This window comes from Papaver somniferum, chromosome 10, assembly GCF_003573695.1.
Source record: "Papaver somniferum cultivar HN1 chromosome 10, ASM357369v1, whole genome shotgun sequence".
Taxonomy (NCBI): domain Eukaryota; kingdom Viridiplantae; phylum Streptophyta; class Magnoliopsida; order Ranunculales; family Papaveraceae; genus Papaver; species Papaver somniferum.
Window position 1 is genome coordinate 149,331,117 of NC_039367.1, and position 72,089 is coordinate 149,403,205.

The 72,089-nt window shown below is 36.1% G+C and overlaps 3 protein-coding genes across 3 annotated transcripts; all 3 read right to left on the bottom strand.

Moving 5' to 3' along the window:
* Nucleotides 1–29,209: 29,209 nt before the first annotated feature.
* On the bottom strand, nt 29,210–30,190 carry LOC113319217 (vacuolar iron transporter homolog 1-like). The gene has a single exon (XM_026567488.1). The coding sequence runs from the start codon at nt 30,091–30,093 to the stop codon at nt 29,398–29,400; it is 696 nt and encodes a 231-aa protein (XP_026423273.1). The 5' UTR covers nt 30,094–30,190; the 3' UTR covers nt 29,210–29,397.
* Nucleotides 30,191–31,616: 1,426 nt separating this feature from the next.
* Nucleotides 31,617–40,350, bottom strand: LOC113316500 (probable LRR receptor-like serine/threonine-protein kinase At1g51810). Its single transcript, XM_026564667.1, has 6 exons — nt 40,263–40,350; nt 39,592–40,165; nt 38,910–39,484; nt 38,693–38,828; nt 31,794–31,862; nt 31,617–31,692 (listed from the first exon to the last, which is right to left on the bottom strand). Exons 1-6 carry the CDS (start codon nt 40,348–40,350, stop codon nt 31,617–31,619), a joined length of 1,518 nt encoding a protein of 505 aa, XP_026420452.1.
* A 14,357-nt stretch (nt 40,351–54,707) lies between these two features.
* Nucleotides 54,708–55,914, bottom strand: LOC113316503 (uncharacterized protein At1g24485-like). The gene is made up of 3 exons (XM_026564668.1): nt 55,827–55,914; nt 55,100–55,673; nt 54,708–54,981 (listed from the first exon to the last, which is right to left on the bottom strand). The coding sequence occupies exons 1-3, from the start codon at nt 55,912–55,914 to the stop codon at nt 54,708–54,710; spliced, it is 936 nt and encodes a 311-aa protein (XP_026420453.1).
* Nucleotides 55,915–72,089: the final 16,175 nt, after the last annotated feature.

Here is a 72,089-nt window from a genome sequence, read left to right on the forward strand (position 1 = left end):
AACTCATCAGAGATGCCACCAACTAAACCCAAAACAGCTCCCTGTAACACCATTCCTGATATTACATACTTAACTGCAATCATTATCAGTACAAGCAACCCCCCACAAAATATTACTCCTCCAACTCATTCCAGTTCTCCACCTACACCAATAGTTACATTTGTAACTCAATATCATCACAACCAATCTGAGAATTCTTCCTCTCCTTTTAACTTCTTACTTTCAGTTATCTCCTTCATCACTGCCATTTCTCTATCTCATTTCACATGTATTCACTAAAAACAAAAAGAATTCAATCCAATTCTAAACATGGTCTATTCCCATCTATCACATGTGTTTAACCCAAAATCTCATCTTCACAGCCAACACCACCAGTTCAATACCACCAACAAATCTGCACAACTGTAATCTCCTAACATTCATCTAAAAGAACTTCAATCCATTCTAGACAGCCTAAACTGTAATCATGGCTTCATGTCATAACCACCATACTCATCTTATCCATCTCAATTCACTGCCTATAGATAAGTCCATAAATTCAACAACAAAACTACATAACTTAAACAAAATTCATAGAGAAGAACAATTACCTCAAACTCATTTACTCAAGCACCAGCCAGTTCATCCCAGATAACTTCATAATTCATCTGAGTTCCAAATACAAACTCTAACTATTGAACTTAAGATAGTCTCCACCGTAACTCTCAATTCAGATCAAACCCACCTCCAATTAATCATCTAAACCCTCAATTCAGTTCATCCATCAACATCAGTTCTTAACCAACCCTAATTCAATTCCCAAATATTCTATTCTCTCAATCAAACTCAATTCATCCATCAAAATCTTCCAATCTATTCAACCCATCCTTTGATTCCTTCTTATTCACCCTTAATTGAATCTCGAAATTCATTTCAGGAACCCTAATTTCTTCACAATTTCATTAACATCTCAATTCTTCTTCAAGACAATACTACAACTTAAATTTAGCAATAACCCTTTGATCTTCATCTGTTAACATCCCGTTTAGCTTATCAATTCCAAATAAACTCAACATCAAACTCAAACCCTAACCTTCACAGAAACACTTCGCTTCAACTCAATCGTGGATTCTAACCAAACCCAACTATGAACTCATCAGCACCACACTCGGTTGATTGGTTTCACTAATTTTCTGCGAGGTTTTCTCAACAGAGATTTCATCTCTGGAACGCCGGAGAAAAAGAAGAAGGAGAAGGAAGAGAAGAAAGGAAAGAGAAAGATAATGAGAAAATAAACTTCTCTTCGATTCGGTTTGGTATAAGGCCGACTAAAAATTGCTGAGACGTCAGCCATTGGCTTCGACACGTGCAGCCACAAGGATAGCATCCAAAATAATTATTTTACCCTCCATGCATCTCAAGTGATATCTTCTTCGCCCGGTGTCCGAATGACACGTTCGAGTAGTCCATTTTGTATAACTTTTCGATGCCTATGTAACGGTACTAGTTTCGTATCTAGATCGTTGTTAGATTAGTTCCTATTAATTAACCTTCGAGTTAAACTAATCGAGTTATTATCGGCTGATACGTCTCTTGACTAGTCTAATAGCGTTGACGAGGTTGGGGGTCCTTACAGAATCTTTCAGGCCTTCTGTTTAACTACGTTGTAAGGCTCTTAAAATGGGGTCAAAACGAGATTATCACCGGGATGCTCATTTGACCCTTTCTAGCCATAGTTTTGGTAACCCTAACTCAATGATCTTGAGTCGATTTACCAGTGGTGTTGATGTTACTTTTAACAACCTAGAAAACTCTATATTTTGATAAAAGGAGATCAGCAGAATGAAGGTTCACTTCAGCTACTACCCAAACATCAAAGATGTTATTTTGGGAGCTTGTGAATCTTTCTAACAACTCGCTTTAATAACTTAACTTAACAGCCTAGTTTAATAACTCAACGTTATTGACTCAACTTGAACGAAAATATAAAAGAAAGAACTATGCTATTAAGGACAAATCGATGCCAAAACAAAGCAAAATTCATCTAAGCCCTAAACAGAAAGTTTCATAGATGAAGAAGATCATTTTTTCAAAAAATAAACAAGTCGTAAGGTTTGCCTAGTAGCGCGTCTAACCAAAAGAGTTTGTCCCTTAGCTTCAACCAACACACAAGGTGACTTAGGAGCTTGGATTTCTCTCTTTTAGTAACTGATTTCAAGGTATCCGAAGATGTTACACGGTCCCCTTAGTCGGCGCCAAAATGTAGATGTGGAAAATCCTACTACTACATCCAATGGATCTCAAGAACACATAATATAAGTAAATAAGCAAGAGATGAACAAGAACACAAGATATACGTGGTTCGGCATGATTACCTACGTCCACGGGAGTAAAGGGATGATCTTATTACTTGACTCAAGGTTACAATTGATATATCTCACTAACAAACTCTTCACTCACTTTACAAAGCTCTTGGTGTTCTTTCCTCTCTCACTGAATTGCCTGGTCTTTAGCTCTCTACAAGGCTCTCTATTTATAATTACACATGATGATACATCCAAGTTACAGTGTGAGTCGTGGTATATCTTCCTTGATGTCCTTCTCGGGCGATGAGTGACACTCCTCCCGAGATGTTGAGGCGAGCTTGGTGGAACCTTCTCCCGAGTTCCTCTGTCCGATATCGGTTGTTTAGTGAGATGAGGCTGACATCGTCCTTTATCCGGCCCGATGTCATTAGTCCCGAGTCTTACTTTGACTAGATTCTCCTTATCTTCTTCAACGGTCTTGTCAGAGCATTTATTACCCTAGTACTTGACAGTCATCTCTTCTATCACGTCCGAGTTTTACCTTTACCCGTATTAGCTTCACAGGTTCTTTTGGTGTCTCTTTTCTCGCGCCGGGATTGGAGAGGATGATTCATTACCTCGCGCTTTCTTATTGTTGGTGCAACATGGCCCAGGATCCCTCCACCTGGATCTGTGGATTATTTACACCTACAATTCGAAAAGAACAAAAATAAGAAATCTCTATTTGTTAACAAAATTTATTGGATAATCTTGTCAATCAAAACATTGTCTTGTTGTTCTTCCCTTGTTTATACTTGTTTTAGGAATCAAGTGTAATTCATTCTCGGTTTTACTTTTTGATTGTGTGGAAATCATCTTTTTTATCTACGTTGAGATTAAAATCTGAGGTACATTATACCGATGAACAAGTGCATTGCGGTGAACAAGTAGTTATTCTCATCTTAAGTTTCCTTTTCATATCAACTTCTATATAGATGTAAGGTGTGCAAACTTGGAAGTTGCGACCTTAATCCTTAAGCATTATTTCACAAGCTCAGAAAATTCAAGTACAATAATAAAGTTCGAACGAATCAAATCTTTAGCTTTAATAAAATGGGTTGTAAAGGGCAAGTATTTTTGCAGTAAATTTGAGGGGGTCATCATCTTTCACAACTTCGTTGATTAGTTGGTAATCGGATATATCTGATGGAAATATCTATGAAATTTTACTGTCGATTATGAATTCTGCAGAAGGAAAAAGTAAGATAGAGATGGGTTTTAACTGGAAAAAGAGGATTGGGAGATAATAAATTATATAAATACAATTATAGAAGTCAACATATTCAACGTTTTCCATCTTCTTATTTGTTTTTCCAAAACAAAAATTCTTCACGAACAACGAAATAAAACGAGAAAAAAAAAACACGCCCAAATTTTCTCACAAATACCAGGCCTCCCCTGTTGTTTTCTGCGGTGCCCACCGGAACCCACCAAAAATACTGAGTCTGACGATTTTGTCGTAGTCAGTTTTCTCCGTCTGTAAAGAATCAACATTTTCAAAAATGATACATGCATCGAAGTGTTACACTTCAATATGTACCGGGCACTAATAGCAATGGGCCCCTACAAAACTCCAACATTGGCGGTCCACCATCTCTATTAGAGCTTCCGGACAAAACGAAGTGCAATTTTCGGTCTGCTTTTTTTTTTTGTTTTTTGTCCAGCGGGCTGCCGTCACATGTGAAGCTAGCCTCCCAAAGGCTGTCTAAATAGCACGGTTGAAGATCCTTTTCATGGGTTCTAAATTTTAAGACCAGAAAAAGACTTGAGATGTAATCTGCTTAATCACCAACCCCACATAAAAAATGGTGTGTTCAAATTCGAATTTGTTTCTCTGTGTCCAAATGGTCCAACTGATGGAAGCTGGAAGGAGCTTCCGTAGCACTTTACCCAGTGTTAAAAAGTTTATGCATCTCCAGCCCTTAGTGATTAGATCAATGTCGTTGGGCATAACCCATATGATGTTTACAAAAAGTAACTCCAGATGCTAGAAGAGATACGGTAGGAAGAAACCCTTTGCCGCTCCCCTATCTCCAAAAAGCTATATAGTCTGTTACTACTAGGGTTAAGTGCTGAAGAAACCCTTTGCCGCTGCACTCAGTGTTAAGTGCTGATAAGTTGTTGATAGGTCACTTAGAAATTGGATGCATCCAGGAATCCGATACTAGTACTAGGGTCTCCAATGGACCTTTCACCCCTCTCACTTTGCACATTCTTCCTTTGTTCAATATATATTCCATTTCAAAAAATTAACTTATGCTCCAAGAATCATATACCGAATTACCTATCACTATTACGAATCCAAATTTATAGTCCAACAACTTGTCTGCTGTTTGGCATCCGTCGTTGCTTTGTGTGAACCATCATTTCCAAAAGATTTCTTTCTAAAGTTTAGAAGTTAAATTGTCGAACCCTAAGTTGGACCTCCAGTAGTCCCTCCATTACTAGATGCCATTACTGAAAACAATTAAAGGTGAGATTGGAGTTCTGTATTTAGAGGCGGAGCCATTAGTAGTCGCTCATTTTCATCTCTCGGTTTATCGTATTTGAGCACAAACTAAACCCTTCTGGACTGGAGTAATTTTCAGGAGTAGTAGCTCCCGAACGAAAATCATATTAACCAATGACTAAATGCCATGTAGTCATGCAAAAAAAACTTGGAGTACAGACATTGTGGACGGCTGGCTAATCATTTGCAAGCACTAAAAAGTACTAGTTGAGATGAAACCACGGATGGACCGATCAGAGGGCTAAAGTAATGGTTGGCTGGAAGCCCAATTATCTCTTTGGCCCATTACATCTTCAAATTACGGATTAGGAAAGTTAAGCCATCTTCAACCTATTTAAGCCATCTTCAAATAAAGGTTTTTTTGTGTTTTTTTTTTGTCCGACCTAATTATTTGGGAGCCGATTTTGACAGTTTCCCTAAAATTTTCCATTGATACGAGGAGAACTTGCATGCCGTGGTGACGTTTTTCCATCTTGTAAGTAAGCTTTTACTTTTGAGAATTAAAAAAAAAAAAGAAAAAAGAAAATCATCCATAAACAACTTATTGTTCAATTTAGGTTGAGGAGGAGGCTATTTTACATAATTAATTTCTTATTTTTATTTGCTCACTTCTTGGTGTTGTATGCTCAGTTATTTCTCTCCTAAAAGGCTTCGTTTTAATTATTTTAAATTTTGAACTATTAAGTATACTATTACCAAGAAAATTATCCTTTTGATTATATTTGTTACGTTAATTGTTATAATATCAATTGTATTTCTCAAGACATGATGTCAAGAATTTGATACTATTATATCTTTTTATTAACTTGTTCTCCCTCTTACAATACGTTGATACATATATATATATATGATTCATACTTGGGAAAGAATTAACTTCCTAACAGGACTCTAACTCTTGACCAATATAAAGAGTCCTAATCAAAGTACATTCCTAAACAGTCTCGGATTCTCGGATTTGTTACCGTGCTTAGAAGTCTTATATATAAGACTTTCCTAAACAATCTCTAAGAGACGTACTTAACTGAGACTTTCCTAAACAGTCTCAGTCACGTGTCTCAATACCCCCCTCAAGACGGAGCATGCAGGTCACAAATGCCCATCTTGGATAAATTAGCATGGAACTGAGATTTTCCCAACGACGTTGTGAATATATCCGCCAACTGCATTGTGGTAGGAGTATAAGAAGGTAGAATAATCTTTTGTATTACCGCATCCCTTACTAGATGACAGTCCACTTCAATATGTTTTGTTCTTTCATGAAAAACAGGGTTCTTCGCAATATATAAAGCTGATTGACTATCGCAAAGAAGATTCATCGCTTGTGGATGATAAACTCTCAAATCACTGAGTAATTGTTTCAACCATTTCAATTCACATGTAGCCGCCGCCATGGAACGATATTCTGCTTCAGCCGAGCTACGAGACACAGTTGGTTGCTTCTTAGTCTTCCAAGATACTGGCGAATCTCCAAAACAAATAAACCATCCCGTCAGTGAACGCCTAGTTAAAGGACAACTTGCCCAATCTGAATCACACCAACCTCTCAAGGTTAAACTACTATCAGAGCGCAACAGAATTCCTTGTCCAGGATTCTTTTTCAAATATCTAACCACACGAAGTGCTGCTTCCCAATGATCCATTCTTGGTCGTTGCATAAACTGAGACAAGATATGCACTGAATAAGCAAGATCTGGTCTGGTGACAGATAAATATATCAAACGTCCAACCAATCTTCTATACTTTTCTACATCATAAAGCAAATCTCCTGTTGCTAAAGCAAGACGATGATTGGTTTCAATAGGAAATTCTGCAGGTTTCGCACCCAATAAACCTGCCTCCATTATAATATCCAACGCATACTTCCTCTGGCATATGTAGAAACCTCGTTTACTACGAGCCACTTCCAAACCTAGGAAGTATTTTAATTTTCCTAAATCTTTCATCTTGAAACATTGACCCAAGTACGCTTTAAATTGTGTAAGCGCAACTAGATCATTCCCTGCAATAATTAAATCATCAACATACACCAGTACATTAAGTCGCATCTTTCCCTTCATCATAGTAAAAAGATAATAATCTGAGTATGATTGCCGAAACCCATAATTCTTCAATGCAGTTGATAGCTTCGCAAACCAACACCGCGGTGCTTGTTTTAGGCCATACAACGATTTCTTCATCTTACACACCATATTCGGATTACCCTTAGCAAATCCTGGTGGTATTTTCATATATACTTCCTCTTCCAAATCTCCATGTAGGAATGCATTATGCACATCCATCTGATGCACATACCACTGTTTAGCTGCAGCTACAGCTAAGAACATACGAACCGTTGTCATCTTTGCCACTGGTGCAAATGTCTCATTGTAATCTAATCCTTCAACTTGATGATTTCCAAAAATCACAAGTCTCGCCTTTAGACGTACCAAATTCCCGTTTTCATCATATTTTTCCGTATATATCCACTTGCTTCCTAAAGCTTTCTTACCAGGTGGCAGTTCTGTTAGATCCCATGTGCCTTGTTCTTCTAAGGCCCGTATTTCTTCCGCCATTGCTTTCCTCCAGCCTGGATGTTTCATTGCCTCTCTGAAATTCCTCGGCTCAGACTTTGCAGATATTGCAGCAATATAATTTTTATGCATGTCCGAAAACCTGTCACAACTAGCAAAATATGTCAAAGGACAAGGTGTACCTGAGGATGATGACTGTGATGATTGAGAGTGAGATGGACTATTTTCTCTAATGGTGCATGTCACAAAACCTTTAAGCCTACTCGAGGGAATCTTCTGACGCTTCCCCTTTCCTAAATCCTCATTCACAACAGCAGCATCCGTGGCTTGTTCATCATTGTTCACAACGGCAGAATTTTCTGACGCTGTAGTCTGACGCTGAACAGAGACGTCTTCAGCAGGTGCCGCAGTTTGTACTGCGATATCTCCATCTATCTGTCGCTGTTTTCCTGCAGTTTCTTCACCGTCAGCAGATAGACACTCTTCATCATCACTCCACTCTTCACCATTACGATCAGTCTCAGCTGCAGTCCCAGCAACATCAGTCGCTATATGACTTCTAGAGCTCCTCATAATGTCCGTCTCCACTGTTTTACCATTCAACTCAGTCTTAAATGGAAATTGTGTCTCATAGAATTTCACATCTCGAGACACCATAAATTTTCTTGTGTCTAGATCATAAACTTGCCATGCCTTCTTACCATATGGGTAGCCAAGAAACACACACCTCCGTCCTCGACTAGCAAACTTATCTCCTTTACTATTTTGATCATGTACATAGCACAAGCACCCAAACACCTTCAACTGTTTATATATAGGTTGTTTTCCAAACAATACTTCATATGGTGTTTTATTATTTAGGATAGGTGTAGGCGTACGATTTATCAAGTACGCTGCTGTCAATGCACACTCTCCCCACAACCATTTCGGAAAGCTTGCTTGAAATCTTAAAGCCCTTGCTACATTCATTATATGTTGATGTTTTCTCTCCACTCTTCCATTTTGTTTAGGAGTACCTACACATGACGTCTCAAAGACTATTCCATTAGTCTTAAAATAACCACGCAATGCATTAAATTCCGTTCCATTATCACTTCTAACAATTTTAATATCTTTGTTAAATTGACGCTTCACAAGAACAACAAATTCACGAAATTTTGATTCAACTTCTGTTTTATTCTGAATTAAATAAATCCAAACACCTCTTGAAAAATCATCCACTATTGTAAGAAAATATTGAGCTCCACATGACGAAGGGATCTTATAAGGACCCCATAAATCTGTGTGAACTAAATCAAAAATACAATCTGATTTACTCAAACTACTAGAAAAACTGCTTCTACGATGCTTTGCCCGAGGGCAAATATCACAAGCATCATTATTCTTTTTGATTAATCTACTCACACCTTGCAACTTCTGCAAAACTTTCTCTGAAGGGTGTCCCATACGTTGATGCCACAACTCATATGTATCTTCACGCACAACCATAACTTCAACATGCGGCACACCACAGAAAATATATAGTCCACCTTGTCTCTCAGCCACTCCAATCATCCTCCTCGTAGACCGGTCCTGTATAAGACATAATTTGTCAGTACACTGAAGAGTACAATTCATCTCATCAATAAGTTGTGTGACTGAAATTAGGTTACAAGTTATCTTAGGCACATAAAGCACGTTTTCAAGTTTCAATCCACCAGGAAGAATCACAGTTCCTGTTTTCTCAGAGGATGCATACTTTCCATCAGGCAATCCAACTGAACATGCCCTAATATCTCTTACATTTATCATGTTAAGAAGTTCATACGTAACATGGTTTGTTGCTCCTGTGTCAACAATCCAAGATGTTTCATTCTTTTTACCTTGTAGATGAGAACCCGACTTTCTTGAGTTTAAAAACTCCATCACCTGTTGTACTTGTGCAGCTGTTACTCCTACTAGACATGCTTCATCAGCTGATGACGTACCAGCACTATCTTTTGCTGCCGAAACTTGCAGGTTATGAGCACAGACAGGATTCCCTCCTTGTCCTCTACCTCTTCTACCAGCACGTCCTCTTCCTCCAGTTCTTCCTCCTCTGCCATTCTTTGGTCTGTCTCCCCACCATTCTGGATATCCAATGATTTTAAAACATCCATCATCTGAGTGTCCTTGTCTGCTGCAAGTTTTGCAGTACTTGGTGGGATCATAAGCACTATTAAGTAGGCGTTGATCAGCTTGCACTTTGAAGGACATAATATTCTCTTGCATCTCTGTAGGTACTACTCCATCTCCAATCTTTAGGCGTTCTGAGTTCACAATGGCTTGATACGCAACATCTACAGACGGCAATGGTTCCCTTGCAAGCAATTGTTCACGCAAAGAACTGTATACATAATCTAACCCAATCATAAAATATTGCAAGAAATCTTCTTCTCTTAACATACTTACCTGAGATGCGATATTACATGTACACTGTCCACACTTGCATTGCGGTATCTTCATATAAGTCACCATCTCATCCCATATTTTGTTCAATCTGCCAAAATATATAGCAACTCCCTCTGTTTTCTTCTGTTTACATTCACTTAAAGATGCTTTTAGTTGACTTATTCTTGTTCCACTAACAACACAAAATCTTCTCTTCAGGTGTGCCCATAATAGACTTGCATCCTCATAATCTCCCAGGGTTGATCTTACCGACAATTCCAACGTGTTACCAATCCATGACACCAACGTTGATTGCACTGCTATTCAATCTTCTAACTGATCCGGATCTTCAGGTCGCTTGATGGTTCCATCAATGAAACCATATTTTCTCTTGGCTATCAGCGATCTTCTTATGGCTCTAGACCATTCATCATAATTATTCCCTCTCATAACTATTGGAGTGATGATAGTTCCTGGTCCATCACTCGATCCTAGATGATATACAGGATTCTTCTTCTGCGTATCATATTCCATCACCTTCCCTTTTGACGATTCAATCTCATTAACCATCTTTAGTTTTTTTTTTTTTTTCTAGGTTTCAAAACTGGCTCTCGATGCCATGTCAAGAATTTGATACTATTATATCTTTTTATTAACTTGTTCTCCCTCTTTACAATACGTTGATACATATATATATGATTCATACTTGGGAAAGAATTAACTTCCTAACACGACTCTAACTCTTGACCAATATAAAGAGTCCTAATCAAAGTACATTCCTAAACAGTCTCGGTTTCTCGGATTTGGTACCGTGCTTAAAAGTCTTATATATAAGACTTTCCTAAACAATCTCTAAGAGACGTACTTAACTGAGACTTTCCTAAACAGTATCAGTCACGTGTCTCAATACATGAGATTAGTTCAATGTTATCTTTGTTAAAAGTGTGTTTCCATAAAAATATTTTGAGTAATTTGGGTTATCGAGGTTTATTTATTGTGACGCTCTTGTGTCTAGTCCTAGAAACAAAGCTTGATTGTTTGTATGTTATGCACATTAATAATTAAGATTTCTTTTACCTCTTCTCCTTTACTTTTATGTCACTTTATTGTTGTTATCAACACAGACCTTTAACGACAAAACGATGTCAAGTCCCTCTAAATTGGATTTTCCTGCCTCTAAATATCTTCAATTACTTGTCGCAAATTCTAGATGTCGGAGCTCATCTCAGTGCCATTCCCTTGGAAATACAATTGTTAAGACAACAAAAGAATCCTTGAGGATCGTTTTAAGGTTTTTATTTTCCTTCGTGGTCACCTTGATGAGGTCTTAAAGTCCCCATATCTAACGGTGAAAGGCCCGATATGCTATGTGAACCGCCCGATATGCTATGTGAACCGCACTAAGAGATCGTATTGATCACCAAATACTTTTATTCTTCCATGTGCTATGTTTGAATAGATGTAATTAGGCATTTTCAAATTGTTTCTGGATTAATAGGAGTGCATTCTTTAGTAACCCTACACTGACCATGTTTCTCCTTAAACGAGAAACAATTTGAGAAAAAGTCCAAATTGCAATTATTAGTACCTTGCAGGTGGAAAATAACAACTTTTTGGTATTCAAATTGATCTTTTATTTTCTTCTACAAAGTATACGGGTCTTTCAATATAAGATATTATGACTTCAAGGCCTCGTCGAGGTGATAATGAAAGAAAAATTAAAGCTTTCGAGCGATCTTCAAGGGATTTATGTTGTCGCTAATAATTGTATTGTGAAGGGATTCAATCTGCACTAAGGTGCACTTCGGCATCCAGGATCCACGATAAGTAAATCTTTCTAGATATGTCAAGGGCCAAAAAGTCCATTTTAGAGAAATTTGATGTTTTACAGGTTATAATTTTTGGTAATAATGAAAGATAATGAGGCAAAAACATAGAGGAAAAGAAATATTGTCTTTCTTAACTGGTAGAATAAAAATAAAACTAAACCTTTGTTTTTGGGGCTAGACAGACCTTTATTTATAAAGCTACTAGAAAGAAAAGCATCACAGTAAACAAACATTGGTAACCTAGAGGGACCCAAGATATTTTTACGAAAAGCCAACGTTTGTAACAATCTTGAGTATCTTGAATTGCAGAGTTTTACCAACAACAAAGTGAGTATTTTGAAAGTAATTTTTCCTTTTCAAAAAGAAACGGAATCCTGTGCAAATCAGGGACTCGGCTGATCAAGTTATTTATGAATGGTTGTCTCCCAATTATAAAGAATATGAACACTATTTATGAACCTAAAAGTGTCAGTGTCACGGCCCCATAAAACAACTATCTACTAGTTAACAATCTATTTTTTTAGTTAACAATATCGTGCTTAATACAATATATACACAGTGGTTCTAAACCAACGAGTGTCTAAACCACACAAAAAACACATTTGAAAAAGCTCTCACAATCTTTGGTGGATCCCGATGGCCCCACTGGAGGACAGCATGCAGCAACTTATGATGCGCCCCATTGAAAGTTTGTGAGGAGTGGTTTTACCATTGTTTTTTGGACGGTTCAAATAGAATTTTTGATATATGCAAAGAGAAATTAGAAACAAAGCTCACAATAACCAAGGACCAGGTCAACTTCAGACCAATACAAGTTCCAACACGAAGATGTAAAAAAAAAAGAAAAACAACAACACCAAGCCATGTTATCAAGCAATCCAATCATTTCTTCTTTGCGGACTTTGTGCGCCCCTGCCAAGTTTGTCATTAATAGGCTCCTCCTTCATATTTGCCCATTCTCTCCTAGATTTCTCATATTTATTACTTAATTCACTGAAGATACTCATATTTGCCCATTCTTTACTAGGATCTCCTGTGAAAGCAGAAATTTTGTCAACCTGTTGAGCATTAGTCTTATCTATATCTGCGAAGGATTTTTCCTGCACAATTTCCATATCATCACCCGAATAACTACTATCTTCCGTGTAAACTGCGATAGTTGTATGACCTTCATCTTCGATAGTAGTATGACCTTCAATCTTCAACCTGTTCAAAATCACCCTCTAACATGCTAAAAGAGTCTCCTAAGAAGAATATAGAGAAACGGGATCCACAAATTGGAAAAATTGTATATAGATCAGGGACGGATTCAGGACGACGGATTTTTCATTTTAGATCGGGACTAATACACATGATTAATAAAATATTTGGCTAAAATTGGAAAAATTAGGCTTGTGGATCGGGAGGGCGACCGGGGCTAAAGCCCCAATTAGCCTCTCATAGGTCCGTTCCTGATATAGATAGGAAGATCCTTGGAGATATACCTGTTCAAAACCTGGATCCACTTCAAGTATGTTTCATTTAAATTTCTCTATACTTTTCATCGGTCATGACACACAAAGAGATTGTCATGGAAAATGCAAGACATAATAAATATTTTTTTGAAGCATATGCAAAACATAAATGATCACGACTATACCGTATCTATCTTGTTGCAGCAGCGTTCACTCATGAAGATCCAGTTATTCTTCCTACTTCACAAAATACAGTGGACTGTGGACCGTGATGCTATCGAAGATCACCTTCTCTAATACTTTGTAATGAATACACGGATACACATTACTCCTCCTCAATTCTCCTGGCTGCTAATCCGATCCCATTAACTGGTACCCCATTAGCAACGTTGCAGTTCTTTTTAACTTAAAATATGTTATTGTTGCCGGTGCCACCATATTAAAATGGTAAAGTTATTGGGTGATGATGTCGGATAAATAAAAAATAAAAAAATGTTATTGTTTCATTATTTTAATTTATTTTTTGTTCGGTCTCCTCACATTTGGATCCATTCACCCATGAATTTCTTACTAAAGATATCCCAAATGTTTAGCTGAAAGCAGCCGTTGAAGAATTTACAGAACTAAAGAAACGCAATGCACAAGAGCGAACCATGCAGACCGCAACAGGCGAACCGGTGATGTTTGAGTAATAGAATACCTAAGGATGATCAAGGTGTCAAATGGCACATAAATGTTTAAATTGATAACCAGCTATCCATACCAAAGGATGAATAGGACTGACAACTTATTGTTCATAATCACCGATATGAACAAATTCAAACTTACAAATTTATATAATAACTAGCTCTTTTTTACTTGTAGCCACTAACCACAATAGTCCGGGAACTCAGAAGGAGGAGAAAATCGTGAGTAACTTTATTATCATCGGGTCTTTAAGAAATTTCATGTTAATATGATATTGACATTTTTTGAACGTCGACCGATAATTCTTTTTCATCCACAAAGAGGAGAATCGGATATAGATGTGAACCTCGGAGAAGTGCCTATGGAATTCCTGTGTTCACTTGAAGTAAGTTTCATCCGATCTGTTTCTCTATTCTCAAGTGTGATACACTTTTTGTCAGGTGTGATATATTGTTAAGGATCGAGCAAGAGAGAGGAGAGCATAAACGCGGAAGCGTAAAAGACTACATTGATAATAATTCGGTGTATCAACTTTCATGGCTCAACGGTCTATTTATATTGTTCACAAACTTGGCGACCACTCAAGGTACTTTCCTAACTAAGATCAAACTCTAAACATAGACACTTTCCTAATATAACTCTCACAACTTAATGTGCATATCTCCTAAATATAGACTCTCATATATTATTTCCTAATACCCTCCCTCAAGATGGAGCATGTAGATCACGAATGCCCATCTTGGACAAAAGAAATTTAACTTCAGTGTTCTTCTTCTTCTTTTTTTTTTTTTTTTTTTTTAACACTTTTATGAAAAAAAATCTTCAGATCGTAGTTTAAGGACGTTTCGGTCCCCTTCGTAGTTTAAGGACATTTCGGTCCCATCATCTTAGTTTAAGGACATTACGGTCCTCTTTGGAAGTTTAAGGACATTACGGTCCTCTTCGTAGTTTAGGGACATTTCGGTCCTCTTCGCAGTTTAAGGACATTACGGTCCCATCTTCGTAGTTTTAGGACATCTCGGTCCCCTTAGTAGTTTTAGGACATCTCGGTCCCATCTTCATAGTTTTAGGACATCTCGGTCCCCTTTGGAAGTTTTAGGACATTATGGTCCCCTTCGTAGAATACTTCTTGTACTCTTTAGACAACTCATAGGATTTTAACCTACTTTTGTTGTTCTTTCTCTCATCACCACTTGGTGATTGCTTCTCTTTCTTGACAACCTTGATGTTGTCTCTTCTTCTTCTCCATTCCAGTCACGCGCTTGTCTTGCGAAACTGTCCAACTTCTTTGTTTTTCATATTTCTTTGTTCGTAATATCTTGAAATGCGATGACATAATTGTCACACTTCTTTTTGCAGGCATTTAAAACAAACACCTTCTCTTCTTCTCACATTCTCTTCTCCTCTCAAGGTTGTTGTAACAATCACAACAACAGTTTCTTTTATTCATCTCGGCAACCAGAAGAACCGATCATCTTCCAGGCCATCATCACATCATGATCACAGAGAACATAACCATGAACTGCCGTTGGCAGCAACTTTTTCTTCTTTCTCAGCCTTCTCGGATTTTGAAATCTGAGAACAACTCAACTACAGCCTCGTCCATCTCCTAATTCACTGTGCAGCAGCACAAGTCATTGTTAATAGATGTAAATCTCTTACCAAATTCCTGAACCACAATTCCAAGACTCCTCTCAATCTCGAGCATCATCGTTTCATCTCCTTTCAGCCAACTACATTCTTCATCACCAGCCATCAGTCACCAGTTGTGGTATCACTTCCAATCACTCATCGTCCCCATCGCTGCCATGCTCCATGCACCAGCCATCATCAACCATCGATCAGCATCACAGACTTCGACTTTGAAACTCTTTCCACCAAGTCTCCTTCTTCACTGCACCTACTATTGATCAACATCACATATTTCGAGTTTGAAACTCTTTCCACCAAGTCTGTGACGCAGCTAACTCATCCCAGTTGCTTCTCAGATTCGAACTGGAATTTTTTCACTATCTTTCAAACACAAGCTGTTCTTCATCACAGCTGACTCCATCGTCACTTCCTGAAACCTATTTCACAATCAGCAACGAGTCTTCTTCAAAACCATCAGTCCTGGTCACTTCATCGATCTTCTCTGTCTGTTACTAACCATCACATGTGTTCATCATTACTGCCATAATTGTGACAACTACCATCCTTATCACCGATCCAGCAATACTACTCAAATAATAACAGCATCCATTGTCGAAACCGTCAATGGCAGCAGCAGCGAAACCATTTGGAAGTGATCAACCAAATACTCATCATGCAACATTAACTGCAGCAATCTTGTATCTTCGTCTCTGTGTTTTACTGTTTTAGGGTTCCACCTTGGACTAAATAACTCCACGTACTAGACCTCAAACCTCGCCACCAGATGCCATCTGTCAGTTCTCGCTCCATTCATTACCGATATCCATCAGTGATCTTCATCGTCTACTTACGATACAGCAGCGACCCACTACTAACAATAAACGGAAGCACCAATAAATCATCGTTGTAATATAAATCATCGGAAGCTCCATACTCTTCTCTGTCAACTCTGTCCATCAATCAACGTCGACAACACAACACCATGAGAATCATCAATAATGCCAGAGATCCAACAGTAGCAGCAGCATGTCCCTATCTTTTCTCGTTCCAAAACCACCATTCTTTTGTTTGTTTAGAGAACCCTAATCCTTCGTAACCAGTCACGATTTCTTTTTTTTTTTTTTAACAAACATGAATTTTTCACTAAAGAAAACCTAAACATCATGAATTCTCTAAGATTATCTAACTCTCTCTAAGATTATTTAACTCTCTTCCTCTCCTCTCTCCCTCTCACCTCGCTCTGATACCATGTTAAAGATCGAGTAAGAGAGAGGAAAGCATAAACGCACGGAAGCGTAAAAGACTACATTGATAATAATTCGGTGTATCAACTTTCATGGCTCAACGGCCTATTTATATTGTTCACAAACTTGGCGACCACTCAAGGTACTTTCCTAACTAAGATCAAACTCTAAACATAGACACTTTCCTAATATAACTCTCACAACTTAATGTGCATATCTCCTAAATATAGACTCTCATATATTATTTCCTAGTATATATAGAGAGAATGCAATGGAAAATGCAAGACATAAATGATGATGACGGTACCATATTCATCTATTTGCAGATCACACTGCTAATGGAAATTATGGAATATCCAGTTCTTCCTTCAAGGGAGAATAGACAAATAGTGGATCACATACAAATTTTCGGCCAGACAAATTTTGTTTCAATTGTGCCAAAGGTTGTCTCACATACATTAACTTTCCCACAGAATTGAGCTAATTCATGTCTATATTCTTCAACACCAGCCTTTCTTCATTGATGAACATAAATTGGATTCTTACCCTTGACATTCTTATTCTCTGGTTTGTTGTCTTTCTTCTGTTCTTCGAGGAACCGTTCAATCATATTACAAACGCCCATTGGAGAGTTACTAAATCCTTTCCAGCAGGAGAGAATACGATTATGCAGACAATATTATCTGCAAATAACTTTCAAAGTTCAGCAGCTTTTTTACCGATCAAAGAAAAAAAAAAAAAGTTCAGCAGCTTTTTTCTTGAGACGGGTTCTTCTTTCCAAAAAAGTTAGTACCATATTCTCATGCTTGTATCATCAGCTTTCTCTGTCTATCTTCCTTCTTCCCATAATTCTTCAACTTTTGTTGTGTGAAATAATTAGGAATGTTGTGTGAAATAAATTGGGAAGCACGTACGCTGCAGAAGAATATTGACTATACCTACTGTGATTTAGCTTCTTTTATTATTAGTTAGACAATAGCTCTGCTACACACTATTTATATGTGGAAATATCTAAAGAACCCGAGTTTGAATCCTCTCTCTTTCATAAAGGCACGAGCACGATACCTTCGATTAGCTAGTTATCAGATACTCCTAAATCTAGATCTAAGGAATTTTATTTTCAGCAACTTCCATTTTTATGAAACTCTTATTTCCAAATTTAGATCGGTTTTCCAAATATAAGTTTGCGTTTTCAAGTAAGTTTTTGAAGACTTCACGTAGGTGTCGGCGTGTCGCGCCTGTACCAGTAAACGAGAACAATCCCAAAGTCACAACCAACAACTCAGGCTAGAGGCAAGACTCTAGCAAATTAAACGATCCCAACTCTAGCAGACAAGAAGCAACGGAGTAAACATATGAAACAAAACATCTAATCCAGTTAGCAATTACCGTGTATAAAACCTAGAAAAAGAAGTTTTTGATCAACACAACCTGTTTCTAAAGAAAACAAAATTCACTGCAACAATGGTTGTGCCCTCCTCCTCTGATTGTGATTTGCGAGACTGACACTAGTTTTTACTCACTGCTTTTCATAGCTTTGCCTTTTCTACTCCTAATTCTCAAGGCGTACGTACGAGGTTTGTTATATCTGGATCAGCAAGTAACTATGGAGACTGCTGAGGAAGCTCGTGCAATTGCTGAAGAAGCTCTTACAATTTCTGAAGAAGCTCGCACAATTGAAAAAGAAGTTCGTGCAGGTATTGAAAAAGAAACTCGGAGGATCGAAGAACTGGAAACAAAGATCCTTGCGAATTAAGGAGTCCAGTAGCAGGTGACAACCATATTCATTCGTGGCTGCTGCCTCTGTTCTAGTTTATGGCACTTTAGTTTCCCTAAGCATCAACCAGTCTATTGCATGCATGTCTTCTTTTCATACAAACGGTTGGATTGCTTGGATTAAGATGAGTTTAATGGCGATTGGATTGTTTGGTACTTTGGTTGCTTTTATCTTATCTTTGCTGTATATCTACCGTGTTTAAAACCTTACCTTCCAGAGCTTCTCCCTGTATATACTTGCAAACAAACAATTGTAGATGTTTAAAGTTTAAGTTGTCATATACACTCGCTAAGTTACTTTGCGTATGCTTCTTCAAAACCATTAAAGCTTCAAAAACGATTTGGGAAGTAACTACCAACAAATTACTTCCGGCAGCAACTTGTTGGTCGCAATAATTTTTAAGGATGGGGTTGTTGATCTGGGAGAGGTGATAAACCAAGTAAAGATGCAAGCTTCCTTTTGGATTGGCAGTGATGAACCGCTGAGGGGCTGTCTATTGATTTTATCAGAGCTACTTCATCACGCAGTGCCATGTTTTCCATTTAAATATGGACATAGAATGGTAAATTGATTGAGAAAATTTTTGATGGGGTCGAAATCCGAAGGGGGTGTGGGGGACCAATCACAAGCCGGCAGTTTTTCTTCTTAATTTGGACGGTTTCTAACTAATTTTAATTGTGATTGTACACTCCCAAATTACCCCTCCATTAATTCCAGAATAAATATCATCAAATATCTAAAATAATAACTAACCGGTCAAACCAACCGATGATATATGGAAACAAACAAAACACGATTTCACTAATATCTCGCTCCCTCGTATTGAAAAGATCTTTTCATCAAGTAAAAATTATGAACCACTTTCATCAAGTTCGTTCGCTTTGTTTCTGGAAGGAAAAGTCATTTGGTGGATACCACTTGCCATTATAGACCATGGAATTGGAAGTAGACAATGTTAATTGACACAGTAACACCATTATAAAGTTGATGCTTACATTAATGAAGATGTGAAAACAAGCAATATTCTATCTCTTGGTTTTGTAGTTAAAATCACCACCACCAATAGCAAAGCTTTAGATTTCTAATTAAAATCATATTTAAGCACAATGAAGTCTATACTGTTTAATCTATGCACGAGACAGTGCTACAACGGCTATAACAAAAGCCTGACAACAAACACACAGAAGAATAACTTCTAAAACCAGAGGGTTATACCCACTAAAAAAACAATAAAAGGAAGCTACATTTTCTTCTTGGCATGGATTAGGATTCTCTTCCCACGCCCAAGTTTCTGGTTGTTTGTTACTCCATCCCAAGAAAGTTTAGCCGCTTCCTTGTCAGATTTGGAAGGATCAGACTTGTCAACAACACCTGTACCTGTCAACAATTCCATCACATATATTAGTTATGTAAAACCAAACCGGTGGAGTGATTTTGCTGGAAATGGAAGATCTATAAAACATTTTAATATCTATTTCAGTGATTTTACTACTGCTCTAGCAGTCTAGAACATTAAAAATGACACCCTTTTGCAGGGAACAGACCTAGTGGAGAAACTAACTTAGTGAACTGGAAATTTAAATCTCAAATGAAGTTTATAAAGGAAATCAAAATCGAAATAAATTGTATAGCAAATTAAATTTCAGGATAGTTGACAAGTGATACCTTTGCGAGTTTTTTTCCCTTTTTTTCCTTTCTTTGGACCGCTCTTGTGTCTTTTGGAAGACTCTCCTCTTGTTTTTTTCCCGAATGGGATATTTAACAGTTATGTTCACTTGTTGAATATCTTCGGCATCTCTTTCAAGCAAATTCCTTTCATAAACATCTTCCATGCTACTCGGCTGGGTCGTCGAGTGAAACTTAATCTCTTCTAGAACCCTCAATAACGCTTGTTTTGTAACTATACTTAGTTCCACATTTACACAACCACTTTTAGCTACCGATAATGCTAAGTGAGACAACTCACTATAACGTGTAGATAGCGACGGATCACAATCAACCATTATGTTATTTCCCTGAGAATCAAATACTACAGTAATATTTGACGCCTCTTTGGTCCACCTCTTTAGGTAATAATGAGATGGGAGATCAGATAACTTTAAATGGCGAAGTACTTTCAAGATCTGAGCACATAATATACCGAAAAATTCAATTCTTCGCTCATATACGAAAAAAATCCTAGTTGCTCCAAATCCTGCAGAAACCATATTATTTATTAAAGTAGCTTGAGCAGGTTGTATTTTTCTTTGTGATGGAAACAAATGCACCTTATCTTGGGAAGAAAGCTCATGGTTATGCTCCGTCACAAAACTCACAATAGAATATGTTTCGTCGTCATTAATCCTAATCTGCATTCTTGCCATACAACCAGTTCGCGTCAGCGCTCGAGGTTTAGTTGGTGTCCCCCTAGGGTGTTTTTCGCGTTCTCCTTCACGCGAATAACAAAATATCCTTCCCATAACTTCTTTATCTGCTTTTCTTTTCGAAGTAGATTGTTTTCTCACGCTGAATCCAACTCTCCTTGCATAAGCATTATAAAATTCATATGCATCATCGTCAGACTTGAAGGTTCTTCCCATTATGTTTTCGTCATTTTCCATAGGCTTTCCAGCAACCACACTCACTTCGGTAATTGTTTGAACATAGTTATCCTCCGATATAGATTCTACTGGATCAGCAGTTTCATTCAAATTAATTGAATAACTTTTTTCTTGCTCTTCCATTCTGTTGATAGAAAAATAAGTTACAAATTGGTTAAAATTTCGAAAAAAATATAGATGTCTGGATAGCATAGCCATGTGATATAGAACGAGATATCAGTGAGATCGTGAATAATTAGTCTTAAAGTTTAGATCAAGAACTTACCTCTGCTTGAAGAACCGTAAATAACAGAGGAAAACAAAGTTCAGGTTTTCAAAAGATCTTTTCAATATGAGGGAGCGAGATATCAGTAAGATCGTGTTTTATTTGTTTCCATATATCATCGGTTGACTTGACCGGTTAGTTATTACTTTAGATATTTGATGATATTTATTCTGGAATTAATGGAGGGGTAATTTGGGAGTGTATAATCACTATTAAAGTTAGTTAGAAACCGTCCAAATTAAGAAGAAAAACTGCCGGTTTGTGATTGGTCCCCCACACCCCCTTCGGATTTCGCCCCCCATCAAAATTTTTCTCAAATTGATGCTCATAAGGTCTGAAGGGGAAAAGTCACAAAACAGCGGTCTACCTAGCAGAGAACTAAAGTGGATGGTAGATCAATTAGCTCTCTGGAACTTCTTTTCTTTTTCTTTTTATCTCTTACAAATTGAAGATGCATAATTCATACATTAATAAGAATTTTATTTTTCGGAAAATGGGTCATTTGTCTAAATATTTTTAAATCACAGTTCAAATGGACGAGTAAAAAATAGTTTGGATGAAATGGCCAAAAAAAATAGTAAGTTTCATCCTAGCTTAAATTTAAAAAATAGCAAGGATGAAACTGGATACATCCTGTGTAAATTAGAAATAAGAAAAAATATTTAAAAATGGGCACGATGAAACTGGTTACATCCTGCCTATTTTTACATTTTTGTCCATTTAAACAGTATCAAAATCTGTCCATTTCATCCAGGAATTGTTGATTTTGGTCTTTTTAACCAATTTTGTGTTTATTTTTCTAACGAAATTGAGCTTACAGATGTGTGAAGATCATTAACTAATAAAGAAAAAAAAAATTGTTTACTAAGTATCACACTAATTGGTCGCTACTATATTGCATGATGCAAATTCAAATAAAACTTCTAAAACAATGTCAATTCTGTAAGGGGGTAACTTCGACAAGGTTCGACGAGATGACGACAGCACCTTGTCAAAGGGGGCTTCTCCTGGTCCTTCTCCAGCAATGACGTGGCTTCCTTTTCATTAAGCTGCCGCCCAAGATTGAGCTCAAGATTATGCTTTTTAGTAAGTAGAAATTGATGTTTAGTCCCAAAATTATTGGGTTTAAGACGTTTTAATCCACTCATCTGAAGTCTAGTATTTTTTAGTCCAAAAAATCCCCTTGTCCAACAGTTTAATCCAAATATGGACGAGTTAGTCCAAATTTCTGTCGATCCAGAAAATAGATTCTTTTCTTATTACTCTCATTAACCTTTCTGTGTTCCGATATTCATTTTTCGACATTTAAGATTTTTTTTGTTTTTTGTTTTTGGAGATGGAGAGATAGAGACAGAGCACAAAGGGGATTACAATTAGTATTGTTGTTCTTCACCGTAGATTCGTAATACAGGTTAGAGTTTCGATCTTTTCATTTTTTTATTTATTTGATTGATTTCTTTTTTATTTTTTCTTCAAATTTTTTGGTCCGATCTGTTTACAAAGATCTCGGATTTAAGAAAAACTAAGTTTGAATCATCTCAATTTTATTTTAATTTCACTCTTCATCTTAAAATTTCTAAGTTGAACATGTATTTTTCTTGATTTGTAACAATAATTTGGATCTAGATTCTGAATTTTGGTATGATTTAATCAGATACAAGTTGCATCAGGAGCGATTTGATGTCAATTAGTAGATGAAATTCATCTCGGTGCCTGTGCATAAGGTCAATTTTAATGCTAAAAATGAATATGGTGTGATTCGGAACTATAAAGTTCTTCAAAATATTTTACATAAACTTATGATTATTAATATTGGTCTCGTTTCTTCCCTAAAATTTTTATTGAGCATGAACAGTCACTAGGAGATACGACCACAAATAAACAGTTAAGGAGTGTTTTTCTAAAAAATATTTGTAAGATATAGCGGGCAACTAGGACTTCTAGTAAAAAAGACTCAACCTGATTCAAGCCCTTTGTTTCATTTTTCTTTGTATTATTACAAACAACTAATCTTTGGTATTCATTTTATTGTAAATGAAATAGTTTATTGTAAATGCTTATGATATAGATATTCTTTCTTTACTCATTAGCTAATACTGTTGCATCTTCTGATCTTTGTTTCTTTCTTTTTAACTATATATGGGTTTATTTATCTGGTCTTCTAATTAAGCTTGCAGATAAGATCATTCCGGTAAACATGTTTTTTTTTTTGTTTTTTTTGTTGTTTTTTTTTTTTGTATCTCAAATGAGTATTAATGTAGGAGCAGCACTGGCATGTGGAAAGCACAGTGTACAAATTGGTGAACCCTGTAAAAAAAATGAAGGGATAAGCTTATGACGGCTAAGTTACAGTAGCACTTCATTTTTCAGTTTTTTTGTGCCTAGGTTTTATTTGGTATTAACAATTTAACATTATTGATAGTTTGATTTTGTTAGAAGGACTGGTTATGGAAGTGGATGGATAGTGCTCATGTAACTTTCTGGTACTATGGGTAGGTAAGAAAGAAAACTCTATCAAATTTAAGGTTTCATGTGTTCAATGTTTCACTTTCTTCGTAAAATTTCAGGAAATTTCATTTTGATGTTTAAATATGTTAATATCTTGTGCTTGGTTATCTCAATTTTTGGTTACTAAATTGTGTTGATATTAAATTGTTAATGTGTACATAGTTGTACACATTCTTGATGTATACAATTATGTACACATGATTCTTGATGGGTACACCTTAAAGATCAACTTAGTGGGTACACATTACAATTATACAGATGGTACACATGGTGATCAGTATGTGTATATAATTGTACAATTATGTCCACATACTTGTTTTGCTGTTAAAAATGGGGTGTAACAGATGGTACACCTGTTGATCTTTAATGTGTACATAGTTATACACATGTTGTTCTTGCTGTGCACATAATTATACACCCATTGATCGTTAATGTATACATATTTTTACACTTGTAGATCGTTTATGTGCACATAATTTTTCCTATGTAATCATTGGTTACATCGTCGTAGTCTTTCTTTTTCCAGCTTATATGGTTTGATATTTCAATTTTTTCAGATGAGTTATCTTTGATACTTCTTGGATGAATGCCTAGAAGTTAGGCGTTGTTGGTATTTCTTATTATGTGTTGACTTTAGAATAAATTAAGTGTGATATGTATTAGTTCTAGAAGCGCACTGACTTAAAAAACATGCATATTTTGTGGTACTTAATGTGAACATAGTTCTACACGCGTTGATTCTTAATGTGTACAAAATTGTACACCTGTTTATTTGTTAATACGTACAAAATTATACACCTGTTGATTTGTTAATATGTACATAATTAGTCGTACACATGCTAATCTAACACTAGACTCACTTCCATTTTCAACTTTTGTTCCATATCTATAACAAATACTTTCTTCATGGATTCCTATTTTAGGTGAATTTTTGGCATCCTTAGATTTTCTTTATTGAGTTGAATACATGTCATGAGTCACCAATAATTTCAACAGCTCGTGATTTCTTTTTGAAAAGTCCATAACCAATAGAAAAGCTATTTTAAATGGTCGATGTGCAAGATATATTTATGATCACTGCTATTTTCTAGTTACCGCCTTGTTTTTCTACTTTATTTGTCTTATATTTTCTCTCATCTCTTGGATTGTCGTCATTCCTATATTTTCTTTCTGTAGATAATGATATCGTCAACAAGAAAACGAGTTGCATCTCTGTATAGTAAAGTTCACAAAGTAAATTCTTCATTTGCGCTCTCTTTAACCATTATTCATTTCCTTGTGAAATTTGTGAAGATATTCTTTTGAAAGTTTAAAGACCGGTATAATCTTGTGAACTATGTACATGTGTTGGACTTTTAATAGTTGTGTACAAACCAAAAACGAGGGAAAGCACTAATGTGTACAGGTGTTGGACTTTTTATAGTTGTGTACATACAGTTGTACACCATTGTGTTATCTCAACTATGTTCACCATTGTGCTCTTTCATGATTTTATGGCCTTGGATTTTTACAGGTGTGTACACCACTGTACAATTTCAATAATATATATGATCTGTTTTGTGTGTATGGATGTTGGATTTTTAGATTTTTTATAGGTGTGTACATACTCAGTAATATATGCATGTTTTGTGGATACATGAGACAGATTTTTGTAAGCGTCTACATAGTTGTACACCATACCATTATGGTCTCTCATGATTTTATGTTTTTTGTTTTGTCGGTATCTACACTATATTTTTGTAGGTGTATACACCATTGTAGACCATTGTACAATCGCAATAACATATATGACCCGTTTTGTGTGCATGGATGCCGGATTAGTTGGATTTTTTTATATGTACATAGTTGTACACCACTGTAAGATATAGTTTGTTTTGTGGATATGGATGTTGGATTTTTGTAGGTGTGTACATAATTGGACAAAATTGTGCTCTCTAAAAAATATATTAAAAAAACTAATTCTTGATGAAACTGTAAGTTGTTGTTTTTTGATATCATGAGATGATTTTAATAGCATCCATGCTATGTGTGTAGGTACCTTTCGAGTGAGCTTAAGAAAGTGGAAGAACAATGCACAGGTTTTATAGATGGGCGATTTTCTGGATTTTTTGATTTTGGTGCTTACGTGAATAACTTATTTGTATGTGGTGTACAAAATGGTGCACCATATCTTGCCTTTGAATTTTCTGGATTTTTGTAAACGCGTACAGTGTAGATTAAGATTTTTAAAAAAATGAGAATTATATAGTCATATGGGTACTCTTTTTGTAGCTCTCGAAAAGAGCTTTCCGAATATATAAAGTTTACGAATTTTGGACAAACGGTTCAAAAGATAAATTGTTTTTTAATTATTTTTATGTTAATTAAAATTGCTGACATCATCATAAGTCATTGTGGACTAAAATGCAAATATTTGGACTAAATTGTAAATGATAAGGGTTATTAGTGTACTTTCCTATATTTTAGACTAATTTTTACCTAATTAACTCGATTGGACTAAACCGTAGTTTTGGACTGACATTTGGACTAAACCGTATTTTTCCCGTTCAGTAATACTTGTTGCACCATCTTCCACAATAATTAAAGTCTGCGGGCATCCAACTCAAAACCAATTGGCAATGAGTGGAGTGACCCTTCCATATTATATTTTAAGTTATTAAAGGGATATTAACAGTGTGAGACTATTATCCTTCACACGCCCCCTCACGTGTAGCCTCGTTGGGTCTAACACATGGACCTACGTTGTGTGGTGACCGTTGGGTCTATTCACACACCGGCCTAGCTCTGATACCAAATTAAGAATGATTTTTTAGGGACCATGGTTTTTTTGGGGGACCATGGTCTTATTAGGCCACCTTCCCTATAGTTATAAGGGGTGTCCTAAAGCATTGAAATGACTAACCTACCCTTAACCTAATTTAATTTAAAACCAACACAATAACCACCTCTCTCATATATATATATATATATATATATATATATATATATATATATACAACGACCACCTCCTCTAACCACCACCTCCCACCACCGCCGAATACCACCAACCACCGATTACCACCATCACCACCACCCACCACCGCCGATTACCACCACCACCACCAACAACCACCGATTACCACCACCGCCGATTACCACCACCACCTCCAATTATCACCACCAACAACCACCGATTACCACCACCACCTCCGATTACCACTACCACCACTATATATATATAGCTTAATTAAAAACATTAACAAAGATATTCTCACAAATCCATTACTTGTCATTCGTTTTTGGTTGAATAAATGAGAACTAATCATCAAAAATGAGTTGAAAATGGAAGTTGCAGAGAGGTTTAATGGAGTTTTTTTTTCAGTAAAAAGTTCGGTTATCACAAATTATTTTTTTCTTAACCGAACTCAAAGTTCGGTTGATGCGCCAAAAAATACTTTTAACCGAACTCCTTGTATTAGAACAATACAAATCCATAAGTTCGGTTCGTTCGCAAAATTATTAAGTTTTCTTTGTAACCGAACTCTACCTATAAGCCCAGTTCGGTTGATCCACAAAATATGTTGAAGTTTGCGAACCAACCGAACTTCTAACACTAGGTTACTTTTAACCTAAAGTTCAGTTGGGAACTTGGTTGCGTTGAAGTTTGCGAACTAACCGAACACAAAAGATGTACTCAAATAAATTGTCAACTTCAAAGTTCGGTTACCTACCATTTTATCCTAGGTAACTGAACATTGCACTGTACGACCAAAACCTCCATTAACGAGCGAGTTCGGTAACCTGCGTGTTTGGAAAACGTAACCGAACTACACTTTCAGGTGTGTTCGGTTACATGTTCTTGACATATGGTAACCGAACTACACTTTAAGATGTGTTCGGTTACATGTTGCTGACATATGGTTAACCGAACTGGCCCAAATTTACATAAAAAATTTCATTTTTTTTGAAAGTTTGGAGCAATTCAACCAACATTATCTAAGTTTGAAACATACCTGGGTACCCAAATACCCTTCCCTCGGTTGTGGTTGGTAAAATCCATCGTTTTTCATGTTTTCCTTCTTCATCTTCTCTAACTTTACTCTCTCAATAATTCTACTTCTTAAAAAAAAAAACTCATCTGATTTTTTAATCTCACTAATTATCTTTAACTTAATCATCTCACTAACTATTATTAACACTAGCTAATCATCACCCAAAATTAATCAGGAGGGTAATTTAGGTATTAATATAAATATCTAGATAAGGGGTGACCTAGATTTACTTCTAATGTCTTTAACCAAAATAAAACCATGGTCCCCCAAAAAATCCTTCCAAATTAAAGTCTACGGACATCTAACTCAAAACCAATTGAAAATGAGTAGAGTGGCCCTTCTATATTATATTTTAAGTTATTAAAGGGATATTAACAATGTGGGGTATTATCCTTCACAACAATTATTTCTTCCCTGATCGAGTCTTCAATAGTTAAAGACGACGATGAAGATAATGCAATAAGTTTCTCTTTCCTTGCAGACAAATTTTGATTCAATTTTACCAAAGACTCCCTTACAGAATTTAACTTCTCCACAGAACCGAGTTCTTCCATGTTTATAGTATCCCACCAATACCCGTCACTCCAACTCCCAGCACCAGCCATGTTTCTGCGTTGCGTAGATCTCTTACTTTCTCGGACATTCTTATTCTCTTGTATCTTGTCTTTTTTCTGTTCTCCAACGAACCGTTCAACAACATTACATACACCTCGAGGAGAATTGCTAAAGGTGAAAGCCTTTCCAGCAGGAGAGAGTACGATTATGCAGACAATAATATCTGCAAATAACCTTGCATAGTTCAGCAGCTTTCCTCTGGATACCGCTTCTTCTTTTCGGAAAAGTTACAATTCTCTTTTTTGGATCATCAATCTTTTCTATGGCTATCTTCTTTCTCCCCATATTCTTCAATGTTCGTTGTAGTTTGAAGATTAAAATTAGACGATGCAGAAGAATATTAGCTTAATTATGTGACATAGTTTTTTTTTTTTTTTTTTTTGCTGTTAGACATAGGCCCGTCCTTGCCCCTGGCAGGGTAGCCACCGGCTTACTCCCCGCTGAGAAAACTCGGCCCGAACCGCTGACCTCCTATTTAAGAGTCAGGCTCCTGATCAACTGGACTAACTGTGGTTTATGTGACATAGCTCATCTTGAGTTTGGTGATCTTGATAATACCTCTACCTCTATTTATATATGTGGATAGAGACACGATATAATTGGAATTATCAGATACTCCTAAATCTAAGGCTTTCTATTTTTATCAAACTCTTGACTCTTGTTTCCGGATTTACTTATGTCGGTTTCATTAAGTCAGTGGTTTCCAAAATTGATTATTAAGTCGATTTGGACTGGACCCGAGTCTGCGTGGTCCAATAGAAGAAAAAAAAGTTCAAGGTGGTCGTAGTTCTCAAAGATCTAATAACTAATCCCAGTTTTCAAATTATGGAACGACGAAATTCAACTCTCTAGTATTATTACTTGAAATTTTAGCACATCTTGAACACCTAGGCCTTAGCTAGATGGTTACACAATCATTACACGAAATTAAGAAGAACTATATATAGAAGTAAACTAAAAGCACACCAATAACATTGATGAGCAGGTGGTTAGCGCGGACAGATTAAAGTCCACTTTTACCAACCAACTTTGTCAATCCAAATGTTATAGCCATGGCAATCCATCCACCAAATAAGACCCTCAAGGAAGATTTCAACAAAGGTGATTTCCCTAAGATGGCCCCTAACACTCCGAACACCAACAAGGCCAAACTCGTCGCTCCTGCCACCACTCCCATCCTCACCTTATGATCTTTTATAAATGCCGCTGCCAATATTGGTACAATAGCACCAATAGAAAATGCAACCGCGGATGCTCCAGCTGCTTGAAATGGGTTTGGCAAATTTTCCTTCTCAGCATTACTATCCTCTTCCTCATTTTTTCTTGCAAGATTGTCTCGCTTTATTTGCGCGACCTCTATGTCAAGTTGTGAATAAACCGAAACGAATTCTCCTATGGCCATACTACAAGCCCCAGCTATCAAACCGGCAAAACCAGTAAGAATCATAAACTTCACATCCTCTTTAACAGCTCCTACTCCCATCATCAATGAAGCTGTTGAAACTAAGCCATCATTGGCTCCAAGAACAGCGGCCCGTAACCACTGTGCCCTTTGAGAGTAGTCAAAGTGGTCCTCGCCTTCCAGACTGGCTTCTTTGATAGTTTGTGGTCGTTCAATATCCACAGTGGATATAGTTGGTCTAGTGACGGCTAGATGAGTTGATGGTTGGTAAGTTTGATTAGCTTCATAGACAGCCATTGGAGGAAGGCAGAAAATGAAGAAGTATGTTGTAGTAGTACCTAAAATATATAGAAGAAAAGTACTGATCAATGGGGAGAGTTGTGGAAGAGGATATGAGAAGTGTGGTAGACACACGCATTTAGAAGGGTATTTATAATGTGGAAGTGAGATTGACCTTCTAATACTTTTGATGGTGATGGACACGTAGGATGCATATAGATATGTTTTACTGTGTTCATATGGACATTAACTAAGCCTCTTTTTCAAACATCTCGACAGGTTTTATCCTTATACTCCATAAGATTTATTCAGTCCACTATGGAGTATATATTCATATTGGTAAACTTTAGTTGTTTAAAAGTTCAACGACTCGATCACCCATATACCCTTGATGGACAGATCATCTACTATTCTCTATGATGCTAAGTGGAGTTTGTTTTCCAAGCTATAGTAAATCAGTTAGGTCAATATATGGATATGAAGATTAAGAAGATGGATTGCTGAATAACAAAGCACTAGTTAGCTTTAGGCAGAAAAAAAGTGTAGTGTGTGTGTTAATTGGTGGAAATAATATTAGTAAAAGGTGAGGAGTGTGCATTCCACACGATGGCTATCAAGCTTTTCAACATTTCCTGTATCATTCCAAATTTGTTGCATGTATCATGCCTCCTTTTCATGATACCACCACTCAAATCCACTAGCTAGTGTGTTCTAAAAAGGCGAAATTATGGTGTGATATAATTAGTAGGGTATTTTATATGCAAAATATAGCATCCCAACTCATCAGGGAAAGGGAATGAAGGACTCGCGATGGTTATCATGTAGTATTTCATCCAAAGTTCCAACTCGTAGTATAAATTGTATAAATGTACGATATATGACTATTACACTAGCACGGTAGCACCGACACATACAACGAAACCCACAAAACTAGAATCATTGTCTTCTGTGTAATTAAAAGTACATGGATTAATACCAATAAACAAAGTTTCTTAATTAGGAGACGAGAAATGTTAACAAACATTTGTTAAATACTTGTTCTTCTTGTGTGTGTGATTGTGTTCTTGGCGATATTAAGATACCTCGTAGTAGTGCAAACCTAACGCTTCTGCAGACTTTGGTGCAACAAATATTTTATAGTTGAGTTACATTAATAAGAAACCAGAAAATGTAATCAAGAGTAACATTATTATTGGTTGAGATAATGATTTGGAGCTTTTGTTGTTGCCGTGGGATGGAATTCTGCATATCGACGTGAACATGCACGACAAATTTGCATTACCCGATGCACTACAACATCAAAATTAAACAACAAATTACATACTCATATGAAACTTAGAAGATGAATGAAGCGCATAAATAAGAACCAGAAACAAAATAAACTTACTTTACTTTCAAATTGACGTTATTTAATATTGATGAAGGTATTGTTCCCGAAAAGTCATTATCTGCCAAATTTCTAAGAGATTCCAAGGAAATAATAAATTTTTGTCATGATTTATTAGGTATATTACAAGGAAAGATGCAAGAGGACTTTGAACTTACAATACTTTAAGCTTAGGAAGCAAGCCAAGAAAATCAGGAATTTCTTGCATCAAATTATTGTTGTGCAAATCTCTGCAAAATACATAAAAGATTTTAGGAAAAATTATATCAAAATAATAATAAGATACATACCATGGCAAGTATTTTCTCACTGCAAATATTTTATGACTCACATAATTTCTAGAGCATCCAACGAACCAAAATCTGGTAAAATGCCTTCTAGTCCAAGGTCATTGAGATACCTGTAAAAACCCATCATCAAATACATATTTTTCACTGTTATTAAAGTATATCAGAAGGACTTTAGGATATCGAGCCTCTTCCTTTTTTTTTTGTACCCATTAACTTATTTTCAGCATTTGACCGAACCAAAAGTAAAGATAAAGAGAAAAATTATCAAATTTAATTATTTTTTTTAATTATCGAAGTGAATACATCAGCGAAAAATTTCCGATGTCCAGATTTAGTTGATTTTTATATTCAAATAGTGTTATGACCTAAATAAGTTCTTTGAATTTCCGGGAAAATCTTTAAGGAAAAGATAAAAATATGGTTTCACAGCTCCTAGAAACTAAGAAAAAAAAGTCAGACGTGTAACGTTGACCCTGTCGTAACAAGTTGACATATCCATACACCTGCAGCTTCCCATGTAAAGATAAAAAATGAGTTCAAATTTTTTTTTCGGCGGACAAAATTTTTAATTTCAAACTTATGTGTAATAGTCTTTGAGATCACTCTTAGTTGTTTTACCATTGGAATTAGTTAGCTTTATGTTAATGCTAAGTAAACAAAATTCTTTTTTAGGGATTATTTTTATTTAATATTGTAAAAGATATTATTGTTTGAGCAATGTATATTATCAATGCTGAAACATTAGAGCGATTCTATGTTGATCGTAGAAAATTCCGGCGCAAAATCCCGGGAGAGAGAGCTCCCGGGGCGCACAAGGGAGTTCTATGGGGGCCGGCTAAAGTTCACTCTCCCAGGATTTTTCCCCGGGGTGTGCTACGGTAAACATATCATTTTCGGAAAAATAAATTGAAGCGTGAGGGTGAATGAAATCTCAAGAATTCACACTTGGTGTACCCAGGGGCGGAGCCAGCTTAGAGAATGGCTGTTCAGTTATACACCCAGCCCAGTTAGTCTCAAGCCCGACAATGATTGTTTTTTGTCAGAAAATGGGCTCTCAAGCCTATTTTACACCCCCTATTAAACTTGAAACCTGTTTTGAGGCATACTCAATTTTTTTGAGGCATGCTCAATCATTACACCATCTAGGGTGAGTTTATAAGGGGTGTCTAAGGATAGTTCAATTACTTATATATCCTTAAACAATTTAAATTACTAGAACGCCCTTATCCTCAAAAATCTAAAATCAAAAATCAAAATAAACTTTAAACTTAAACATCTTGGACTCCAATTCAATCAAGAAATTGATCAAGCAAAGCAAACACGAATCAAAATGAGCGATATTGGAGTGTGAAATCCAAACCTTAATTCTCTTAGATGTATTTTAGAATGTATATGTAAGAAACCCATCTTGTTTTTAATTGATTTTATTTTGTTTGATCGATAGAATATGATTTCAAAGATGAAATTAGGGTTTTCAGAAGATCAGCTCGGCTGATCTTGGAGTATCAATTTTGAGCCGAACCTAGAGTATGATTTAGAGAAACACTATGTTCGGCTAACGCGACTTTGCTAAATTTTGTTCGAATCAGCCGAACCTAAATTTGTCAGTTTCAGAGTGAAGTTCTGACAAATTTTCAGCCGAACCTCTGTTTTTTAAAGATATACCTAGGTTCGGCTGATAACTTGTCAGCCGAACCTAGGTATATTTTCAAAAAACGGAGGTTCGGCTGAAAAGTTATCAGCCGAACTGTGCTTCTGGTCAGTAGATCTGGGTTTTAAAAATTCATTTTTTTGAAAGATTCAACTTATAAAAAGAAATTAAACCTCGTATAGAAGTCTACCTCTGATTTGAATCACCCATTTTGGTCACTTCTAATCACTAAAATCTCAAAATTCAACATCCAAGTTTTTTCACTTCTTCTTCTTCCTCTCAAAAATCCCAACTCTCTCATATAAATTTGATTTATCTACTAATTCACCACTAATAATTTTATTTTCAATCAATCCTTAAAATTCATAGCTAATCAAATCTAATCATAATCATTAACACTAATTATATAAGGGTAGTTATGTCATTATCAAAAAGGGTGGATAAGGGGTGATGTTGTTTTTTATTTAGTGATCTTATTTTGGTATTATATAGTATGCCTCAATAAAATTCAGTATGCCTCAAAACAGGTTTCTTAAACTTGTACAAAAGTTTTACATGCATTTCTTGCAAACCTGGCTCGGCCGGTATACCCATATTTGCAAATTTTGTCTTTCATGCGTCTTTTTAGTTTAAAAATGGTTTTTCAAGTTCTTTTGAATCATGGACAGATTATAGGTAAGGTAAGTCATTTTTTTATTCGACCACATCAAGGATATTGGTTATTTCAAAATGAAAAACTTGGATTTTGTAACATTGCATATATTGTTGTTATTTGAAAAATAAAAGAAAAAAATAAGATGAATGATCAATGATAAACAGTCTATAATCTATGGGTTGGGTTCGATTAGAGTTTAATTCTTTTTTTAATCATCTAGGATAATATATGAGCGAGAGTTTTCCAATGTCCAAATCTAGCTGAGTTTTATACCAAAATAGTGCTTATGATCTAAATAAGTTTTTTGAATTCCAGGGAAAATCCTTTGCGAAAACACAAAATTGGTTAAAAAGATCAAAATCAACAATTCCTGGGTGAAATGGACAGTTAGATTTCGATACTGTTTAAATGGACAAAAATGTAAATATAGGCAGGATGTAACCAGTTTCATCGTGCCCATTTTCAAATATTTTTTCTTATTTTTAATTTACACAGGATGTATCCAGTTTCATCCTTGCTATTTTTTAAATTTAAGCTACGATGAAACTCGTTTCATCCGTATTATTTCTTTTTTGGCCATTTCACCCAAACTATTTTTTACTCGTCCATTTGAACCGTGATTTAAAAATATTTGGACAAATGACCCATTTTCAGTTGCGAAAAAATTAAAAAAATGGTTTTAGAGCTCTTAGACACTGGAAAAGAATAAACCGACGTGTTATGTTGACCGGTCGCAACAAGTTGAGATATACATAGACCTACAGCTTCGCATGTAAAGATAAAATATATTTCGAATGATAAAATAATCAAAAAATGAGTTCAAAAATTCATTTCGGCATATAAAGGTTCTAATTTCAACTGTATATATTAGTCTTTGGGTTGTTTTATCATCTGAATTAGTTAGCTTTAGGTTAATGTTAAAAATGGAATTCTTCTTTAGAAGATTATTTTTGTTTAATATTGAAAACAATAATATTGTTTGAGCAAAGTATATAATCAAAGATGAAAAATGAATTGAAGAAGTGAGGCTGAATGTAATCTCAAGGTTTCACATTGGGTGTACTTAGGGGCGGAGCAAGCACAGAGCTTGGGTGTTCGGTTATACGCCCATCCCAATTATTTCTGAAGCCCGACAGTGGTTGTTTTTGAATGATTTTTTAGGGACCATGGTTTTTTTGAGGGGACCATGATTTTATTAGGCCACCTTCCCATAGTGATAAAGGGTGTCCTAAAACGTTGAAATGACTAACCTACCCTTAACCTAATTTAATTAAAAACCAACCTAATAACCACCTATATATATAACCACCACCTCCTCCCACCACCACCGCCCACCACCGTCGATTACCACCACCACCTCCGATTATCACCACCACCAACCACCGATTACCACCACCACCACCACCGCCGATTACCACCACCACCACCTCTGATTATCACCACCACCAACCACCGATTACCACCACCACCTCCTCCCACCACCACCGCCACCGCCTGTTTAAGAAATGTAACAACATCAATCCAATCACAATTAAGTTCGGTTACATAATAATTTTATAGAGTATAAAAGACGTCAGCCGCAACCTGATTCTGCCATGGGACCACTCCGGATGTATTTTCCAACAAACCCTTCACTTTAATTTGATTTTGATTGCTTCAATCGAATAGAAATCATCAAAAAAGGGTTTTAATAGGAGTTACAGAGCCATGTTCGGTTAGGCCGATTTTCCAAAAAACCCTAGTTTACTAACCGAACTTCTTGAAAATGAAGAACACGAAGAACAGTTCGGTTCTATTGGATTTAAAACTAAGTCACCGAACTCTCTGTTCGGTTGTTTCGCAAAAAAATTTGAAACTACAAAGTAACCGAACTCCACCCTTAGAACCGAAAAAAACAAATCCAGTCTAACCGAACTGTGTTGTCGTGGCCATCATGTTGAGTTTTCCAAAATAACCGAACTTAGCCAATAGAGTTCGGTTTTTTCGCAAAAACTTTTAAAACTACAAAGTAACCGAACTTAGCCAATAGACGCTGGAACTTCACATTTTTTTTGTTTGTTAAGTTCAGTAACTTCACAATTTTGTCGCATAAACCGAACTCAAAGTTCGGTTGGTTAGATGTTAGGTTCAAGTTTGCGAAAGAACCGAACTTTGTAAACTTATATACTCTTATATTACGTAAAGTTCGGTTAGATAAAAACTGCATGCAGTTTGCGAACCAACCGAACTTTGTACACCAAAGTTTGGTTAGTTGAGAACCAACCGAACATAACGCTGTAACTCCTAGAAATTCTATTATTTGAGAGTTCCGTAACCTGCGTGTTTGGAACAAGTAACCGAACTACACTTTCAGATGAGTTCGGTTACTTGTTCATCTCACGGGGCAACCGAATTACAGCTTCAGATGAGTTCGGTTACTTGTTCTTCATATAAAGTAACCGAACTTTTCAAAATCCAATTCAAATCCGGATCATTTTGAAGATTAACAAATATTCTAGGAGAGGATGGAGATGAAGAATCAGATGATTTTTCATCATTTGAATACTCAAACTTAGTGAATTGGAAAAAAAAATTATTTTCCATGTTTTTCTCCTTCATCTTCTCTAACTCTACTCTCTCAATAATTCTACTCAACTAATAATAAAACCATCTTTTAATTTGATCTCACTAATTTTTTTTAACTAAATCATTCACTAATCATAACCTAAAATTAATTAAAAGGGTAGATTAGGTATTAAATAAATAACTAGATATGGGGTGACCTAAAATTACTTCTAATGCATTTACCCAAAATAAAACCATGGTCCCCCAAAAAAACCATGGTCCCCAAAAAATCGTTCTTGTTTTTTGTTATAAAAGGGGCTCAAGCCTATTTTGCATCCCCTATTAAACTTGTACAAAATTTTACATTCATTTCTTGCAAATCTGGTTCCGCCACGTGTACCCATATTTGCAAAATTTCGTCTCTTATAGTTTAACTAGAAATAACTTGTGTCGTAACGGAACGGCATGAGGTTAACAGAGAGTTTTAATAAATATCTAGGGATAACTCGTGTCGTGACGGCACTACTTTAGTATGATATCTGACTGGTGTAATTTTTCTTTCTTTACGGACTTTAAGCGAAAATAATGTCTAAAAATACATTGGAAAAATTCTTCATATACATTATCCAAAAACGAAGGAAAAATCATTTAAGTAATAGTGTGTATGCATATCTCACTTATGAGTTATGAGTAGAAATAAACAAATAAATCTCATTTCTCATTAGATTCATCGTGCCACCACTAAATCCAATTAATGCATGTATCGATATATTATGATTTCATTTAATGTTTCTTTGAATATCTTGAGTTAAGAGTTTATGCAATAATTAAAGACTAATAAATTTTGATTCATAATGAGAGGGTTACAGAAACGACGACCGTTGGATGTCTTTCACTGGGATGAGACTGGGATGGTCGGATGCAACGTTTGTCTCTCAAAATGTTATCCGTTCGTCCAAAGCTCAAAAACCTATGTTGTTTTGTATTATAGATAATAGTTTCAAGCTTTTTCAAATGATGGATAGATTATAGGTATTCTGAGATCAAGTCTTATGGTGGAAGAGTTCCATATTCCACACCACCTCATCATTTGGAATTGTGGATGGAAACGCAATTGTAGTGGTGGAACAACAAAAACGCTAATCTTAATAGCGTTGACCGCTAATCAGAATAACGCTAAAAAACGCTATTCAGAATAGCGCTCAACGCTATTAATATTAGCGCTTTCTTTTTCCAGCAATTAGATTTTAAATGGCTCATTTTTTAATCTACGGATAAAAAAAAAGCGCTATTCTGAATAGCGTTGAGCGCTATTCTGATTAGCATTTTTTGTCTTCTAGTGTGCTATTCTGATTAGCGCTTTTCGTCTTCTAGTGCGCTATTCTGAATAGCGTTTTACGCTAATCTGATTAGCACTACCATGGATTCCACGGACCGTTCCGCGAAATCATGGAACACTGCTTGGATTTTCTGTGGAAGATCCCAACTTAGAAGTCACTAGACTTGACATTCCAGTTTTTCCACACTTGGAATAGCTTGGATTCCATCATAAGACTTGCTCTCAGTAATTTTTTTGTTCAATAACATCAAAGATATTGGCTGTTTTAGAAAGAAAAACTTGGATTTTGTAACATTGCATCTATTGTTGTTATTTGAAAAATAAAATGAAAACGTAGGATGAATGATCAAAGATGAATAGTCTATGGGTTGGGTTGGATTAGTCTTCACCATTAGTGGGATGTAAACGTCATGTGCTGAACTAACTAAAAGCGAGCCGAAAAACCTTAAAGGGAAAGGATCTGATAACGTGGTTATAGTGATATTATCATGACATGATATCACTATTTTTTCTACAAAATTCAAACGATGATAAGTTTGAAGCTAATTTTTTGGTAACATCTTTCTCTTGTAAATCTGTAGATCCTATATCCCTATCAAAAGAGTCTGCAAGAACATGCAAAACCTAAAAGGAGTCGAGGTTGACATGACTATTTATTTAGCATGGCTTCCCCGAGAGTGGGTTTCACCTTTGATTTTAACATTTATTGTATTTTGTGGAATCAACTAAGTATAAAGAAGTTCATTCTTACAGTGCTGTAACGCGAGGAGAATCGGCATCAGAATTACATGCAACCCAATCCCAGGTGTATGGTGAAGGTAAACAAGGATCGCCATTCCAATCGTGAAGTTGAACGAAACTCTCTTGCAGTATTCTCAACGAATACACTAAATAAAAAACGCAAAGCTAGTTTAAAAAACATATAACATACTTCGTCGGACATTTGTAGAAAAAAGAAAGAGAATTACCATCATCTGAATTGGTTCCTTGAACTAACTTATCACCGATGGTAAATCCTTCAAGAGCATTGATCATTGGAGGAAGAGTTGAGTCACTTGTCGGCTCAAGAGCAATAGAATATGAAGAGTTGATGGCGAAAGAAGTAACATTGCGAATATAGACCACATGTAGGTATCCACTAGGTGGATCCACTGGACCGTTAGGCCTAATAGTAGTGTCGAGTTTGTTGTTCACTAATATATTAAATGATCGTTTCTCCGTAGAATCAAGTGTATTCAGTTCTCCAAAATATGCATTGTAATGGATAGGAATTTTAGAATCTGAAATTCCAGTATAAACCAGATTTCCAGACAAATGCGCCCTACGTAGGCTCTCAGGAGGATAATCGTAATTGGTGAAGTTGGTTTTAGCGGCGACCGATGGGGCTGACGGGTCAAATTTAACCTCCCGCAATTGTGTGAGTGATGTTCTTAGAGCCTCAAGAGGGTTATCGTCAATGTTGACGTGTCGATATGGCAAGTTGCTTTGAACCCTGATATTATGAACTGGGGACCAAATTCGATCATAGTAATCACCAGAGTACCTACATGATCAACCAATATTTTATATACTGGTAGGACTTGATTGATAATGGATATGGAATATTACTGACTAGCCACTGCAGTTTTAATATACATAATATGTGCATACCTTATAGTTGTGTTGGCACCAAAAGCAAATCTTTCAAAGAAAAATAATGGTTTGTTTGAATCGACATAACGGTAAGCATTTGGATGCAAACTTCTTACTTCTAGAGCCGATATAAACGGAATGTTATCTGGTTGCGTTTGGGCAAGACATATGCTTATACTGTTTCCCTTGGTCAATGAATATACCATTTCTGTATATATGATGTTGTCCTGGTGTGTTACAATTTGTGACCAACTGTTACCATTGAATTGAAGATTGAAAGTTGGAGGAGTCGACTTATCATCATAGTTACCGTAATAGAAACTAGCTCGAACAAGGACACGTTCAACCGTAGTATTAGTAGCATCTTCGTCTTTATCTTCAATGTCTATGGAGTAGCAGTTCTTTTTACGAGTTGGGAATGCTCTAAGAGTGCTCATAACATGAGAATCCCAAGCCTTAACATTTGGTGGTTCGATCATGACTTTATGAGTTTCTCCATTTTGTATGTAAGGGTCGTCCCCGACCCATACGATTGAATTATCATTGGTATGAGGTTTCAATGAAGATGAACCACAATCTATGCTCACAAATACTGTATCATACAAATAATAAATTGTCAAAACTCAATGAGCATTTAATGTAAGAAAAATATATAGCAATGTGAATATACAGAGATAAGGAAAGATTACCCTTTGCAGATGCAGGGACAAAGACAAGAAAACATGAGAAATGTGAAAAGAGTAAAGGAAGGAGAAGATTGAGAAGTAAGGAGTTCATGGTGTTAGCCTTTATAAATTTTCATGTGATTTTTGGGTGTAATAGATGTTTCAAGTCTGAATTTGTAAAGAACAAGTTGGTATTTAATTGGTGCTAGCTCCCAATATTCTATGTTATTTTCTCAAGGGGACGTCGTGTCTTCTCAAACGGTTGTTATCGTGGGTAACCACCTTGTAAGTCGTTGGATCAGGTGGTAGCATAATCCCATCAATCTAACCCCCTCAGTTTTGCAAATTGCTATATTGAGGGTTATTTGACTTTAAGTCGTGGATCGATCGTCCCATAGTCGAGTTTTTGACTGAAGATTAGCTCCTATCCACTAACTAACAGCTAACTACGTGCTATTGATATGAGAGTTCCTGGGAATTAATTCGTTGAAATGGCTAATTTTCCTTCTTTAGTTCTTTTGGTAGGAAAATGGATATGCTATAGTGGAGAAAATAACCCCAATTCTTCTCCACTCTCGGGATATTTTATGTATTCCGCAATAAATTAATTATCCTAAACGGAATAACTGTTGTTAATCCAGATCAGTCGAATCAGAGTCATTACCAGAAGGTGACATTTGTTTTCAGACAAACGAAAATAAAATAGACTAATAAAAACAAGACCGTGTTAGAATTATCTTCTCTACAGTACCTTCTTCACTTTATGTTTTGTCCCTCAAATATTTATCTGTATTATTAAATAAGGTGGTATAATCTGATAATCATGTTTATACTCGTTAAGTAAGTGTTTTAAAATACTTTCAACGGTATAAATTTACAAAAATCTATGTCGTATTTTGACAGATATATTTTTTATAAATTTTACTACTTTATTATCCATAAGGAATTCTAGAAAAATACCTACGAATATCTCTCCCTTCTTCGCCTTCAAAATTGGGTGAACAAAAATGCTTCACAAACCGTTTAGTTGGACAATAATAAAATCGAATAGACATATTAAAATCTAAATGAGAGACCCCATATTTTCTCCAGAGGGTGGAGCCCACGATATATGTGTATGTGCGTTTTTTTCTTTGTTTATTTGGACGGTCTGTCGAGAATCACTGTTGGTAAACTTGAAATATGTCCAACTTTGGTGCAACAAAGAGAATACCTCTAATTTTAATATTTATTTTTTGACTTTCTTTCTTTACTATTGTGAAAGATTTTATTAGACCAATTACTCAAAAAGATTTTCTCATTTATTCGAAAAGATGATTTGGAAGATATAAAGACACTATATTTTGAACAATTTTGAGAGTTTACTGATCAAGTCTAGAAAAGTTTGATTTCTCAAGATGCAGAGAGATTGAAATAACAACGAAGTACTGTTTAGCTATTTTATTCCATAAGATTTGTGACAAATTTTCTGCTAACACGATTAACTGGCAGAGCCATGCACAGAGAAGGAAGCAGGAATACTGAATGTCTAGGTGGGCTAAAAACGTAATACAGGCTAAATATTAAATTTCTAGGGTGACTACTCAACCAAATTTCAAGGGTTTTTTAACAAACTGGCCAACTTTTTCATGTATAATTAAGAAAATGGCCGAGTTAGACTTTTTCTGTCCCGTTTTTTGAAAAAAACGGGTAACGGCAGTTAACTGCCAACTATTCAGTTATACTCCTTTGTAAAGACATATAAACCCCCTCAATTGGCTGAACAGGTCTGAGTTACGATTTAGTATCATGAATCGTTTGGAATTGAGTGTGTAATCACCAACTCATCAGAGATTCTAAGATCTTCTGGTTTACTATGTTTCTTAAGAAAAAATCCCAAATCGTCAAGAACACTAACAACCACCATTATGATAAAACTCATAATCCCAAGTCATCAAGAATAATCAAATTAACTTATTCATCACAATATATTGAGAAAAGTTTACTGAAATCAAATTGGGAAAAAATGGTACCACCCCAAGTTCAAATAACGAGTTCCTAATCAATTGATGATTTTTACTTACCTCGATTACGATAAGGAAAGCATTTGTTTCCGGTGAATATGCTGTTTTAACTGGTTCAAACTCATATGTTAAACCAAATCACTGAGTACCTCTCATCAAATCTTCAGTTCCTTATCGACTACGAATACCTCTCTTAATATTTGGCAATCACCCAGAAGAACCATGGATCGTGGTTGCAAAAAGCTATAACAGTACTGGTTGGGCACATCTGTCGAACATTTGAGGTGCAGTCTAATGGTGTCTTTTCTCTAACGTGTTGTTGTGCTTTTTTAGCTCAATCATCTTCTAGACACCTGCAAATTCGAATCAGATGATAACCCATGTTTCCTGATTCAATCCAAGCCTTAAAAACTCATTAATATCTCACTGTTCAGCTGAATTAAATGGCAGCAGTTCATGAAGCTTCCTACTTTCTTGGTACAAATTCTGTTCATGACAAAGATTGTACTTCAAATCCAATCAAAACCCCACTTTTAATTAATTACAGATTCTAAAAATATTTCATCATCTCCTCCGTTCATCAATCTAATCGACAATAACAACTCAAGTCTTTAATGGCAGCGACTTGTTTTCACGGCTGGCTTCTCGGCATTACCAAAAATTCTCACTAAAATGAATTTAAAACTACCTAATTCACATCATTTCTCACCATCTAATAAAATTGTTACCATGAGATTGATTTCTCACCATCGTTTCTCAAATCCATAGAAGAAGAAGCTTCTGAGACTTTAGCGAAAAAGAAACAAAAACTGAACCAAACTTGGATTAGTAAGGATGGATGGGTAATTTCAACAACCATAATTGACTAATTCAACATGGTTGACCAATCTGGTGAGTCCAGGTGTGAAACTTAATAGAAAGGCCAGATTAGAGAAGAATTTAAAATCGTGGACGATTTATTAATTATATGGCAGGAAGCTGGCCACTTTGTTAAATTTCCCAAATTTCAAAGAAACATACCCTTCCGCCATCCTCCGATTCCGTCACTCGTCATGTAACACTTTGAAGAGAATAGCTTAGTACGTGACTGATCAAACTGTTTGAAATTTATTCTGGATAATTTTTTCCTCCCCCTTTTAGTTTTAATATTAATAATCACTTCACACTAGCAAACACGCGACACAACACATGCAACGAAACCAAAAATAAAATAAAATTAGAATTCACGAGGTTACATTAATTATTGTGATTGTACTCGACTTACAATAAGAAACCATAAAATGAAATCAAGAGTAGTATTGTTGTTGGTTGAGCTAATGTTTTAGAGCTTTTTCCGGTGCGTGGGGAAGGACTTCCTAATTCAGTGTTGGTTTTGCTGTTTAGAGAAGTGGATTCAGAATCGGTATTGCATATCGACGTGTTTGTGCACGACAAATTTGGATTGCCGGATGCACTACAACAGATAATACATTTACTCAATTGAAACTCGGCAAAATAGATTGCATCAGCTTGAACTAAAAACAAAGTGGACTTCCTTCATCTTCAAATTGACATTATTTGATAGCGATTGAGGTATTGTTCCAGAGAAGTCATTATCTGCCAAATTTCTAGGAGAATCCAAGCAAATAACAAACTTTTAGCATTGTTTATCGCGCATGTACAATACAGATAAAGTTGCAATGGAACTTCGAACTTACAGTCCTGTGAGCTTAGGAAGTTTGCCAAGAAAATCAGGAATTTTTTGGTTCAAGCGATTGTTGTGTAAATCTCTGCCAAATATTCAAACAAACATGCTTAAGATAGTTTATCTCAAAATCAAGAAAAAGTATTGTTTCGCCCGAAAATGTATCCATGACTCACTTGGTCTCGAGAGCATCCATAGCATTAAAATCTGGTAAAGTGCCTACTAACCCAAGGTCATTGAGGTACTTGTAAAGATCGACATTCAGATTATACTTTTATTAAAGTAAATCAAAAGGATTAGTTTATCCTGCCCCTCCATCATTGTTTTTCCGCCCATTAACTTATTCATGGTGAGGAAAATAAACAACATCTAACATACTCATGAAAGAGGATATGATCAAACTTTAGTTGAGCTTCAAATTACAATACTGTTTATGATCATAAGATGACCAAGGTTTGAGAAGTTTAAAATCATTTATTTCTGCTTCCGGTATTCAAAAAGGCTTAAATTCTTCATCTTTGAAGAAGATGTAATTCACGCATTACGTTGACTCCAGCATGTAAAGTTGGCATATCCACATCTGTCTATGCAACATGATACACCTCCATGCTCAAAATGATACTCCCGTATATTTGATAGAAATTGATTGTTTCCAAATCCTTTATTTATTTGTATACTCTAGATTTTCACACTTATTTTATAGACGACAATATCTTTCAATATTACAACCAAATAATACGAATCATATCTAGAAACCAGAGGCATTTATCTACAACGTCCTGGTTTTATTTTAGATGATAAAACGATTAAAATGAGCTCAAAGGTTCTTATGGACAAAGATTATTAAGGACAAACATAACCTCAGTTCCATTTCGTTATGTGAAATGACAATAATCCCACATCGCTAGATTCTGCATAATTAACTTAAATATAATATGGATGGGCCGCTCTACTCATTGTCAATTGGTTTTGAGTTGGATGTTGGTAGGCTTCTAAAAGGTCCTACAAATTATAACCGCAAGTGCACGGTGTCGAAAGTGGCAAATGTGCAAGTACGGGTCGATCCACAGAGACAAGGTGTGTGTGAGTTGAAGTTTCCTAGCTAATTCTGAGCTAGTGACAGTGGCAATGAGCCAAAGAAGCAGTGAGTGACAGTGGCAAAGGAACAAAGAAAAATCAGTGGCAATGAATAAGAAAAACTTAACCAAAACAGAACATGGGAGAGAAATTGTGGATGGGAATGAAGTGTATGGAGATGGATGAGAATTCTCTTTCACCTAGCTAGTTTGCCTAGGTCAGGTTTTTGTCATATGGCTAGTTAACTAACCTTACAGCCTTAGCTAACCCCTAGTATTGGCTGTCTGTTTAAGGCACAGGAAATCACAGGTCAACTAGGCAGTGGATTACTAACTAATGTAGCTGATTAACCCCTTAGAGACACCACTGACCCCTAGCATTAGTGGTCTTCTTACAGCACCACTAATCACAAGTCAGTTGGGCTTTTAGGAATCTAACTAGCCTAAGCTATTTTGAGTTCAACAAAAACTATCCTAATGGCTAACCATCATGGTTCAATGGTCTTCTCTAAGGTTTAAACAGGGAAATTACATGATCATGTGAAGAAACATTACATACATAGAGCTTAACACAAACATAACATGGATTAGAACATAACAAACATGGTGATTAACATTGACAGAATTTGAACAATACATTCACATGAACTGATATTGGATTAAAGATATTAAAATTTAAACAAAACCTAAGAACTAAACAGTGAAGCAAAAATTGAAATTGGAAAACAAAGAAAGACTAAACCTAAACCTAATGACACACTGGCTAGTCCAGGTATACCCACAACAGCACAAAACACCTTCTATTTATACCCAAATTAATCAATTAGGGTTCCTATCCCCAAATCAGGGCAGTTAGGGTTTCGAAATCTTACAAAAAGCAAAATTGACATACCTAACTCTCTGAAATCACTCAATCTTCTTCGACCCATGCCTTTATTCCTTCTCCTGCGTCTACCCATGCTCTAATTACAACTCTATTTCAACCTATTCTACCAATTTCACATCTAGGGTTCATGAGATTGGTGAGGCGTGAAATTGGTGGAGTAGAAGTCTATAGAGTTGGTGAAAGTGGTAGTGATGATGGGTTTTAGGGTTGGTGTGTTATGATGAAGGATGGTGGTGGTTGAGAGGCTGCAAACGGAGTTGGTGGTATTGGCAGCGACGGCATGGGAGGGAATGGGTGAAGAAGATGGAAGAAGAAAGTTTGGATCGATAGTTTTAGGGTTAAGGCATGTTTGGCTAATGGGTATAGAATTGGGTATTAGGGTGTTGAGCGGGCTCATCAAATTTTGATGTTTAGCAGAAGGAAGATGTTGGATGAAAAGATGAAGGAATGATCCAACGGCGCGATGGAGATGGGTGTGGAACGACCGTTGGATCTGAGATACATCAAAACTAACGGTCCAAGATGGAGTTAGGTGTTATAGTGTTAGACAGGAACATCAAAACTCGATGGACTCTGATGGAGCGACCGTTGGATGATGGAATGGATTCAATCTGACGGTGAAGGAGAGAAACGGGTTTGGGTATTGATTTTAGGCTTAGAAAATGGGTTTGGGCTTTACAATCTTGAGCCCACTTCTTCTTTAAGAACAATTTCTTCCTTTGTGAGCCCATTTTCATCCTTGAGTCTTCCATACCGCATTCTGCACTTCTTTTCCTCTAGAGTTTCCGCCGGCTTTCTCCGTGTCTTTGCACTTTTCGCTCCGCAACTCATCTAGTCTTTATTTATTACCTAAAAATGCAAAATTAATTAATAAAAATATTTATTCTTGAAAACAATGAAAATACAGAATATGGGTTAAAATGTAGAATTAATGCACAAAAGATGAGTTAAATGCCAAGAAAAATATATAGAAATATGCACTTTTTAGCACTCATCAAATACCCCCAAACCTGAATTTTACTTGTCCTCAAGTAAAACAAAACTAAGGAAATCCTACCTATACCACTGTCGCTAGTCTCTCGAATGCATTTAGCATATGCACTAAGCCTTTTAAACCACTAAGTCTCGTGAAGGTTTTCTTAGAACGTACCTACAAAGTTCTAGGTCAAAATATAAGCTCATATTCCATCAAATGTGACATGTGCAAGACAGTTTAAGCTCACAGCAAAATGGAGATGTCAGTTAAAATGTAGAATTAATGCACAAAAGATGAGTTAAATGCCAAGAAAAATATATAGAAATATGCACTTTTTAGCACTCATCAAATACCCCCAAACCTGAATTTTACTTGTCCTCAAGTAAAACAAAACTAAGGAAATCCTACCTATATCACTGTCGCTGGTCTCTCGAATGCATTTAGCGTATGCACTAAGCCTTTTAAACCACTAAGTGTCCCTAGTGGACGAGTGAAGTCTCGTGAAGGTTTGCTTAGAACGTACCTACAAAGTTCTAGGTCAAAATATAAGCTCAGATTCCATCAAATGTGACATGTGCAAAACAGTTAAGCTCACAGCAAAATGGAGATGTCAATCTAGCTATCGAAGGCACAATCCTAGCACTGATAACAAAAAAGACATGTGATAAGAGTGTAAAGTGTATCTACACATGTGTAAAGAAAGATCTGAAGTTATGACTACTAATCACCAAGAGATAGTTTCTCAGGCTAAGAACTGAGGTCGAAATCTAGCTAGCTGTCCGGACTTTACGAGAATTGTGAATGAGTTGGAGGTATTTCACAATTACTCGCGTTGTACATCAATGGCATACACCCTCCTTGCTTATTACAATGAAACAACAAAATGACTATTTACATGACTCTTATTTACATTGACTACTCTCTTTTATTTTTGGAACAAGAGAGGATGGAATTGATAAATACTTGATTGATTTTTTTTTTTTTGAAAAGAAACAACTTTTGATACAAATACAAAAGGAAACAAAAGATTACATGACACTTTGCAAGAGGTAGCCATTTTTGATGCACCCAGTTAAATTCGATGGTTGTTTTTCTTAATGTAACCTCCACCTTCTATCCCAACCAACCAAAGAACAAGCTAGTCAAGTTTCGTTCAGTATTCTAAAGTGATTGGCAATCGTAACTTCCTATCAAACACCTTGAAGATCGAGGCCATACATGTATTGGTAGATCGTGCGCGTGCAAATTTCTTATCACTATGTGAATTGTGCTAGAATCAGGGTGCCTAAATATCTAGACTAAGACTCCTAATAATTACATATTTGCACAAGAGTCAACATTTCAAGGTAAATGAGCTCCATTTTTATGTTTTTTTTTTTTCAATTTTTAATTTTTTATTTTCATTTTTCATTTTTTTCAAAAAGAAGGAGTTCTTGTTTTCAATTATGGCATATTATCAAAGTATCTACTTTTCACCCCCAAACCTAAACTAAACATTGTCCTCAATGTTTCAAAATATGAACAAAATTATAATACAACATATGAAGAGGATCATGTTGAGTAGGGAAAAAGGAAAGAGAATACCCGATTTCGGCGAAAGCAATATTAGAACTCCGTTATTCAAGGCAAGAATCCAACATATGTCAGCCGAGATCATATTGGATTAGCAAAATATATACAAAAGGAACAAAAAGGTTTTAAAATTTATCTACTTGATTATATACAAAAAATTCACCATACACCAAAAGTCTAAAGAGTTGAGGATCAACCCAAAAGACAAAGTGTAGCGGTTTCAACAACTTCACACATGAAAGAAAAGCACGTGAAGCTGTGAAACCAAATGAGCTACCCCCAAACCTGGATTTTACAGAAGATATAATTTTGAAAACAAAATCGCGCAGTTTTGGGGGTTCCTCATGCACAAGATCTAACTCAAAGTGTACTTTGCTATGGACGGGAAAACATGCCATTTCCAACTGTGGTTCCTCAAAGATATTATATTTAGATGCAAAATGGTCCAAGAGGACTTGGGAAGTACACAGTTCCAAACCTAGATTAGGCATTCTCAGAAAAATTGGTTTTACAATATTGGTACAAACCAAATCTAGGTTGGGTGGAAGGCCATCAGATTGTGACTCATGTAGGAGAATAGGCACGTCATTATCAATCAAATCAAAATCTCCTAAATCATCTACACATGTCACATCATGCTCACAATCATCAATCAAATTAGCAAGTTCACAATCAGAATCATCAACTTCATCAACAGATTTGTCCTCATGCATCGGCAATTCAATGGAAACATCATATGGAATACTATAAGAGATATCATTCATTAAGGTCTGGGCAGAGAAGCCTAATGTATTTGAACCCAAAGGTTCCATAACATCATCAGTATAGACATGTTCTTCTAATATAACATCATAATTATTATCATCCTCAACAAAACAAGAGTGTCCTTCCCTAAAAACTATAGTGTTTCTATTCCACTCATTTACCTCTAGATTAGGTTCATGTCCAACATGACTATCATGAGTAGGGTTAAAAACACTATTTTGATAATTAATTTCATTAGGGATAACAATGCTGCTATGATCATTCAATGTATGCATTTCTAAACTAGCAGTGTTTTGTTTGAGGAGATTGATGTTTTCCATTATAGATTGCATACAAGGGCTCATGTGAAATTGTTCGTCCTCCCCTTGTGGTGATTGATACATGGGTGCATGGTCGTTAGGGTCTATAAATGGTTGATCGCAACCTTGAAAAGGTTGATTATGGTCCCAATAACCACCATCATAATAATCTGTAGGTTCTACAAACCTTGGAATTTCTCCAGTCCGCCTAAATTCATGGAAAATATAGCAATTCGCAATAGTGTGGTCTAAGCCATCACATGCGGGACATGCATAGATTTCAGGTTTCCTAAGAAACTTAGATGTGACAGATTCCTCATGTGATTGCATTTCTAAAGCTGCGATTCGAGCTTCTAATTTATCGATCAGTGATGATTGTGTGAGTGAGGCACTAGCAAAATTTTCATTTTCACGTTGTGGCGAATGATGCATGTGTGAATAGTCATTAGGGTTCAAGTATTGAGGCTCGGGACTTTGAAAATGTCCATAATAATTCCTATGACTATTGACATCATGGTCTATGGGTGGTTCATAACGTGAAGTATGTCCACACGCAAGTTCTCTAAGGTATTTGTTGTATTCCCCAACTGTAGACCAAGATCTAGACATGATTGGGTTCAAAAGCTAAGTAACTATATTACAAAGCCCAAAATTTGGTTTTTAATGGGTTTGGATTTTTGGGAAAAATTTGGTTTTTATGGGTAACATTTGGTTTTGATGGGTTTTGAAATTTTTTGGTTTTTTAAAGGGAGCAAAGCCCACATTGATGGAGGATGCACGGCCCAGCTGAGAAATTTGGACGAAGCCCAACTAACGAGTTGAAATCAGTGAGACGAGGCCCAGCTGCGAGTTTTTTGATTGTTGGGCTCTCAGTTAGCGAAAGATCGAGGCCCTAGCTGCTGGGTTTGGGAGTTGTTTTAAAACTTTGAATTTTGTAGGCCCACTGTTGGTGAAGCCCAAAATTTGTTTTTAAAACTAAGCACAGCCTTGTTTTTGAAATTTAGTTTTGGCTCATTTTTGTCTTGGCAGGTTCAGTTAAACTTGTTTAGGTTGTTTGTTGGGTTTTTGAAACCCAAAATTTTGATAGGGACAATCCACAGTTAAGCTCAAATACAAACCCAAAAGTTAACTTAAATTACAAGCCCAACAAAAAAAAAATGGAAAAAATTATTACAAGCCCACAAATTAAAAATGGAAGCCCACAGGTTGGGTTCTCTTAATGGGTTTAGGCTTACTTGCTTAAGCACAGCCCAGCTGCTCAGTTTGGTTGCAAAAGCCCAGTTGGGCTTTGGATCATCCTTCTTCAACTCCTTAACAGAGGCCCAGTTGAGTATTTCAGTTACAAATCCCAGTTGGGCTTTGTTCTTTTTCAGCTGCTTGGAATCAGCCCAGTTGGGCTTTGATGGCTCAATTTAACACCAGGCAGCAGGGGTTGCAGCAGACTTGGCCTGGCACCAGCAGGAGGCAGCAGCAGCTCTATTAAGGCTTCACAGCAGCACAACAGCACCAGAGGTTTGTTCTCAGCCTCACAGCAAGGTCACAGCAACAACAGCAGGGGCAACAGCTTCAGCAACAGGAGCAATTCAGCAGCAACAGGCTGCAACAGCAGCACCACAAGCACCTGGCAACTCAGAGAAGAGGTTCAGTTCCCAGAATGATGCAGTTGAAGCAAAGGAGAAGAGATTATGCAAATGATGCAGATGCACTAGAGGTGGTACTAAGTTACAGCTACAGATGCAATATGCAAGATGAGTACACTAAGATGCTTATCAGAACTACACAGCAGGTATGAGTATGCAAAGAACAGCAAGAAAAACTTCAAAAACACGGCAGCCAAGTCCCCGGCAGCGGCGCCAAAAACTTGGTGGCTCTCTAAAAGAGTCACAAACTATAACCGCAAGTGCACGGTGTCGAAAGTGGCAAATGTGCAAGTACGGGTCGATCCACAGAGACAAGGTGTGTGTGAGTTGAAGTTTCCTAGCTAATTCTGAGCTAGTGACAGTGGCAATGAGCCAAAGAAGCAGTGAGTGACAGTGGCAAAGGAACAAAGAAAAATCAGTGGCAATGAATAAGAAAAACTTAACCAAAACAGAACATGGGAGATAAATTGTGGATGGGAATGAAGTGTATGGAGATGGATGAGAATTCTCTTTCACCTAGCTAGTTTGCCTAGGTCAGGTTTTTGTCATATGGCTAGTTAACTAACCTTACAGCCTTAGCTAACCCCTAGTATTGGCTGTCTGTTTAAGGCACAGGAAATCACAGGTCAACTAGGCAGTGGATTACTAACTAATGTAGCTGATTAACCCCTTAGAGCCACCACTGACCCCTAGCATTAGTGGTCTTCTTACAGCACCACTAATCACAAGTCAGTTGGGCTTTTAGGAATCTAACTAGCCTAAGCTATTTTGAGTTCAACAAAAACTATCCTAATGGCTAACCATCATGGTTCAATGGTCTTCTCTAAGGTTTAAACAGGGAAATTACATGATCATGTGAAGAAACATTACATACATAGAGCTTAACACAAACATAACATGGATTAGAACATAACAAACATGGTGATTAACATTGACAGAATTTGAACAATACATTCACATGAACTGATATTGGATTAAAGATATTAAAATTTAAACAAAACCTAAGAACTAAACAGTGAAGCAAAAATTGAAATTGGAAAACAAAGAAAGACTAAACCTAAACCTAATGACACACTGGCTAGTCCAGGTATACCCACAACAGCACAAAACACCTTCTATTTATACCCAAATTAATCAATTAGGGTTCCTACACAAAAATCCCCAAATCAGGGCAGTTAGGGTTTCAAAATCTTACAAAAAGCAAAATTGACATACCTAACTCTCTGAAATCACTCAATATTCTTCGACCCATGCCTTTATTCCTTCTCCTGCGTATACCCATGCTCTAATTACAACTCTATTTCAACCTATTCTACCAATTTCACATCTAGGGTTCATGAGATTGGTGAGGCGTGAAATTGGTGGAATAGAAGTCTATAGAGTTGGTGAAAGTGGTAGTGATGATGGGTTTTAGGGTTGGTGTGTTATGATGAAGGATGGTGGTGGTTGAGAGGCTGCAGACGGAGTTGGTGGTATTGGCAGCGACGGCATGGGAGGGAATGGGTGAAGAAGATGGAAGAAGAAAGTTTGGATCGATAGTTTTAGGGTTAAGGCATGTTTGGCTAATGGGTATAGAATTGGGTATTAGGGTGTTGAGCGGGCTCATCAAATTTTGATGTTTAGCAGAGGGAAGATGTTGGATGAAAAGATGAAGGAATGATCCAACGGCGCGATGGAGATGGGTGTGGAACGACCGTTGGATCTGAGATACATCAAAACTGACGGTCCAAGATGGAGTTAGGTGTTATAGTGTTAGACAGGAACATCAAAACTCGATGGACTCTGATGGAGCGACCGTTGGATGATGAAATAGATTCAATCTGACGGTGAAGGAGAGAAACGGGTTTGGGTATTGATTTTAGGCTTAGAAAATGGGTTTGGGCTTAAACAATCTTGAGCCCACTTCTTCTTTAAGAACAATTTCTTCCTTTGTGAGCCCATTTTCATCCTTGAGTCTTCCATACCGCATTCTGCACTTCTTTTCCTCTAGAGTTTCCGCCGGCTTTCTCCGTGTCTTTGCACTTTTCGCTCCGCAACTCATCTAGTCTTTATTTATTACCTAAAAATGCAAAATTAATTAATAAAAATATTTATTCTTGAAAACAATGAAAATACAGAATATGGGTTAAAATGTAGAATTAATGCACAAAAGATGAGTTAAATGCCAAGAAAAATATATAGAAATATGCACTTTTTAGCACTCATCAGATGTCAGCAAATTTTCACAGGGTGTCAGAGCCATATCTGTATCTGTACGTGTGGTGTAGTATGATCGAATGTCATCATCACACTCGTTACCACACGTATGTATGTGCGCGTGTTAGGCCGAATGACTGGTCTTACATGTATCGTGGTTGTGTGTGAAAGGAAAATAATCTTACACCGCTAGATTCCACATAATTAACTTAAATATAATATGGAAAGGTCGTTCATTGTCAATTTAGATTCATTATAATTAACTTAAACATATTATGAAAGGGTCGTTTCACTTATTGCAAAGTGCGCGAGCGTGTGAAAGGACAATAGTCCTTATGACCTGTATTTGGGGTGTACCGTGACCGAATGTCACCTGCACACCCGGGACCACACGTGCATAAGTGCATTGTTATGCCGAATGACAGGTTTTACACGTGGAGAGACAATAGTCCCGCATCATTAGATTCCGCATAATTAATTTAATTATAATATGGAAGGGCCGCTCCACTCATTGCCAATTGGTTTTTAGTTGGATGACGGCAAGTTTACCAATGTAAGATTTTTTGAGCTCATTTTTAATTGTTATATCATACTATGAATTAACTTTAGCTCAAAACTAAAGATTTCTAGAGGATTGTTCCTCCTTTATAGAATACCATCATTTGTAAAAATTACTCATTTATAGTATTATAACATGTTTGGTTGTTTGAATGATGTCATTGAATTCAGCCACCTACAACAACCATTTTCATCAAGTACTGTACAATATTTGGAGCTCATCGAGAAACTATTATTAGGAAGTAACTAATAAAGAAGTGAAAAGAAGATTTTCCTTACAGTGATGTAATGCGAGGAGAATCGACATCAGAACTACATGCAACCCAGTCCCAAGTGTAAGGTGAAGGTAAACATGGATCGCCATTCCAATTTTGAAGTTGAACGAAACTCTTTTGCAATAAACTCAATGAATACACCAATAATAAATAAGTAAATATTGAAATAGTTTAGAAACTTTATTAATATATGTACATCAAATAGTTTTTAGCTCAAAGATTTGGAGGCAAAAGAGATAGAATTACGTACCATCACTTGAATTAGTTCCTTGAACTAATTTATCACCGATAGTAAATCCTTCAAGCGCATTGATCATTGGAGGAAGAGTTGAGTCGCTCGTTGGTTCAAGAGCAATTGAATATGAGGAGTTGACGGCGAAAGAAATGATATTATGGATAAAGACCGTCGGTAGGAAATAGCGAAGTGGTACGATAGGGCCCTCATAGAATTTATTGTTGACTAATATATTAAATGATCGTTTCTCAGTAGAGTTTAGCAATTTCATTTCCATAAAATATGCATTGTAATGAATAGGAGTTTAAGGATCTGAAATTCCAGTATAAACAAGATTTCCAGACAAATGTGCCTTTTGTAGAGCTTTCTCAGGAGAAAAATCGTCATTGGTGAGATTGTGATTAGCAGAAGTAGACGGAATTGAAGGATCAAGTTTAACCTCTTGCAATTGTGCGAGTGTTGTTCTTAAAGCCTCAAGAGGGTTATCGTCAATGTTGACATGTCGATATGGCGAGTTGCTTTGAACCCTGATATTCTGAACTGGGGCCCAAATTCGACTATAAAAAACTCCGGAATACCTACATGATCAACAAAGATTTTATATACTTTTAGTACTTAATTTTTCATGGATACGGAATTAGTTAGTAGCCATTGCTGGTTGAATATATATATATATATATACACGTATATGCATACCTTATAGTTGTGTTGGCATCAAAAGAAAATCTTTCAAAGAAAAACAATGGATAGTTTGAATCGACATAACGGTAAGCATTTGGAGGCAAACTTCTTACTTCAAGAGACGATATAAACGGAATCTTATCTGGTTGCGTTTGGGCAAGACACATGCTTATATTGTTTCCCTTGATATGTGAATATACCATTTCTGCACATATGAAATTGTCCTGGTGTGTTACGATTTCTGACCAACTGTTCCCATTGAACTGAAGATTGAACTTCGGAGGAGTCGACTTATCGTCATAGTTACCGTAATAGAAATTAGCTCGAACAAGGACGCGTTCAGCCGTAGTCTTAGCAGCATCTTCGGCTTTATCTTCAATGTCTATCGAATACCAGTTCTTTTTACGTGTTGGGAATGCTCTTAGAGTACTCATAACATGAGAATCCCAGGCCTTTACGTTTGGTGGATCGATCATGACTTTATGAGTTTCCCCATTTTGTATGTAAGGATCCTCCCCGACCCATACGATTGAATTATCATCAGTATGAGGTTTCGATGAAGATGAACCAAAATCTATGCTCAAAAACACTGTATCATACAAACAATAAAATGTTAATAGACTCAATATTACTCAATGAAAATTCAATGTAAGAAGAACACTACGATCGCGATAATTAAGTTCGTTTTGCAAGAAAATATATATAGCAACGTAAATATTAGCTAAAGATAAAGACTGATCACCCTTTGCAGATGCAGGAACAAAGACAAGAAAACACGAGAAATGTGAAAAAAGTAAAAGCAGAAGAAGATTAAGAAGTTGGGAGTTCATGGTGTTAGTCGTCTTAACTTCCAAGAAGTTGAGACTGTTAGAAAGGGAGCTTATATAAGATTTTCATGTGTATATACTGTAATTGCAGGAAATCCTACGACCACATCCATTCAAGGCTAGATAACACTTTAAGAAATCATGGTGAAAATCATTTGTTTATTCATTAAGATCTAAAGATAGAATACAAGATAATATAAAGACTTTACTTGATCTCCAAATAAACTTTATCTCTCCTAATTTCTTGTATAACACACACTCTAGAGATCTCCCTCATTACGCAGTTTCCTTCCCTTTATATAGGGTAATACATAGTGGATGACAGCTAATAGATCCCCTATTTTCGGAATCACTGTGCGTTACAATCGCTCATGTACATTCGTTCAACTTTGCATATTTTACACTTCGCACAGATCATCACACTTTTCTTGTGACTATGCTGACATCATTAAACATGTCATCCTATTTTTAATATGTGCGATGATCTTCGCTTACATTAGATGACCTTTACTTCGCATACATAATGAATGTGCGATATTTCATTCCTACATTTTGCCTCTTCTCATGTCGTTCTCTTTATACAGTGAGCGATATGAGAAACTTTCGATCCAAATTATCGCACATGTTTATTTCTTCATACTTTGCTTTCAAATTATGATTCCATATTAATCTTTGCAGAGTCCGAAAATTCGAATCAATCCACTAGTTCCCAGTTGAGATATGACTTAGCTAAAGTTCGCAAGGAGCTTACGAATCTGAAAATATTCTATACGAATCTTGAGGTTTCTCTTACTGCTTCTCGAGACCGAGCGCGAAGAAGATTCGCATATCTACAAAATTTCGCAGAAATCAATGCCAGAAATGTTGAGAAAGAAGTTATTCGCAAGGCTCATATTAATGCTCAGACTTTAATTAATCAAATCCTTCTGAGAAATTCTCTTTCTCCAGTAACTGTCCCTCCCCTTAATATAAGCGAAGACGAGAAGTATCCAGAGCCAGATAGTGACTATGAATTTGTAAACGATGATGAAAAAGATCATGAAGACGATATTGATGCTTCCTTTTCAGAGGAACAACTTGAGAAGGACCAATATGGCAATGTAGACTCTGTTGATAAGGCTAATGCTGAAGTTAAGGACCCAAATCCAAGTCACAAGATTGATGCTGAAAAGTCTTTGATTGAACAAGACGTACCTTCCATCAATGCTTAGTCTTCTCACTCCTTAATTCTCTAAATTCCCTTTTATATTTTGATACATTTTGAACTTGTTTCTTAATCAAGAAAGATAATATCTTTTTATTTTAACTCCCCTGGCTTGCCTCTTATTACATGTCTTGTAATAAACAAGTATACATATTTTATTGATCCTGGTATTTTTCGCGGATTCCCTGCAAAACAATATTAGTTTATATATAATTTTTCTCATGAGGTCTTATGTTGCCTTCCTAAGTAAAGGTCTTATCTTGCCTTAACTTAACTTATCTTTTATTTTTTTTTTATTTTTTTTTTGTGCGACGAGATCCCAAGCGGTCGTTACACCTAAATGTAAGGACCCTTTGATCTCGCCTTATCATATTCTTGTATTATTGCCTCTTCAGGTTTTTCTTGTGCGTAAATATGACAAGCCTTAATAATCCTGTGAGTAAAAAGCCTCATGACATTTACGTCTTTTGACACAATTCAGCTCCCTAACAGAGGGTGTGGTCCTTATATTCCCCCTGGTTGCCCCTTCAAGGAAGCTTACCTCTACCGGGTTAAGGTTGGCTCCTCCCATCCGGTAATGCAACAACCAGTTGATTTCGCAGCCTCTTATCCCTCCACCGATAAGGTTTATGGTTACGAGACCGCACCCTAAGTGGGGTATCTTCGGACCGAGACTGCACCCTAAGTGGGAAACTAAATAAAGGACATAGAAGCATAGGACATTCGTTGCCCGATTTGGAGAACTCTTGTCTAGATGGTTGTATCGTGACATTTCTTTGTTTTTGAAGTTTTCCCTTAGTCCAAAGACCATAGAAGCATAAGGACCATTGTTTGTGCCATGAGTAAAAATGCTACATATTATGCCAAATTGCTATTTTAACAACTATTAGGCCCTCATTCAATTCTGCCATTCAGCCAACCAACTCAGTATGCAGGCTATCGAATATACCAACCAGTCAAAGATCAAAGTCAACGACCGGTCATCAATCAAAGTGAACCTTCGGTCAATGGTCAAAGTCAACGATCAAAGTCATTTGTTGGTCAACTGTCGAATCCAAGTTACCATTCGGGCTTCTAGCCATTTTCATCCATGTTGTTAGAGGTGTTGCCAACCATTTTCCAGCCATGATGCCAGCGGTGCTGCCAACTAATTTCCAGCCATGTTGTCAGCGGTGCTTCCAACTAGTTATCAGCCAAGTTGCCAGTCGGATTGCCAATCAACTTCATCCATGTTTCCAATCGTTATGTCAGCCAACCTTCATCCATATTTCCATCCATTCAGTCCCCATCCATGTTTCCAGTCAACGCATTCTGCCAGTCAGAGATCAACAGTTGCAGTCAACATCAAAAAGTCAACCCTGCTAGTCAAAGTCAAGGTCGTTGGTCAAACCCGCTGATCCATGATAGTTTGACTCGTATCCACTGATCGAGTGCCATAATCCGCCAGGAAGGGTTTACAAGTTTCTGGATTGATTGTTGACCAAGTCGCTATGTCTTCCTCAATGTATAAATAAAGGGGAATCTCAACCCTAAAAGGAATTGCCCTGATAGAGGAAAATACACCAGCAAACCCTAAAAGGGATCATAAATCATTGTTATCCATACGTCAATAAAATATATCTCTCTACGGGGATTCGTCTGTGGATGTAGGAAAAACTTGCCGAACCACGTTAAATTCGTGTCTCTCTTATTTATGCTTGATTCGTATTATAAACCCTAGTTTTTATCATCATCACCATATTGATTGTGTTATGTGCTTGGAAATATTTCTAGGTACAAACAACCATGCATTCTTTAAAATAGAATGAGAAGTTTTGGATTCCCAAAGGGTAACTTTTCTTTATTTTTGGTAAGAAATATGTATTAAACACACACAAGAGCTTACAAATCTAGGGAAAGCTCTTACTGTAATATAATCGTACAAGCAAGAGTACAAAAAATCAGTTGGATCATGTATCCAAGTACCTTGAATACCTTCATTAGCATCTTTCTTGGCTGACACATCAGCCGCCGAATTCCCCTCCATATATTGATGGTGGAAGGAAAGTTTATCAAAAAAAGGAGACATATATGTTATATCATGTAGAAAAATATCAAAATATCAGGAACCTTCTGTACAACTGCTACAAAGATCTACAAAAAGTTGTGAATCACTAGTTTCATAACCAGGTGCAAACCATTTCGAAAAGCTCATATCTCTGCCGAATTGTTTATATTAGGGAAAGTTTATTTCTCAAAAAATGTGTCACAATAATACCTTAGTTTCATTAAAATCACTAGGAGAAAAAGACAAAAACAATGGAACCAAAGGGTAACTTTTCATTTTTATTTTTTTGAAATAAAATAAAATACGCTTTGTCTAATTGGTCAATACACACAAAGATTTTTGAAAGTTACTATTTGTGTATCTTAATATGTAATTGGGATGTTGTAACCGGTAGCAGTTGATTTCTTTCTTGTAACTCTGTTAACATTCATCATTTTGATCCATGTTAACTTCTACTTTAATATTACCCTTTTTCTCTCAAAAAATAAATAAATATTAAATAAATAATACATTAAAAAGAAACTTTAGCAAATATTACATAAGCTGAAAACGAAATGTGGTTTATTTGTTTGTTTTTTATCGGTCAAAGAGAAAATTCATTAAAATGAGGGGTACATAAGAGGGGTACCTGAACCCAATAAATACAGGCGGGAACAACAAAACGAAACGGAATTCAGCAAACCCAAAATAACAAACAAAAAAAAAAAAGAACTCACAAAGGCCGAAATAAAGAGTCCCTTAAAGAAATCACCATATTTGTTGTCAGACCTAACATCCTTGTGTTCGATTCCGCCTAAAAGAACGGTTGTAGTTTAACTTTTGTAACGAGGCTTACAAAAAATTTCGTTTTGTTTCCAAAGAGTACTGCATTTCGCTCTCTCCATATGCACCACCATATTGCAACCTGAATGTTATTCCATATTCGACCAAGTCTTTTGACAGCCAAATTAAACTTACAAGACTTCACAATTATGGTGACATTTGAATCGTAAGTCTAACGAAAACGACATCCTTCAACAAAGTAATCCCAAATTATCTAGGTTCTCCAACATTCATAAAATAAAATGTGAACTACTTTCATCGTTTTCATCAGAAAAACAACGTAAACTAGAAACATCCATACCCCTTCTTAAAACCTTATCATCCATCATTTTCATATCATAAGAAAGAAACCAAAGAAAAAGATTGATTTTGCAAGGGTAGTCCCGACTCCATAGAACCTCGGTTAGAAAATTTGGCTCACCTTGATTTCCTTCGCTCCTAATGTCATCTTTAACCGTATATTGACCATGACTACTTCCGACCCAAACTCGGATATCCCAAACACCATCTTGAATAGAGATGGAAGAAAGAAGATTTGATATAGTTTTTAATTCACTTGAAATGGTTTGAGAGTATCTTTTCCTAGACATAAACCTCCACCTTATAGAACCTTCCCTAACCTCATACATACTATCCACCACAAAATCCTTTGTCCTTGAAGCTTCATATGCCAAATAAATTCTACCTGAGGCCTATCATGTTCTTCCTACATCCTAAAGAAGGGGATATGGGATGTCTAAAGTGTATGAAAATACAAAGATACCCTCTACACTAACTTTAATAATTCTATTTATCCAAGACAAATACAAAAACGTAAATCATTTTTATTAACAATCTTTAAACAAAATATTAAAACCTAATTCTTTTTTCAATTTCCATTATAATCAGAAACTAAAATTTAATCCCAAACAACAATTTTTTTCTTTTTTAGGGTTTCCAAACAATATTTTTAGTGATAAATAATTCAAGTGATCGAGTCAAATCCCGTTAACCCGTTCCTTTTAAAAGGGATTCATCAACGATTTAACTATGTATTTCTGAAATTTCCTCATTAAATTTTTCTGAAACTCAACTGGAATCGGTTGACGTGGATCTACTACATATTCCGATTGTTATTGATGTTCATCAAACACGAAGAACATCACCACGAATCGGTGGATATGGTACACACACATCAACCGATTCTGGGTTGATGTTCTTCGTGTTGAGCAAACATCAACTACAATCGGTATATGTTAATGTCTATATCAACCAATTCATTAACCATGTTACAATTTTTACCCAAAGCCACATTTTTATCTTTATATTACATATAATGAAAATATAGGTTGAACACAAAAAGAATGAGATCATTCCGACATTGGACAAAGAAGTTATGGGCAAAGCAGTGAAATGACCAAATTTACAATTGGTTGATAAGGGACATTACAGAAACCAATTGTGGCAAAAAAAGAAGAAAAAAAAACTCTTGAATTTTAGTTTTTTACAATTGGTAGATGGGGGAAACTATTTCTACCGATAGTGGATGTATCTTTATTTAAAAAATTATTATTTTTGAGTTTTTTTTACAATCGACACGTATGGAGGATTCTATCAACCGATTGTGATCCATCAGCCAAAAAATTGAAGAACATATGTCGTTTATATGTTGAAGTTCTTCATGGATCAAGAACATCAAGAAAAATCGATCTATTTTCTAAGCTTGTACAATGATTCTTGGTGTTCTTCGTGAATGAATAACATCAACCCAATCTACGAGTGCATGATCTTCGACCGATTATGTATTGACTTTTTTTTCAATTTTTTTTCTTCAAGTTTTGATGTTGAACTAACATTAGTTGATTTCTAAATTAACAACCCGAATTAACAATAATAACAAGGTTAAATTAATCATTAAGGAAAATAGTTGGATAAGGGATTTTTGATTTTTATTTCATTTTTTTTCGAGTGGTAGGCCTCAAATAATTTCTTTATGCCCCAAAATAGCCAGGTTTTATTCCATGTTTATTTGATTTTTATTTACAACTGATAATACTGCTAGTCCAGAAAAACATGCTACCAAGTTATCCAAAATCCTCTCCATAACCGTTTTTTTCCAAAAAATTATCCAAACCTAGTTTCTTCAAAATTTCTTCTTCTTCAAATCCAGATTTTTTTTTTATTTTTTTTAAGCATAACCTAGATTTATTAGGATTGAAATTTGATAAATCAAATTTTCCAAGTAAATTTGGGTTCGTAATTGTATAGTTAACTTCCCCGCTTTCAATAAAAATCACTTTGTGTTAAGGTTTTAGGATTTTACTTTTATGTTATTGTTATTCTGTTTTGTTGTTTTAATGGCTATTTCATGCCTTGTCATAATTTCAATTATAATCTCCATTAGTGCGTTTTACTATAACCTATGGGCTCTTAAATTGAAATCCAACTGGTGATTCAAGCATATCTTTTAAGGCGATCTATTCCGACGTGAAGATGATCAAGAATTATACAAAGAAGATCAATGGCTATCAGAATGGGTCATGATTATAATGATTAGCGGAAACTGTTTTGACGATTTCATCTCACTTAAGAAAAAGCCTCTAAATAGTTGAAGAATAATCAAAACACCAATATTCAGATTAGTCTTTTCCATTTTATTTGGTTTCATATAAATCAAAGAATTCACATTGTAAATTGGTTGTATCAGTGTGCAATATATTATGATGAAACATGAAGGTTTGTTTATCTACCACTTCCGCTATGTAACAATCCAAACCTCAATTTGAATGAGCTAATTTAATAAATAATTCTAGGGGTTTTCAAAGTCCATCTTTCCATCAAAAATAAAATGAAATAAATTAATACTGCTAGTCCTTTCCATGTTTAAAATTATTTGAAACAAATCAATTGAATCACATTTAATGTGTTAGGCCTCGTTATCAACTGGCTTAAAATCATGTTTCACCAATAATTCTTTACCTACGAAACTATAGTTCTTTTCAAATATTGTGCCGATGCTTCAAAAAAAATAAAATATTGTGCCTGGTGACTGGTGTACGTTCCTATTAATTACCTCTTCCATCACCAAAACATATCTCGTGAATCAAAATCTTAATTTTAAAATTGGAGGTGGTATTCACTGCTCTAAAATGACTCTTTACTCACTGACTCAATATCTAAACCATACATCTCTCATATGATGAACCCTTTTGCTGAGTGGGTTCCTGTTGAATAACCCAGAATCAGTACTCTTAGCTCCGAGTGCTGAGTAGAGCTGTGAACGGAAAAATTAATATCAAATCCGTATAAAATTTACCCAAATTCATTTTATCTTAACTACGTTGTTAGGAAGCTTAACTCAAAGTAACTTAAGGTTGAGTCTTGTGGTGCTAGTTTTGCTTCTAGATTAAACAAAAAGCGTTGCTTATTCTTCTCTTCTACTTCTCTTTCCGGTTATATCTCGAATAATAACTAGTAGCCAGGTAGTTGCGCTGTTTCATTCAGCCCAACCAAAATTCTACTTTTTGTGAAATGGTTCAGTGAGATTGTTTTAGTTTTTGATTCGACGGCTGAGATGATTTCACTAGTCCATTCACGGCGACCAATTTCTACTTTCCAGGGAATAGTTAAACTCATTTAGATACAAGATTGGAATAACCATAAGACTTGGGTGGGTATTTTGACTTTTGGGGCAAATTGTGGACTCTGTATCCATTAGTCTGACGCCGGTCAAAACACTCAGCACTGATAAGATATGATACGATAGGATACATCTATGTAAACAAACACACCGCGTTGTACAGAGTCGCCTATTTACCCTAAACCATTCGAAAACCAAACCAAATGAATAAGAACCATTTTCAATTTCCCCCTTTCAGTCGCTCTCTGGTCTCCAAAATCAAAACCCATTTCTCCTTTCAAATCCTAGAAAAAAAGAAATTGTGGTTCAATTTACACAAAGGGTTTCATCATGGGGAAGTTTATCAACCTCCCAAAAGAGATCGTGTTAGAAATTTTAAGCCTTTTACCTACTCAAACTGTTCTGGACTGCAAATTAGTTTGCAAGGCTTGGAGAGATGTTGTTCATCATCCATCCTTCTCCCAATTGCACTTGAACAATTTTAATTCAGCTGATGATGGTTCTGGTAAGTTAAGTTTTATTTTCATAACTAATGACAAACGAGTTCCTAATGAATTTTATTATACTGAGTATGATGAGAAAAGTCACGAGATACCCTTTAGTAGAAAAACAAGGATGAATTTAAATCTTCCATTTAAGGTCGTTTCTCTTGCTGGTTCATACAATGGTTTAGTTTACTTGAATTCATGGTGGGAGGATAATTATGGGCCTGCTTGTATTTGTAATCCAATCACTAGAGAATATGTTATGCTTCCAAGATCTAAAAGAAATTACTGGTGGACTGGATTTGGTTACATTCTTTCGACCAATGAGTATAAGGTTGTTCGGATAAATGAGTCTGGGGGAGACAAATGTTGGAATCGTTCAAGTATACACTCTTGGCAGTTGAACCGGATGGCGAAATGCGGGAACAGTGGACATCAATATAGAATATGTTACAAAATGTTCTGGTAAGTTTGCAAATGGAGCTCTTCATTGGGTGGACCATGTAGGAACCATTCTTTCTTTCCATTTGGCTGATGAAAAATTTAGTAAACTTCCATCACCACCTTGTTTGCCACAACCTCCTTTTCCAGTTTCTATTACACTAGGGGTTTTAGGCGATTTTCTACGTGCTAGTTATTTTTCCTATCCCAGTTGTATGAAACATGGTTATTGAAGAAGATTAAAGATAACTGTAATGACTTGAGCTGGAGTAAAGAGTTCAGTTTTGACCGTTACGTATCGCCACCATTTGGGTATACCAAGAGTGGTAGGCTTCTGTACTGTGAGCGTAACAAAATTTATATTTGTGATCCAGAAGCTTCATCTGCCGAAAGGGATGTGAGTTTCGGCAAGTTCATTTCTCAAAAAATGTGTCACAAGGATACCTTAGTTTCATTAAAAGTACTAGGAGAAAAAGATACAAAAACAATGGAATCAAAGCAATGTCAAGCGAGGAGACAGAAAAAAGTGACAAGAAGAAGATGCTGAAAGAGGTAAAATATCATTGAATTTTTTTAGCATTTTGAGATTAGATAACAAGGAATCTTTCTGAATCTTAATAATTGGCAGTATGTGTTTATATGTTATCATGTATGAATTACTGTTACAGCTTTTTATTGCTATTGCGCTTTTTATGATCTACTTTAGTTAGTCTTAAGAGAGAAATGCAATGCTAACTTTAGTAAACTTATTTGCTTTCATAAGATATTAAATTCGGAGTCTGAGAACTATATGCAGGTAACATTGGGGAAATCTGAGAGCTTTCTCAGTACTCCTAGTCTCCCAAGCCTTCTAGGAAATCCAATATGTTCTTAGTGTTATTCTTTAAGTGCTGTCATTTCGAGATTTAGTCTGTGATTTGAGTTGCTGAATTTTTTCAGTCGAAGGAAAACAGTGCTTTGGATTGGAAACATAAGATAAGTTTATCTTCACTCAGTAAATTTCATTAGAATAGTGAATACTAGTAGGCAGAACTTTGTCGCGGTATGCAAAGGGGTTGATGCTGTTTGGAAAGAGAAAGAAACTTTCACTATAGGCGCTGTATTCAGTTTGACGAGAATGGATATACAAAAACTCTAATCTTAAGGCCTAACTGGTTATAGATGCTTTTGTTATAACCATTGAGTTCAGCTTTTAAGTAATAGATCTGTTTCCCCACAGTTCAAGTAAGAAATCTCTCGCTCTGCTAAAATCTGTATGACAAGAGTGAGGATTTAGGCTTCTTTTTTTTCTGGTTGGGTGAGTTCACCCACATTATGTAACATGATATTATTGGTAAATAAAGTTTCCTTCTCTTGTTTAAATGGTTTATTGTTCTGGGTTTGATGGGATATCTCATGAAAAAATATTCAATTTAACTTCCTTCTCCTGGGTCTTATATAAACTATCAAATGGGATAATTAGAAATTGCACTTAAACAGTGGGAACATTGCTGACATATAATAGTATTTAAGGCTTATTGATGCCGAGCCATTTTCTCTTATGCGAATGATGCAAGTCTATGTTACTAGAGTACTGTCCCTATCCCTGTCATTATGATCCACAATATTCATAGGAGTTATTTAGCAGAGAAGTGACAGCAGTAGGAAGGAATATGTCGACACCTACGCACACACATGTAGACATAGGCTGCTATTATTTTGTTTTGCTATATGATAACAGGGCACCTTTCTTGAGGATTATTCATTACTCAGTCAGTGACTTGTTATCCGTCGACTTATTACTTTTCTGATTGTATCTTACTTTCTCATTGTAAATTTATTGATGTGATCAGTAGGAGAATGTTGCGATCCGTTAGCCGATTTCAGTATAAGAAAAAAAAAGTGTAATTCATCCATATGCAGGAAAAGTGAGAGCTTTCCTCAGTGTTGCCAAGTCACTTCAGTAAACTTATTTTCTTTTGTAGGAAATTAAAAATAGAGTCCGAGAAGTATATGCAGGAATATTGGGGGAAACTGAGAGCTTTCCCTGTATTCCTAGGCTTCTAGCCTTCCAGAAAATCTATCCAGTTCTTAGTGCTCAGCAGCCTCAGCTTATATTCTGTCAGTGATGTCATTTCTAGATTTAGTGTGTGAATTTGAGTTGCTGAATAAGTTCAATGTAGGAAAAACATTGTTTTGGATAGGAAACAACAGAAAGCTTGTCTTCATTAGTCAGTAAATTTCATAAGAATAGGGAACAATAGTAGGCACAGAACATTGTCACGGTATGCAAAGGGGGTGATGCTGATTAGAAAGAGAAGGAAATTTTCACTCTAAATACTGTAGACAGTTACGATGAGAGTGGGTATACAACAAGCTTAATCGTAAGACCTAAAACCTAAATGTTTATAAATGCTTGGTCTGGTTATAACCATTGAGTTGAGCTGTTAAGTCTTATATTTTTTCCCCCGCAATTCAAGCAGGATATACCTCACACTCTGCCAAGGATTATGTTGGCAGACTGAATTTTGGCATCGTTTTAAGTGGAATGAGTTCACCCACATATTATGTAGAAAATGTTCAGAATGAGCATGATGTTGATAAGTAAAGTACCCATCAGGAGATTTCTCAGGACACACTACAAGATTTTGCCACCCAAGAAAAAGAGTATATAGTAAAGTTGAGGCTTATCGATGTCGGACCATTTGCTCTTACGAGAAGCGATTCAGTTCCATGTTATCTGTTATTAGGGTACAGTCCCTATTGTTATAGATACACACATACAGCGAGTATAGATACACACATACATAAATGCATGTAGACATATTGTAATTTATTTATTACAATTTTGATTCCTCTTTTTTTTATCTCACTTTGTCTGATTTATCAAGTGGGTTTTGCAGGACTTAAAAAGTTATACTAGATGGATTGTGGGATCAGGTGAAAACATTTATGCTTGGGTCTTGGAAGATGCTATCAGTAAACCTTTTCCTGATAAGTCTTATATTAATCAGAACATTCATATAAAAGTGGGTGTGATTTGATTCATGAGATTCAGTGGGTTAGTCCTCAGGAGATGTTACAATTCTTCTCTTACTCTTGACTTACCTTTGTTGCATTCTGGTGAAGATAAAATGGTTTGGTGTGGCAATCAATCTGGTTTTTTTTACTGTGGCTAGTGCTATTGATACAGTCAGAATGAATGACTAGGCCTAAGTTGAGAAAGCTTAAGAAGATCTGAAAATCAAGTGCACAATTTTCTACTTCTAGTAATATTTGGAAAGTTGTGACTGGTGCATGTGCAACTGATGAAAATCTGAAGAGAAGAGGTTTTAACATTTTTTCAAGATGTAACATCTGCCGCAAAGATCAAGATTCAATGGATCGTCTTTCATGGAGATGTGACTATGTTCAAATGCTATGGAGTTGGTTGGGCGGTATTTTTGCTTGCATTGATTAATCCTGTTTTAACTCTCTGCAAAAACAAGAGTCCAGTTGTTCAAGAAATCTGGATCATTGCTGCATTTACTCTTATTGAGGGACAAGATATTTTTTGAAGGTGCAAAACCTGTCAGTGAGGAAGAGAAGAAGAAGCTAATTCATTCTGTCCAGGAATGTCAAATTGTACTATGTGGTTTTCTAACTATTATATTTTAGATTTCTTTGGTATTGCAAAAAGAAGAGTGAAGACTAGATCTCCTATTGCTTGTTTCTTCTCCTTACCTACTGAGCATGTTCCTCTATTATGCTGTGATGGAAAGATCATTCTGGTGGGTTTATTATGGCTGAAGCAGGAGGTCTGGGGGTGGCCACAAACTTCATAGATGAGATTATAGCAAATATTCGTGTCCTGGAATGGGCTATGGAACAACATGAGTATAGATTGATCCTTCAATCTGATTCGGAAGAGGCTATCACTGTCCTTATGAGCAATAAACTACCTTGGATCTTTGCTACCTGGTCGAGATGGAATAGAATCTGCAGTAGTATGCACTCCATTGGTTTCAAGCATGTATACATAAAAATCAACTTCTCTGCTGTTTTCTTTGCTAGACAAGCGCTCATTCAGGCAATACAATCTATATTATAAGGAAGAAGGCTGTCTGTCTATGGGTCAATTTGAGTCAAAGGTGGCTGTTGAATCCGATGGTGTGGATTGAAAATATATTTTGGAAGGCATGGATTATGCGTGGCCCGGACCAAGCTAACAAAGAGGACGTGTCCCGGAAATCACTAACCTCTGCCATGGCTCGAGGTTATGTTGATTTTATGCATCTTATTATTTTGGATGGTAGAGGTTATGTAGTTATGTCGCGGCCTGACCAAAGTTAACCTAATCTAATTACTTAACCTAAATATCGTTTAGGGGTCGCGGATTTTTAAATTGTTGGCCACCGTAGCCGTCCTCATGATCATTGTCGGAATGTTATAAGCCACAGACTTCTTTAATGAGAACATTGAGAAGAGAAATTTTATTAGGAAACAGGAGGATTTACAGTCTACCAAAGGTAGACTAAAAGGAACGAGAAAAAGTTGAAAGTAATCAAAAGAAATCAGATTCCCGGTTGTGCACTGAATACGTGAAGTTAAAATGTTCCTTTTCTTCTTCTGTTCACAGTCAGGAATTTTTATAATATATAGATTGTGATACGGCACGGCGGAAACGATTTAGAATAAATTGACACGCGGAGAATCCACTCCGGTAAATAGGACTCAATAATGATTAACAACTCCAATCCGGGAGCAAAAGTAACAAATAAACGATCAAGATGATCAAATCTCTTAAAGAGGGTTAACATGTTTTAAACCAAACAATAGATTTCATTAACGAGTTCGCAAGCTAAATTACAAAGATAAGGAAATAGGCTATTTATAGGCTCAAACATCTAAACCTAGAAATCCAAATGTTACCAAACTAACCTAGGAGAATATATTATTCTCATAAAACAAGATAAATCTAAACAAGAAAGTAATTATCTTAATAATTAAAATACTAAAACTAATAGATATCCAAGATAGCCATATCTTGGAATATACGTATATCTTCAGTATATGTCCCATATCAGGCTCCCCTATTGCGACGAAACTCGCCTCGAGTTTACAAACAAAATGACAAATCGAGGAAATAAATTTGGAACTTCCACTAGTGATGCAACTTAACCTTTAGTTATGCATCGGAATCACTAACCATTCAGAAAATGACTTTAGCCTCACGATCTCCATTTTATGCATATAAGATCTCGTTATCCAATGTCGCTTGTACCCACCATTACAATACAGGAAGTCCCACGAAACTTTCCAAGCTTGGTCTTCTCGACATCCCATCAAAGTTGGTGTACAAAACATAGCCAATGGACCTTCATACGAAGCTTTGGTGACAGTAGCCTCCTTTTCTTTAGTTAACTGATCCCGCAAGCCGTGTTCGTCGACTTTTTGTGACACATTTTTATCCCTTGCATCTTTCACGGGATGTGTACACGGCATTAGCTTGACTTTGGTTGTTCCCCGTACGAATTCACAAATGTTATCACAACAACTTGCTCGAAACATCACAAGCATCAATATCAACTACTTCACAAAATATTGTGTCAGAATAACACTTACCGATTGCTATAGGAATTTTGCAAACACCCAAACAAATAGTTACGCCTTCTTTGTTGTTGAGCCATTTAATCTGGTCTGGGACAGGATACCAATCTATCTCTAACCCCAAAGATTCAACCATTTTTATTGACACCAGATTTTGTTCACAGCGACCATCGATAACAAAATCCCAAAGTTCTCTATTCAGTATATATTGACCCCGAAAAGTATAGGTTTGAATCTGCATCTTGCATATAATTAAACTTTTGCCGGCTACGTACTGGAAGGTTTGAAAACTATCCCTTAATGGAACAGTATACCATTAAATTAAAATGGGCTTTGAAAACTAGAAACATTAGAGTAAAAGGGTTAATGGGCTTAATTTGTAATAACAAGTAATGAAAGTAAAACCCAACAACCTTTGGTATGTACCGAACATAACTCTTTCTTCGACTTTTCTTCAACCTTTTCTTCGAGTAATCAAAACAAAAACAAAGGTATCGGTAGATGACAATAGATGAATAATAATATACGTACCAAAACAAAAGTTTCAATCTTGACGATAAATGCACAGTTTCTTTTTTTTTTTTTTTATAAAAATCTAGATGTCACGGGACTCCGAGTCTTCTAGATTGAAAACCCATAGATGTACATCACAGGAAAAGCCTGCTCTGGTAGCACCTGATATGGCACAACGGAAACGATTTAAAAACAAACCGACACGCAGAGAATCCACTCCGATAAATAGGACCCAATAGTGATAAACAACTCCAATCCAGGAGCAAAATGACGAATAACGATCAATAATGATCAATCTCTCAAAGAGAATAAACTGGTTTTAACCCAAATTGTACTTTCATTAAACGCAAGCTAAATTACAAAGATAAGGAAATAGGCTATTTATAGCTTCAAACATCTTAACCTAGAAATTCAAATGTTACCAAACTAATATAGGAGAATATATTATTCTCATAAAACAAGATAAATCTAAACAAGAAAGTAATTATCTTAATAATTAAAATACTAAAACTAATTGATATCCAAGATATTAGCCATATCTTGGAACATACGTGTATCTTTAGTATATGTTCCATATCAGATTGCCGAAGAGAAGACAATTAAGAAACGTATGGTTCACAGTGTTCATTGAACAAAGATTCAAAGTAGGAGGATAAACGTATGTGGGAAAACGATGATACATTAAGACAAGGGATGAGAGATGGGTTATACAAAATAAGTTGGGTGCAGTTGGATTGTGGTGTTATGAACTAATTCACGTCCAAGGACCATAAACACCCGCATAGTGAAGCAATATACGCCATGTTGCATGAACTCACGATGGAGATCAGTGGAAATATAGATGACATGTTGGAGGTTTAGGATTACTTTTTTTGAAGATTTGGTATAAAATACGCTGACAGTAAACAACCGCAGTACTTCGGACATTAAAACTAAGGTCTATGGTGATTAGTTCATTACAAGAACATGTCCATATTTTAAACGCAGTACCCGATTCCTGCTTATCGTGGAAAAAAGAAGGCGACATTGTACCTTAAAACCACATTTCTACGGGCCGCTTTGATTACATGGATGAGCCAGCATATTAAACGTAAGGGTGTTTGCTGCTCTATAGTAATTGGGGCCTACGTTCCGATTAGAAATCACCTAACCAGAAAAAGGTTGAGCCCCGGCCATAGGTCAGGGTGATACCTAGTGATACATAATTACATAATGAAAACTAGTATCAGATCCATTTTCTCAGTTTTTTCCAATATGAAACCCACATACTCAGAATTTCATGCGCGCACCCAATTTTTGGGGAAAATTTTTTTAGAGGCCCATATTTATTAAAATTGTGTTTTCGTTCTTTTTACCAAGGAACTGTGTTGTACTAGTCTTTCTCTCTCTCCCAAATACGCTTCTATGTCAGCTGAGATAGTTGACGAATTCATTGATATCAAGTGACAGTCCGATCATCATAATCAGGTATTATATTTG

Bases quoted from the DNA above. Each gene is read 5' to 3' on its own strand.
- LOC113319217 (XM_026567488.1), bottom strand. From the start codon at position 30,093: ATGGCTGTCTATGAAGCTAATCAAACTTACCAACCATCAACTCATCTA.
- LOC113316500 (XM_026564667.1), bottom strand. From the start codon at position 40,350: ATGAACTCCTTACTTCTCAATCTTCTCCTTCCTTTACTCTTTTCACAT. The intron at 40,166-40,262 runs GTAATCTTTCCT...TGTATGATACAG, and splicing joins TGTCCCTGCATCTGCAAAGG to TATTTGTGAGCATAGATTGT. The intron at 38,829-38,909 runs GTAATTCTCTTT...TTTTTTATTTAG, and splicing joins AGGAACCAATTCAGATGATG to TGTATTCGTTGAGAATACTG.
- LOC113316503 (XM_026564668.1), bottom strand. From the start codon at position 55,914: ATGAACTCCCAACTTCTTAATCTTCTTCTGCTTTTACTTTTTTCACAT. The intron at 55,674-55,826 runs GTGATCAGTCTT...TGTATGATACAG, and splicing joins TGTTCCTGCATCTGCAAAGG to TGTTTTTGAGCATAGATTTT. The intron at 54,982-55,099 runs GTATGCATATAC...TTGATCATGTAG, and splicing joins GATGCCAACACAACTATAAG to GTATTCCGGAGTTTTTTATA.